The 58240-nt window shown below is 34.7% G+C and overlaps 6 protein-coding genes and 1 pseudogene across 8 annotated transcripts; 2 read left to right on the plus strand and 5 right to left on the minus strand.

The window, feature by feature from the left end:
- Positions 1–3798: 3798 nt before the first annotated feature.
- On the minus strand, positions 3799–5371 carry LOC144573556 (uncharacterized). The gene is made up of 2 exons (XM_078323340.1): positions 5235–5371; positions 3799–4738 (listed from the first exon to the last, which is right to left on the minus strand). The coding sequence occupies exons 1-2, from the start codon at positions 5331–5333 to the stop codon at positions 4097–4099; spliced, it is 741 nt and encodes a 246-aa protein (XP_078179466.1). The 5' UTR covers positions 5334–5371; the 3' UTR covers positions 3799–4096.
- A 6612-nt stretch (positions 5372–11983) lies between these two features.
- Positions 11984–16115, minus strand: LOC144573006 (SAND family protein). The gene is made up of 14 exons (XM_078322661.1): positions 15482–16115; positions 15105–15184; positions 14925–14996; positions 14792–14831; positions 14604–14705; positions 14389–14510; positions 13769–13901; positions 13596–13687; positions 13402–13483; positions 13024–13088; positions 12684–12950; positions 12503–12594; positions 12341–12405; positions 11984–12228 (listed from the first exon to the last, which is right to left on the minus strand). The coding sequence occupies exons 1-14, from the start codon at positions 16022–16024 to the stop codon at positions 12133–12135; spliced, it is 1851 nt and encodes a 616-aa protein (XP_078178787.1). The 5' UTR covers positions 16025–16115; the 3' UTR covers positions 11984–12132.
- A 5142-nt stretch (positions 16116–21257) lies between these two features.
- Positions 21258–23184, plus strand: LOC144573312 (receptor-like protein kinase FERONIA pseudogene; annotated as a pseudogene). The gene has a single exon (XR_013517926.1). The product of XR_013517926.1 is annotated as a receptor-like protein kinase FERONIA pseudogene (transcript).
- A 6106-nt stretch (positions 23185–29290) lies between these two features.
- Positions 29291–38012, minus strand: LOC144572984 (ABC transporter B family member 20-like). Of its 2 annotated transcripts, XM_078322633.1 has the most exons (11): positions 37366–38012; positions 36893–36947; positions 36631–36806; positions 35835–36035; positions 35177–35436; positions 34443–34753; positions 34129–34349; positions 33709–34049; positions 32698–33494; positions 31982–32223; positions 29291–31028 (listed from the first exon to the last, which is right to left on the minus strand). In XM_078322633.1, exons 1-11 carry the CDS (start codon positions 37741–37743, stop codon positions 29802–29804), a joined length of 4209 nt encoding a protein of 1402 aa, XP_078178759.1. In that variant the 5' UTR covers positions 37744–38012; the 3' UTR covers positions 29291–29801. The 2 variants fall into 2 exon arrangements, with proteins under 2 accessions (XP_078178759.1, XP_078178760.1); XM_078322634.1 differs by lacking the exon at positions 37366–38012 and having other exon boundaries at positions 36631–36814; positions 36893–36937.
- A 10097-nt stretch (positions 38013–48109) lies between these two features.
- On the plus strand, positions 48110–51319 carry PPL1 (PsbP-like protein 1). Its single transcript, XM_078322869.1, has 8 exons — positions 48110–48293; positions 48400–48478; positions 48867–48947; positions 49046–49128; positions 49379–49501; positions 50068–50139; positions 50399–50495; positions 50874–51319. The coding sequence occupies exons 1-8, from the start codon at positions 48210–48212 to the stop codon at positions 50975–50977; spliced, it is 723 nt and encodes a 240-aa protein (XP_078178995.1). The 5' UTR covers positions 48110–48209; the 3' UTR covers positions 50978–51319.
- A 165-nt stretch (positions 51320–51484) lies between these two features.
- Positions 51485–53290, minus strand: LOC144573637 (uncharacterized). Its single transcript, XM_078323413.1, has one exon. The coding sequence runs from the start codon at positions 53288–53290 to the stop codon at positions 51485–51487; it is 1806 nt and encodes a 601-aa protein (XP_078179539.1).
- A 1500-nt stretch (positions 53291–54790) lies between these two features.
- Positions 54791–57346, minus strand: LOC144573467 (uncharacterized). Its single transcript, XM_078323248.1, has 2 exons — positions 56673–57346; positions 54791–56338 (listed from the first exon to the last, which is right to left on the minus strand). Exons 1-2 carry the CDS (start codon positions 57339–57341, stop codon positions 54977–54979), a joined length of 2031 nt encoding a protein of 676 aa, XP_078179374.1. The 5' UTR covers positions 57342–57346; the 3' UTR covers positions 54791–54976.
- Positions 57347–58240: the final 894 nt, after the last annotated feature.

Below are 58240 nucleotides of genomic sequence, written 5' to 3' on the forward strand. Positions count from 1 at the left end.
TACTCGATAAAAAAACAATGTTTTGACTTATATTTTTCAATGCTCTGACTTGTATTTTCTGATGTTTTAACTTATAATTCTAATACCAATCATAATTTAAGAAATTCATTTTGATTTTAACACTAATTTAACTCGAAATATAAATCAAACATTCAAAGGGAGGCAAAAAATTTTTCAGAGAGAGATAAAGTTGACCAGTACTGATAAATCACTTCTAAAACTCAAAATTCAGAAGAAGCGATTGTCCCCATTACATTCTGAGTTCCCCTCTGAATCTATTTATACTCAGTTGGATATTGCACTGGATCTGAATTCCCTCCACCAGACAATTTTCTTGCACTCAGTATATATTCCTGATCACATTTGTATATACTTGTTGTTTATACCCTTGGTACGTAGTGACTATATATTATAATTAATTGAACTAGAAGACAGATATCAGTTTGAAAGCCCCATTACCATGCCACGTATACCTACTTTCTGGTTTTAAATAAGTAGCCTTTTGGACCTAAGAATCTATATTCATTTGCCATTTAGCCTATTAATTAATTAGCATCTAGTAGCATTGAAAATTTGAAAGATCGCAGTAAACAGCTTAGACTTACAGAACTAATCGTGCACTAAAAGTTTACGGGGCGGCAACCCTCCATCTTCAATGTCTGAAGAAGAGGAGGATGATGAAGATTTATTACATATGTAGTTCTTAATTTTATGCATATTTTGATGTTTTTGATATTTTCTTATGTTGTTGTTTTAGTTGTGTGCATATTATGATGTTTTGGTATTTATTTTGAATAACTATAGACTTGTCATATTTGATATTGGTACCAATTAGGTACTAAGTCAGATATACTATGATTTCAATGAAATCGGTGGTATATACCACTATTTTTCAAAAAAAAATGTTTATGAGACCGGATTCAGTGTATTACCGAATTCGTTAAGAGTAAAAAAAATTGTTGTTTTTATTAAGATAGTTTAAAAAATCGTTATTTTTATTAAAATTCTGTATTATTGAAAAACAGTGATTTTCAAACTATCTTAATAAATAGTAAAAAAATTAAAAAAAATATAAAATTTGATTTCTAAATACATTTTAATATAGATTGAACATCTAACAGTTTGGATCGACTATTTAGACTTTGAAAATTGAAAAACCGAGTCATTTGTCTTAAAAGTTAGAAAAAACATTTTAAACTTAGTCATTCTCTCTCTGTATGAATATACACACATGGCGTGATAATGGAGCTTTCAAACTGATCCCTCCTCTCTCTCTCTCTTTATACACACACAAATATGTGGTATTAATGTATTATACAAACAAGGATGCTGATTAATACAGTCGAAAATGTAGAACCATATATACCACCGAATATAGATTTTCTATTTAGATTGCAACCGATATAAATATGCAACCAAAATTTAAAACACTGATAGGTGTACATTACAAAGCACCATAACCTTACTCGTATTTTTTTTTTTTGACTGAAAATACCCTCAGGAATCCTTTTATCTTTCTGTAAATTTCATAGATTAAATAAATGGAAAGTTTATTTTGATGATAATATTGAATAATTAAGGATGCTAATTACAAAATTGTTTATCATGATGTGGGACCCAAATATTAAGGGAAGCACATGGATGTCAATTAGGTGTGCGGCGCTCTACCCCTAAAAGTTTCTGTTGCTTTCTATTAATTGTTGAACGTGTCGTCACCGAGAAAAATATACGATACGGCGTAGACACGTGGCAACTGTCCTGACTGAGAGATGCATGAACAATTAACAAACAACATGTCATAGGATGAGAGGAGAACAAAATTTTAATAATGTTAAAAGTCTATATTAATTATAATTAATTAATTAATAATTATGGAAAAAGAGAACATGAACCCTTCTCTTACTTGAAAAAAAAAAATCCAGTTATTTATACTAATCTTAAATTAAAGTTAATTTGGTTAAAATTCCTTTTAAACAACATTATATGTGATGCAGTTTAACGCCACAAACGAACAATTTATGGCTAATGGCATGTGCCTCAGAGCTATACATCTGGCCGTTGAAATAATACAGTGTTGGATTTACAATTTTTGTATTAATTAACAAGCTAGGGGTCTATTAATGAGCTTTAAACTTGGTGCCTTGTTAGTTTTTTTTTTTAAAGCAAATTTTGTTGAATTTACAACCATATATTTTTCAACATTTGTAGGCTAGCAGACATATGAGACACCGCAAGAGACTATCACTTCAAATTAATTACCTATATATTATTAGGCCGGCTGCTTTGCTTAGGATGCAATTTGGATAGGCCTAACATGTCTATGGATACTTGAACTTTTTATATATATATATATAGAGAGAGAGATTGGCTAATATCAAAACGTTTGCACCACGCCTTCCATGCAACCAAGTAATTTTCCGATTTTCAAAGTCTAAATGATCGATCCGAACCGTTAGATGTGTTCTCCATATTAAAATGTGCTTGGAGACCAAATTTTACATTTTTTGGAATTTTTTTACTATTTATTAAGCCACTTTGAAAATCGCTGATCCAACGGTAGCTTCTGATTTTACTGTTTGGTTAAGCCACCGTTGGATCAGCGATTTTCAAAGTGGCTTAATAAATAGTAAAAAAATTCCAAAAAATGTAAAATTTGGTCTCCAAGCACATTTTAATATGGAGAACACATCTAACGGTTCGGATCGATCATTTGGACTTTAAAAAAAAAAAAAATCAGAAAATGACTTGGTTGCACAGGAGGCGTGGTGCAAACGTTTTGATATTAGCCACTCTCTCGCTCTCTCTCTCTCTCTCTCTCTCTATATATATATATATATATATGAGTAAGGCTTTGGGTGCTATGGATAGCATAGAGGACTACGGTGCTATGGCTCAATATTAGAGTTTTCAAAATCCTAACGGTCGATCCGAACCGTTCAACTTGTTCTCCATATTAATATGTGTTTGGAGACCAAATTTTATATTTTATATTTTTTACTATTTTTTTAGATAGGTAGAAAATCAAATATCTGAATGGTGCAGAATTTTTTAGATCAAGTAATTTTCTACCTAGATAAAAAATAATAATTTCTTTTCAAAAAATATAAAATTGGGTCTCCAAACACATATTAATATGGAGAACAAGATGAACGGTTAGGATCAACCGATAGAATTTTGAAAACTCGAATATTGAGCCGTAACACTGTAGCCCTCTATGCTATCCATAGCACCCAAGCCTTACTCTCTCTCTCTATATATGTATAAGAGATTAATTCAAAGGAAAAAAAAAATGGTTTCTAATAAGGAGTTGCTTTTTCTTGGCTTTGTTAATTTTTTACTGCACATGACATGTTAGGTAAAAGGGAAACAATCAGGGGCGACCCAGGGGTAGTTGCTTCTCTTAATTTTGAATTTTAATAGTGATGGGGACGTTTCAATCGGCTTTGTCTTCCTTGAAAGTTTTTTTTTTGTCTCTCTTTGAATATTTAATTTGTAATTCATATTAAATTTAGGATTAAAATGAAAATAATTTTCTTGAATTATGATTTGTAACTAGAATTATAGGTTAGAGAATCCGAAATTAGAAGTCAAAGTATTGAAAGTATAAGTTAAAGTATTGTTTTCTATCGAGTATTTAATTAGTTAATGGATTTAAATCCGAATAGCTATGTAAACCCAATTCGATGTTTTTTTGTCTTCCGATGAAAATTTTGAATCTGTCCCTGAAAACAATGACACTATATATGCAATAGAAGCAAAAATATAAAGAAAAGTTGAGAATCAGAATTTTTTTTTTGAAATACTGGTAATTAAGTTCAGAAATTTTCAATTACAAAAGATCTACAACAACTGAAACAGCTTCAATAAAGAAGCATGTTTATTCGTCTACTCTGATCTTTACAAATGTTTTACAAACATGACAATAGTCACAATAGACAAGAGACAAATGCATCTCAAATTCTCAACACAATCTAAAACTAAATGTGTTAAAAAAAAATGGTGTTTTGCTTACACAATACAAAATGTTGGATGGTTATTTTGTTTCCCGGTATGTGCGCAAAATCATCTGTGCCACCAAAGCAAACTCAATCTCAGCTCAAAAAGTCCGTAACCGCTTTGCACCGCAATCGGTGTATCTTTCATCCAATGGAAACGTGATTTGCCTATTTGTGCACAATTGTGACCCATGGGACCCACCCACCTGAATCTGCACAGGTGGATTTCGCCACCTTGGCAACGGTCCAGCCACCATTAGAGTCTGTAGTAGCGGGCCCGCATTCATGACTGCACGCATTAGCATTCCTTTTTCTGGTAATGGTTTCTTCTTTGCCAACTCCTCTATTATAACCGACCCGTAATCAAATTTTGTAGCAGCTGCAGTACCAGTACCAGTACCAGCAGTGGTAATATTGGAAGACTCGTCATGATAAAAGGATTCGACCGGAGAAGAGACATGTGAGAGGTGGCTGATGCGGGTTTGGGTGTCAGAGTGGCTATCGGATTCGGTCAAACCCGAACTGACGACCGCAGCTTGTTGGTGTTTCTTGGATTGGAGAAATGAGAGGAGTGCACTGAGTTGATCTTTCGTTTCATCTCGTTCCTTTGTCGTTAGCTTGACTAGTTGGATTAGCTTGTTTATGCTCTCTTCTTTTTTCCTCATCTCCTCTTTTGCGGTTGATCGAAGGGTTTCGAGTTCGATTGTGGTTTGTAACAGCTTCTGTTTCAGTTCCTCTGTGTTCTGTTCAAATTGAGACAATTAATTTGAGTTAGATTTAGATAAAGGTTGTCTAAAGATTTTAATTGGAGACTTTAAAGATTATATAATTATAAAAAGCTAATAATTTTTTTAGCTTACAAAGTATAACATTAGTTTTGTTCAGTAAATCATGTAATAAAAAAAAACATATATCAATTAACCTAAAAGTTATTGGTTGATTTTCTTTCATTTTTCTTCGCTTTTTCTTTGCCTTTTCTTTCTTTTACTTTTTTGAAAAGGTCGTCTAGCTATTTCTGTTTCTTTTACTGTTTTTTTTTTTTTTTGAGGAAACTTTTACTGTTTCTCAAAAACAGAGACTAATCAAAGAGAGCAAATTTGACCAAAGTAACTTAGTAAAAAAAAGCAAGCATACGATAATTTTCTCTCTCTTCTCTTCTAGTGATGGCAAATAAATATCTATACAAAAAACTGTGCTATGGTCAAACAAGAAATGGTGAAAAAGGAGAGAAGAAATAACCTGAGAATAGTGATGATCATTATTATTGTGACCCCAAAATGAAGCAACCCCATCCATGGCAAAGTCTCCTATACCCCATGGCAACGACTCAAGAGCCATTTTTCTTCTTTCTCTTTTTCTTTCTTGTTAGAGCAGAGAGGAAGGAAGGGAGTTGTGCTTTGACAAGAGTAGCTCTATATATAATGGGCTCAGGAGAGGAGAGGTGTCATAGGTTTCTTTTTAATTTTCTTTTAAATTCAATAAATGAGCGAGAAAACAATGGGAATGTTGAACAAGCCAATAGGTGCTCGCCATTTGGGTATCCTGTCTTTTAATTAATAAAGTAGTCAAATTAGCAGGAATCTATCTCTTTTCTGTGGGACCCGGCCTTTTTTTTTTTTGTCTTTCCAGACGTCGCATCAAGAGGTCTAAGCAGAGCAGGATACAGAGCAGTTTTGGTTTCATACAGCACACGGATTATAGAAGCAAAACAAAGCTGTATATGATTTGTGCGCTACATAAAACTAAAACTGCTCTGTTAAGATCTTTACTCAAAAATTGGTTTGGGTTAGTGACATTATTGTATTTCTATATTCTAATTTTGATGAAGACATTTTTTATTTATTTATTTGAACCAGTCATTTAATCGTATTTTTTTTCCCTCCCAAATAGGCAGTTCATGTCGTTGTCTTCATTAGCAATACTTGTTTCCATAATAAGAGCAAAATGTACATTCACTTTAATTAATTAAAAAGTTTTAAAGATTGAAAAATATATTCATATTATCATTCTGAGACACCAAACACACTTGATCTTTGATGAATGTACCGATAGAAAATACATATTCTTAGGAGTAGAACTAGGGTGTTCTTAAGCTCACCAAAGTGTTTGGTGAGCTTGACTCAAAAATCCGTTAAATCGGTTTCAAATGACGAATCCGAACCGTTGGAACCCGCCTATTTTACGTGTGATGCGTCTACATGTGAAAATTTTAAATTTTTGAATTAGTTTAGTATAAAGTCAAGCGGTCAAAACATGTTCAAAAAATGAATGCACTAAAATTAATTTATTAACCTTATAATTTTGACCAATTGACTTTATACTAAACTAATTCGAAAGTTTAAAAATTTAATATGTAGACGCATCACACGTAAAATAGACGGGTTCCAACGGTTCGGATTCGTCATTTGAAACCGATTTGACAGGTTTTTGAGTCAAGCTCACCAAACACTTTGGTGAGCTTAAGAACACCCTAGTTCTACTCTATTCTTAGTTTGAAATTCATTAGATCAAAATAATTAAATAATAGAAAGAAATAACTCTAATAATTAACAGTAGACATACACATGATATGATTAAAAAAGAATATAAAACCAACAACTTTTATCTAGAATATAAAGTAATATCACCAGGAGGAGCGGATCCACACACAGTTAAGTGGAAAAATACAAATCCAGTATCACTTTACTTCTTTCTGGAAATTGTTTTGGCCTTTCTTGTAACTGAAAAGTCTGTTAATGAGAAATTTTATTAAAATTTACAGGTCAGGACCAACTTTGTTGTTTTCTAATATGTTCAATGATATTATTTTGTTATTTTTTATTATGTAAAACTATGTTATTTTTATTGATTTTTATTGTATTGGCTTTGTTTTATGTAATACTCGATTAATTAATGAATTTGAATATGATAAACTATCTTAATTCGATTTTTGCTCCTCTTTGACAAAAATTATGCATCCACCCCTAACTATCATTATCATCTTGTTAACCAATGTATTATTATTTGGTGCAATTTCGCCTGTGTAGTTTCTACACAGTCTGTCCCAAGTCAGGAAAAATAAGGATGGTTCGTGATAGGCTTGGCGAGCTAGCGGTAAAAAAATAACTTTCTTTATGAAAATAAAACCCTCACAAATTGTGTGAGAATAGTACTAAGATGGGTGACCTCCTAAGAAGTTTCTGTGTTGCTGATTCCGATTGAGTTTTATTTCTTGCCTATCCTAGTTTGCTTAGGAATAAAAGCTTTGAAGAAGATGAAGAAGATTATTATTTGGTGCAACGATACCAACGCGCCAGTAACCCGGTCAAATCAAGATAATATTCATGACAGTGCTGTCACATGCAAACATTATCCTTACAGAAAAAAAAAAAGTGAAACAGATAAGTTTTTAAGGTTGAACTTAATATATAATAATAATGTTTTAATTATTCCTATTTATTCACCGATAAATTAACAAAGGGTTGCATGCTTCCTGCGTCTGTTGAAGTCAAATTTTTCCTAAGACAGCTTTCTTTCTTTTGTTTTAGATACCAACCTAATCATATGTATTCATGTGCATTCTCACCCCACCAATGATGAAATTCAGCTATGAAATGAAATCCGATTTTGTAATGTAATAAATATCATATTTAATTTATTTAACACAACCAGCATTTGCCACGTATAGCGTTGTGAGGTGAGACCGTCTTTGTTTTTTTCATCATAAATAAAGTGATTGGTTGATTAAGCATTGAGCTCAGGGAATCTGTTGAACTTGTTCATATATTGCAAAGGGGATGTATCTCAACCAGACAACCACCATTTATTAAAAATAAAATAAATTAACAAGCGCCGTATCTAGCACACTATGCGGCTATGGGCTATGGCAAGGTGCTAAAAGACAACGTTAGATGGAGCCATATAACACCTCGAGCAAATAGAACCAAACATTTACATCATTTTTTTTTTTTTGGGGGTATATATTACAAGTAAAAACGAATGTATGTGCTTGTTAACTACCATTAATTCTTGTAAAATAAATTTTAGATCAATAGATTTTATATTTTTAGATAAATATCAGACCCATTTGCTTATTATCAGTTGAATTTACTAGCTATACATCAAATAAAATGGTTGATTTCTAAGCTAGCAAAATTTTCATTATCATTATCATTGTAAAAATTTATCAATAACGTGACATGACAAACGGCGGACATAATATTAATAATAACAGCGACTTAGGTGGGACCCACCGGTCGGAGCGCTGCAAACGTTTTGCATTTTGTCGTGTTGCAGAATGCAGAATGCAGTGGTGCCGATGCAGCACATGGGCGTTAGGTGCATGTCATCTTTCTCCTCTACTATTGGCCCATGTGGCAGCACAGGAGCAAAAGCAATGCACGTGTGGCAAACAATGAGGACAAGGATTGGTGCACGTGTCATTGTCCCCGCGAGGAATCACCCATGCCTGACCCCTCAATGCAATACGTGCCAATAGGGAAATAAGGGGTGGCAAAAGAGGGATCCGTATCCTCCCAGCTACTTCGACTCCAGCTTCCAGCCGGATCAAATTCAATATGTGGAGATTGTAGGGGTCTGTTTTGAAATTTGTGTCAGGCTAAGATAACCGTTCGATTGTAATTATCCTCAGTTAGATAACTTGAGTGTGAATTCGCAAAAAAGCGCATAGCTTTTGGTTCGATCGTAACTCGCACCTGACTTACTTGCTAACAGGCGTGTGCGTTATTGGACCGAGTTATTAATGAGCTAGCTCGCCATTAGCTCAGTTCAAAATTAACGAGTTCAAGCTGATTAGACTTATCTTGCTCGCCAGCTCGGCTAGGCATCAATTTCTAAATTTGTATGAATTTATGTACATTTTATATTGTCCAGATCGGTCTAACTCGATTCAGTTCAGTTCAAAAAGTTCATAAAATTTATTTTCTTCTTGAAACAAAATCCAGTCAGACCCAGTGAGCCAACTCGATCCAGTTTGTGATGATTTCAAGCTAAAATTTCAACTCGGACCTCTAAAGTTAATTCACTCGTGACTCAAACGAGACAACTCGTAATGAGTTCAAGTTAGACCTAACTTGTAGCCACCCCTACGTGCGAAAATGTCGCACGTGCCTCCCTGTAGAAGTTACTTCTTCATCTATTTCAAATAAAAATAAATAATAATGTTTTTAAAATTTATCACGAAACGGTATTGATTATGTAATATAATTTAAGTATTACATAATATGTTTTTGCGTAATTTTTTTTTTTCAATTGAAAATGACATGTCATAACACATGGTGCAAACTAATCCTATCACTTGACAAACTTTATTAACATTATTATTTTATTTTAACATTATTATTTTATTTTTAAATTTGTAAATAAAAAACTAAAAGTGATATCATTAATTTATGACGTGACTAATTAATTATTATTTTAGTCACATCACATAACATGAGTCCAATTTGAATATGTCATAGAGAGTACCATCACGCCATGTTTTTTTGTTTGTCATGTGAACATCATTTCGTAATTGTTTTCATGTAGAATTTAGGGTTAATTTAGACATCTCTAATTTCTTATTTACCTCTCAAGAATTGAATTTATCTTGTTTACCACTTAACTCTTATAATGATTTCTAATTTATCCACTACTTAACTAAATCAAAATTATCTCTCTTAAATTATAAAAAATCTTGATTAACTATTGATTAAGAAAAACCCCTGGATTAACCATTCCTTTTCACTTAATTTGTCTAATCGTGTTACAAAAGAAAAACATTTTATGACTTTTGACTTTTGAATTTGGTTGGGGTACATTGTTATCAAGGCTGACCAATTCCAACGTCCATCCAAGACTTTCCATGGCCTTGCTTCATTCTATTATTGTTCAATTGGTAATATATTTTCAAGATTCTCTCTTTACTTTAAAAAAAAGATTCTCTCTTTACTAAATGCCAGTTAGGGGTGTTCATTGGATCTGGTTTAATTGGTTTTGAACTGAACCAAATTAGTTTGGACTAAACGGTACGTTTTTTTGGTTTAATGGTTCTGTTCGATTTGCTTTTTAAAACCGAGTTATATCTTCGGTTCGGTTGGGTTTGACAATTTTCAAAACTGAAATAACCGAACCGACCGAACTTTTATATATTATGAATTTGGTCTCAAGCGTTCTAGTTTATTTCTAAATCAATTACTTTAAATACTTCATTTATTTCTTAATACCCCGTTTTATTTCTTAATATACTTCGGTTTATTATAAATTAATTGCTTTAAATAAAAAATTAATATATTTCGGTTTGAACCAAACAAACCATAATAAAACTTTTGTTCGGTTCAATTCGGTTGCAATGCCAAATCAGTTCGATTCGGTTCTATTTTTGAAACTGAATTATACTTCGGTTTGTCTAGTTCGGCTCGGTTTCAACCGAACCAAACCAATGAACACCTCTAATGCCAGCAGCACTTGCTCCCAAGAGACGAAGAGATGCGACCATTAATTGATGTTCTGTTTTCTTTTATAACAGGAAGAGACGAAGAGCTTCGTATCAGGATTTTTGCTCCAAAGAGATCTCGACGTAAATGTAAAATGAAAATGAAGGGTTAACTCAAGGGTTTTTCTTAATCAAAGGTTAATCAAGATTTTTTATAATTTCATAAGAGATAATTTTGATTTAGTTAAGTAGTGAGTAAATAAGAAATGATTGTAAGAGTTAAGTTGTAAAAAAGATAAATTCAATTCTTAAAGGGTATTTAAGAAATTAAAGCACATAGAAAATTATCCCTAGAATTTATTGTTGTCCCGTTTTTGCTTTAATGCCACAAGAATTCCAATCCGCTGCAATTCACGATTCATATCACAACTACGACAGTTGTTCAATTCGCAATGTAATAATTAAAAAACTTCCATAAGAAATCATATTATGATCTAATGTGTTCGATTAAAATCGTACCATTCTAATTGCGTGTCATGAACTTGCCAGTCTAAAATATGACAATAAATGAGAACCAATGGTAATAAAAAAGAAAACAACAACTATGATGTGATATAGTTATAGTCTCCAACCTCTATCGACTTGAGGCTATCATGATTCATGAGGCATTTTGTGAAGAAAAACGGTGGCGTCCATTGTACCATTACCAGAACTTAGTACAGGACCCGTGCTGTCGACCTTTAAAGCGACCGTAACCCAAAACACAAGTCATGATCTCTGCAAAGAAAAAGGGAAGAGAGGAAAGGGACCAATCTATTGATAGGCTTAGCTTAATAATCTAGCTAGTACATTTTTTTTCTCCATTTTACTAGTTACTTTCCACTCGGAAAGATGGTGCTTTTCAAATCTTTTAAATAATGTTGCACACTCTGTCTCTCTCACATGCCCTGTCCGGTTATTTTTGAATGCCGATTTGCATATGCATTGGTTGAGTAATTAGAAGTTAAACATTTAATTAAATAGTACCAAAACAGAACCTTATCTAGACACATAATAGATAGTTACAAGGCCCAATGGGCTTCTAATTTTATATGTTTTTATGATGCTGGAGTTGGAGGGCTCAGAAGTTGAAGAAATGATGATTTTGTGAATTCTATTAGTTGCAGGGTCCTTTTTGCATAAGTTGGAATAGGTATAAGTTGTTTTAGCTGTCTACTGTTATGTTTGTGTTGAATGGTGTCTTTTATGACTGCTGCTTTTGTTAATATTGTTTTAATGCCAAGTTTGTTAGGTGGCAAATTCCTTTTGTTTGTAGTTGGTACCATAATGGTACCTACCAGTCTCAAAAACAGTTTAAAAGGTTTTCCTTATATCAATGGAAATGTGGGATTGATTCCACTCGTATAAAAAAAAAAGTAACATCAAACTTCAAATTTAATTGTTCAAGCACAATGACCATAGTACTTCGTGACTACTCCAAAGCAAAATCTGATAGGTGCAGATTGCATCCTTTTTAAGGAAAATGAATAACAGAGGGGGTCGAGGGCGGTTAAAATGCCGCAGAAGAAAAATCTTATTTTACGCTCAGAGAAAAATTACATTAAACTAGGAAGCTCCTGTTACAGACTTTAAGTCTGAATAAAAGGACAGAAGAAATGAGGTTGTAAATTACATCAAACCTAACAAATATAAGTAATAATATAGTTAATTTGTCTGAGAAAGAGATCACCAGGAAAAGGTGCTTTCAGCATACAAGAATATCTCGTTTTCCAAATCCCTGACCCACTGGCACACTCTGTTGCACACTTTTATTGCCTGAGACTGAAAAAAAAATTGCATAACAAAAATTTAGCCCAAAGATAAGCTAGCATTGTAATCAAACATCCTCACAAGGAATTCACAAATTGATTAATAGAAAATTAAAAAATTTAACCTTATCTGCTAGAGGATCAAAAGTCGCATAAAGCTCAAAATCTTGTGTAATCCAGCAAAATAGCACTGAAGAGACAATAAGAAAAGAGTTGCTGTAAAATTTAAACACATAAAACTGTTAGAGGAATCAAGTATCAGATTTGCTCAGCTCAAAATAAAGTACCATAGTCTTGGTCCCTTCTGAACTGGGTCTTGTGCGTATCAGTCCCCTTGTCATGCATTGAAGCATACATTTTTTGGTATGCCCTGTACAATCTGCATGCATACAATCATTTAAGAACAAAGAAAAACCAGCAAAGGAGAAATAAATAGAATAAAGGAAAAAGTTATAGAAGCTTGATTACCTCTTTTGCTGATTAGGGTTCTTCAAAGGAGCAGAAAAATCTGACGAGACAAACTGGTTGAGGTACACGCTCCTATACATGAAATGGCAGAGCCCAGCAGACCCACCAATGGTCCTCTGTGTAGATATAGATTCTGTGTTGATTCTTTCAACGGGTAGGCGGGTTGGTTCAGAAGGGAGATCTTCAATCCGGAGTCCACTTTCAAGCATGGATCTCTGAATCTCACTCAGCACATTTGACTTTGCAAGGACATTCTGGACTCGAACGCTGAGTATATAGAAGGAAAAAATTGTAAATTTGCAATTTTTTTTTTCTTTTCATTTTCAGGCAAGCAGCTTACCGGCAGTCTTTCAGATGGTAGAATGAATCTGATCTGGCTGTAAGCAATACCAAGTAGGTATCCAGCTGTTAAATCAACAATAGAAGTCAATTTAAAGGATATGTATCTTGTAAAGTGTCAATAATAATCATGTAAACCCCTGCACAATAAGAGTTATCATGTAGACCTAAAAAAATATTAAGATATCACATATAACCCAAAAGACGAGAGATAACCTATGTGCTCATCCTACCAGGATAATTTAGAGCATTAGAGCGAGGTCAACCAGATCTTTGCAGCAACATATTTGGTACTTTGATTTTTTTAGTACAGGCATCAACAAAGTTGTCTGTAACTTAAAAAATATAACTTACAAAATCAAAGTGCAAAGTCACTTACATCAAGAAAATGTACATAAGCATACAGAAATGCCATTGGATTGTATCTTGGCAGGCAAATAGGCGAAAAAGATTCAGATGTCCTTGAAGGTAACACAAATCAATAATACGTCAAAATTTGCCATTGTTTAAGATAGTAAGTCTTAAAGTTACTATGAAGAAACCCATTATAATTGCACAAACAGATTATCTTACCTGAAAGATTCAGAGGATAATATGAAATTGGCAAGTAGGAAAATATCATCGGAATGGAGAGATGCCTTTTGTGCTCCCACTAGACTTACAACCTAACAACATAACAACGAAAAAACTAAGTGCAAGTCAAGAAAACTATATATCTTCATTTCAACTTCAGGTTTTACACATACCTTGTGCTTGCACATCAAAATAGCGAAAAGAATTCCTGACTCAGCAACATCTTGCAAAATAGCACTAGCAGCTTGTCTTGTAGGATATGAGAGAGGTAGACATGTATATGCATGAAGGAATGTTGCTGGATTCCTACAAAAAATGTTTTTTTGTTTACCAATCATCCTAGCTCTAGACAAGTGTACGAGTAATGAGCTTCTTACATATTGCACCGATTTTATCTGTAAGTTAAAATAGCAGTACCATTTATTATAATTTCAGTCAAATCCACACCTTTTGTATTGTTTCAAAGTAACATAACGTTAAGTCAGACAAACAAAGTCAGATTAACCCCAAACTTTCTGTAAGGATGCAAAAAAATATCCAATGCTCTTTTTATTTTTCTTGATTCAAGTTCAGTTTAAGTTCAGGGAAAAAAATCTAGCATCTCTAGGGCACAAAATGAACTGCATTTAAGGAATTAACCTACAGGGTCACACTAAGCTAACACGTCGATGATTGCTGCAATTAGCTCAAAGTCTCAGCCATTATAGCAGAGATGTGGGAATTTACATGCATATAAGGTATTATTCATGCAAATTACAAGAGAAAGCTTTAGAATAAGTCTGCGTGTACAAACCAGCTAAAGGAGTGAATAAGAGAAGAAAAAACTGCATCAGTCCCACCAAGCAAGGGAGCCATGTCAAATTTTGGGTTCTTCTCAAAGCATCTATCAACCGACTTTGTCAAAATTAGCAACATCTGCAACCAAATTCAAAAATAAAATTTGATGTAGACAAAAAATTAGAAAGTTGAAAAATAAATAAACCATGTTAATGAAACTAAGTCTTTTACCTGCCCATATAGGAGCTCAAGTTGACCCCTCAATGCTTCAATTGGCTCGTCAGTGCAACTAATGCACACCAAGTATATTGGACCTTTCACAAGAAATATTATCTGCACACAATGAACTGCTTAAAATGTGTATGATTGAACAAAGTTCTGATTTTACAAGATTAGTCTGAACTCAGGAGTCACAATACCTGGTGTTTCCCAGCTCTTACAAATTTGATACTATCGCCACTGTATGATTAAAAAGAAAACAAAATTAGACATCATAAGAGATTTCAGATAACTTTAGAGCTGCACAAATACAGAATGATTCGTAAAGTGCACCTATTTTGAACAAAGGAAATGATAGCTTGTAAAGTTGCAGAAAATCCTGCTAGTTTGTGTTCATCTCCATACCTGAAATTGTGACCAGAAACAACAGCTTAAATTTAAAACGGTAACTGATTTTGTTGTTCGATTAATTGCTAATTTTTTCACAAATAAGAAAAAGAAAGATCTTGTTACCTAGAATATATAGGTTTACCAGAGTTGCTCAAAATGAAGAAATGCTTCTTCCTCTTTCTCCATGAATCAGAACCATCATCCTGCATTTATTTATTTTCATAGACAAACCATGCATGATGAATCGACACTACAATAGCATTAATCAATCCAAAAGTTTTAAATAGAATTACATACATAAATTAGGTTATAATCCTCTTCCTTACAATTTAACGGCAAATACAATGTACACGAGTTAATTAAGTATGATCAGCACTTGGCATCAGTGAAGTTTGGAAAAAAAAAAAGCTCAATCAGAGAGCTATTCATGCAAATTAGTAGCGTTCACAATGTCAATGCTAGCTTGGGCACTTTGAAACGAAACAAATCAAAACACATACCTCGTGAAAATACTTCTTTTCGCGTCCCCAATCCGAATTTCCTTCAGTATCCACTTCAACCTCTCCACTGGAGGTGACGCTGCTTCCCCTCTCCGCGGCATACCCACTGCTACTGGGACTAGGTGGGCCGTCGCTCCGATTCGCCCATGTTACAACACCGCCACCGCCACCGCCACCGCCACTGCTACTTCCCAAACCCCCATCCTCCTTCTCCTCCTCGACAATTTCGATCTCATCACTCGCCGACGTATAGAAATCAGCCGGGAGGGATCCATTGCTGACATGTTTCTGGCGGAAGTCTTCACTGGGGGGGTCTTGTAGCGTTAGCGAATTGAGGCGCTCTGGGACAGAAGATTCCGGTTCAATGGTGTTGTGCTCTACGGACTCGGGGGTTTGGGTCGGGCTTATGTCTGAGTCGGCCGGAGGTGGATCGTCGTGCTCGGTGGTGTCGGTTCGGTTTTGGTTCGGGTCAGCGCGAGATGGTTCATCCGATTCAGAGGCTGGGTACTGGTCTTGGACCGGCTCGTCGGGATTGGAATCCATGGCGACTGGCGACAGAAGGGGAGGTAGAGAGATTGGACTTCGTAGTATAATAAATCCTACCGGTCGGTCGTTCTCGAATTCGGATCCTCTGAGATATCTCATATTTTGCGTAACTTTTTGGAGAATCTCAAACGTTCAAATACATTCTGCACGAATCTCAAACCTCAAATAATACTGGCTTCCGCTCTATCCTCGAATAGGCACCGGACACGTCGTTCACGCAAAATATGAGGTATCTCAGAGAATACGAACTCTTCGTCTCTCCCTCGTTTTTCCGAATGTGTATCCTCTGCATTAACTCAAAAGGGAATCTTTTGAGTTAATGAATTTCAACCGTCCGATTTTAAACGGAGTCAATCCGGCTCCTACCTAAAATATAGGACTTTAATACTAGTGCGAATCTTGAAAGAGATCGGATGGTTGAGATTCATTAACTGAAAAAATTCCATTTTGAGTTAATGCAGAGGATACGAATTCCGTTTTTCCTCGGTCAGAGTTGCGTTTTACTGGAAAGTGGGACCGCACTGGCATCCGGGATCCATTCTTGATAAAATATTGACAGAGCTATTTAACTTAACGCATGCTGAAAAAGTCAAAATAATTCTGTCAATATCTCTCTATCTTTATAGAATTTATGATCACTGAAACAGTTATTTCTTTATCCAACCCGAACTGTACCCATATTAATTTCAATCCAATTCATACGGTTTAATAACATAAAAAGAACATCATTTTGATGTCAAGTCAGAATTCTGATCGTTATTAATTCATCATTTTGAGCACAAATAATAATTTTGTTGGCTGTCCACTAACAAATGTGAGCTATAATTTTATATAGTTCACACGTAATACAAATAAGAGTTGATATTTGCAATTTAAAAAAAATTTCTCAAATTTTTTTTTTAATAAGAATTAATATTTGAAATTATGTAGTTATCACTTCTTTAATAAATTAATTAGCATTTATGATTTATGATTTATGAACAACATAGTTAGCACTTCTTTAATAAATTAATTGTGAACAAATTTATGAATAACAAATGAAATTTACTTTAATATAACCATAAAACGGCATGTGTGTGCTCATTAAAAAAAGGTAGTGGCTCATTAAACTTTCTATGTAATTCGGCCTTTTTTTTATGTTATTTTATACTATGTTAATATATTTTAAAATTGTTATGTTACTTTATATGATATTCAGACTTTTTAAATTATGCTATGTTATGTTTATGTTATTTATATTATTATTGTTTCTACGTTGATAATCTATTTTGGTTGTTAAATAACGTGGTCGAGACTATAAATTGATGATAATTCGGCACCTAATGGATGTTAAATATTAGCACCTGATGATTATAAATTGATGATAATTCGACACCTAATCTATTTTGGTTGTTAAATATTGTTGCTTCATAATTATATTAAATAAGACAATTCGGCACTTAATGGCTTTCATTTAATATAGACATATACGAATTTTTTCAAACTCTTTATTCATTAGTTTTTACTATTATTAATTTTTTTACTATTCCGATATCCCTCAAAATTTATCATGACGATCAGAATCACCAAAAAACCATAATATAATATAAAAACTCTTATTTAAATTCATAATTTCTCCATTTCTTCTATCTATTATAATATTCTTTTAAAAAAAAAACATATCAATGAATAGTGAAAAATGTACTTAGTCAAATATATTCTTGATTTGTATATTAAGTTTGTGCTAATATATTTTTGTAGCAAAGAAAAAACACACAAAAATTAAAAAGAAAATTATATGATGGTATCAGGTCATAGTAATGATCCTTTTTTTATTATTTTTTTTCCGATTTTTTGTCTAATGAGAAGTCCCACTTTTAGAATTTTATTTTTTCCAATTATTTTTATCTAATTTGATGATCCACATTTAGAAATTCTTCTTTTCAGTTTTTGCTCTCATTTGGAGTCCCACATATATATATTTTTTTCTTTTTCTAGATGAGATTGTGGTATGATTTAGTTTCCATGCAGGCGTTCAATCTGTCACTTTGCCTTCTCATTTTTAAAATTCTACCATATAATTTCTCATTTTTAATTAATTTCTTTTTGTGTTTTCTATAAATAAAATTTCGGCGCAAGAGAGATACTTGACAATATCTGCCAAATTTTCACAAAGAGAAAGAGAGAGAGAGTGACAAGAGAGAGAGTAGTACAATATCTGAAGATCCATAAATTTAATAACATGTGCAAAATTTCTATGGTTCACTGCAAAAGCTACAATAAGTTGCATTTCTAGTTACAAAGTAACAACAGCACGGGGTTCGAAAGGCGCTATTTTCGTGTTAGATCTTTCATCTCAAATAACACTTGTATACAAAGGTCAAGCAAGATTTTCAGGTTATGATTTATGAGGGTCAAATATAAATGAAGACTAGTCATATAAATTTTTTATGCTGCTATTGAGAATCAATATTACCATATTTATAACATTTTATTCTAGACTATATAGAAAATCATGTATAAGTATAAAAATTTTCAAAATAAATGAGTATCAATTGACTCTAATTTTTTGAATATAGCTCTGCCTTTGCTTGTATGCATGAGATCACCAAAAAATTAAAATAGGGAATAAAATTAAATGAGATTTTTCTATTTTTTTCCTTCCATTCTCAATATCAGTATCTCTCGCAGTCTCGCTCTCTGTCTCTGTGATTGGTACATCAACATCAGAATTTTTTTGGAACAATGAAATGTGCCTACGGGCTTATAAGCACGCATCTTTCTCTCGCTCTCTGATTCAATTCGCATGTCAGTATATAATTATATATAGAGAATGAGGTCTTAGCCGAACTAAGATAACAGAAAGTAGAGTGAGTCTATGGTACTATGCATATTACGATTTGTTACTGTGTTACGGCTCTATATTTGAGTTTTCAAATCCTAACGGTCGATCCGAACCGTTCATCTTGTTCTCCATATTAATATGTGTTTGGAGACCAAATTTTACATTTTTTTGAAATTTTTTACTATTTTTTTAGATTTATTGAAAATCACTGCTTTTGAGAAGAAAAAGGTTGTATATGACAAGACTTATTACGTGGAGAATTATGTATAGACTTTTGTGTATTTATGATTTATTCTTTTAAACAATTATGTGTTTGAGCATTATCAGACAATTAACACAATATTTTTAATTTTTTTTTTCAAAATGCTGAATTTTAATATTGATCGTCGGAGGTTTGTTTAATTACGAAACAAATATATAATTTCTATATAGTTATTCAATTCTAAATAAAGTATAATACTATAAAACATCTTGGTGAAAAAAATTATTCCAACGATATTTTCTCTAATAATTGTAAAAATTATTTAGTTTTTAATTTTATAAATTTTGAGCGTAAACTAATTTATTTCTAACATTTTTAATAATCTATAAATTTATATTTGTATTACATTGTTTAATATATGTGATAATTTTTATTATATAAAACATTCTTATCTTTATAATAGTTTTTATATCTCATAAATATATAAACATATAAGTATTTAAAAACCAGTGATTGATCCATCGGTCTGATCAGTGTACTGTCGATATTCGGTCTAGTTCTGATAACATTGATTTAATTAAATCATATAGCAAGGTGACCACACACTCTAGCGAGAGTCACCCCACAAAATCATTTCAATTTTATTGAAGCCAAATCCATCTGATTAAATTTTTAATTCTTCTTAAGGAACACTTATTCGTTTTTGATACTAAGATTAAGAATAAAGACTTAATATGAGTAAAATATAAATTATAGTGTATAAATAACTAATTAAGTATCCTTATATATATATTTGTTCTATTTTAATAACCTTGCACCTTAACCAGTCTTCTCTCCATTAATCAGAAAAATGTCATGTATACATAATGCAATATATCTCTTATATGAAATTTTCCTATAGGGATGGATATATATACTTTACTGCAATCTCTAGGGATGGGTATGTATTTATAATTATTCATATAATAGGTTGTTGATGCATATATGTAATAAGGAATTAATATTAATAGTAATAGTTAGTAGATTGAATATAAGTCGTATTATATATATATAGTTTTTGAAGGTCCCTTCTGAAAGGCTTAATTAATATCATGCATATAACTAACAACCTCAATGTTAAAAGAGTACAGGATGGCATACGTCTAAAACTATTAAAATGTAGTCATAAAATAATAAAGCAAATAGGGTTCAAATCTATAATAATAACAATTAATAAGAATGTAATATAAAAAAGACAAAATAAGGTCTAACTACTAATAACAAAATCATTCCAAACTGAAGCAAGCTAGGTCAGGAGCGCATAAGATATAAAAAAGATGAGATATAATTAATTAGAGTAAAATAATAAAGAAAAGGAGGGTTAAAAGTAAAAGTAAAATATGAAGTTCAAAATAGTGTAAAAATGAAAAAATATCTCAAAAACTTAAATATAAGGTCGGCTAAAAAAGAGTCACGAGAAAAGAGAAAGGAAAAGAAAAGAAAAGAAAAAGGAGTAAAGTAAAGAGAAGGTAAAAAGGTTATAAAGAAATAGGAAAGGAATGTATTGTTGTACTTTTTTTAAAGCTGGCGCTAATTAGTTCATATTAAGTTCTTCAAAGGATAATTAATTAGTTCAGACAAAAGATAATTTAAGCTTGGTAAACAAAAAAAGTCGGCTTTGATATTGAGCGTAATGCGAAATATGTTTCTCTTCTCCAGTTGCATGAAATGCACCAAATGGTTCCAAAACAAAAATTAAAATAAAAAAATCCATCACGATTTAGAGGTGGGGATAAAGCAACGCACTCACATTTTCTCGTTCTAGATGAAATCCACTACTCCACCAGCTAGCCTGATCATGACTTGTGGTCCCCACCTTTGCCTCTAGGAATCTGCCTTTTATTCTTCCCTCCTTTTGAGTCGTTCCCAGTTCTGATTTCTGGACGAACATAAATAATAAATAATAGATCAATTACAGCCATGTCAGTATATGGTTTACCACCACGAGAATATCCATGATAACTAGTTATAATAAAGCGAAATTACACAACCTGATTCAAAGATGATGCCACAGGAAAACCGATTTTCAGTTGAGAAAAGTAATGAATAAGATCAAATGTGTCACCACCTACACACTGGCATGAAGCTGTGTTGACGCTTCAAGTCTTAGTTGACTAGTTTGCGGTTCCTATCTCTCTCTAAGTCTCTATACATCCCAGAGTTCCTCTTTCCTCAAGTGCTGGTTATGGTGACTTCTATCCCTTTCTGATGCTCTTAGGTTTTACTGGTAATCCCTTCTACTCCACTGATTTGGTATATTTTCAGATCAACCTTGTGTTCAATTTCCATTAAATAATCTCGGAAAACAAGACCCCAAAAAATGAAATCCCTGACATGTTCTCTAATCCTAATATGTATTTCTATGTTAACCCTCAATTTTGCTGTCCCGGCTTTCACCGCAGACTCCAACGTCACTCACATCCTGTTAAGTTGTGGCACATCAGGATCCTCCCCGGATACTGATGAGAACCTCATATGGGTTGGAGACACTGGTACAAAATATATTTCTAATGAAGCTAGCCAAAATGCAAAAATCCCGTACCAGAACCCAGAGGTACCAGTGGAACCATTCAGTACTGCACGTATCTTCACCGCAAATTATACCTACACCTTCCCTCTCTCTCCCGGCCGATACTTCCTCCGCCTCTATTTCTATCCCACCAATTATTCAAATTACCTCGCAACCAATTCATTCTTCACTGCCACTGCAGGCCCTTATACTCTTCTCTCCAATTTCAGTGCCTTGATAACTGTAAATGCGCTGAACTATGTGTACCTCATTCGGGAATTCTCCATCAATCTCACGTCAAGTACTCTAAATTTAACCTTTTCACCCTCAACCAAGCAGCCAAATGCATATGCTTTTGTAAATGGAATTGAGATAATGTCGTCTCCTGATATATTCAGTTCTCGAATAACTTACTATGCTGATGGTGTTGATACCCCATTTCCGTATGACCCAGGTATGGCTTTCCAAACAATGTACCGGCTCAATGTAGGCGGCCGGCCCTTAGCTCCTTCTGAAGACTCAGGTTTGTACCGCTCATGGGATGACGACTCAAGCTATATTTTCGGTGCAGCTTTTGGTGTCACCTTTCAAAATAATACTAATGTGACAATTGAATATCCACCAACTATTCCACAATATATTGCACCAGTTCAAGTGTACGAGACAGCACGATCAATGGGTCCATACCCACAAATCAACTTGAATTACAATCTCACTTGGATCCTACAAGTAGATGCTGGGTTCTATTACCTCCTCAGATTCCATTTTTGTGAGATACAATATCCCATAACCAAGGTGAACCAGCGGGTATTCTTTATTTACATTAATAACCAGACAGCACAAATCCAATTCGATGTTATAGCATGGACTAGAGGAATCGGTATACCCACTTACATGGATTACGTGGTTCTTCCTTTTCGGTCAGATGACTCGGGTCAAATGGATATGTGGGTTGCACTTCACCCGGATCTTTCAACAAAATCTGAGTATTTTGATGCAATATTGAATGGTCTTGAGGTTTTTAAAATGAGCAAACCTGAGAACAACCTTGCTGGTCTGAACCCGGTGCCAATAGCCCAAAACACAATCAACCCAACCTTGACTATTGGTAAGAACCATATTTCCTCAAAGAAAAAGGTTGCGAAAATCATTGGCTTGGTGATTGGGGTCGCTTGTGGTGTTTTGCTCTTCTCGTCAATTGTTTATATCCTCTGGTTTGTGACATGCAAACTTCAGAAAAAGAGGGAAATGGAGTCAGCAGAGGGTAAGATGAGTGACGGTACAACTGTGTGGTCCCCACTGGTCTCTTTCTACGGGATTTCAAATTCACAATCTGATGTTTCTACCAAGACGGATACCACTGGTACATCTACTGGTACTGGTACTGTTACTGGTAATGGTTATAGATAGGCAATAAATGTTGAAACATGAGCACCAGTACACACAAATGGCAATAAATATTTATAGATTGGCAATAAATGTTGCCTTGATCTTCCGATAAACTAGAAATCTTGTAATGGTTAATAATCAAGTACATTATATCTATTTGTTAAATAAAATCGCTAGTGTTTTCTGCTTTTTAATTTTCCTGTATTTAATGACCACTTCTGTTTTTTTTCTTCTTCTTCAAGTAAATAAATTATAAATAACTTCATTTTAGTGAGTTATCTATCGTATAAGTAATTAAGGATATGTTACCCCGATATGATTCTTCACTGCATCATTATATAGTTTTCATTTTCCAAAGAAACTGGATATCTGTTTTGACTAAGTTATGCTAGCTTTTGCTCTCTCTCTAGTATTTCTCAATTTCATTATGCCCAGTATGAATTATTTTCCTTATAAACATGATGTTCAAATGAACAAATTTCACATCCCAGGTTCAATATGGCGACAACTTCTATTCATAAAATATTCTTGCATGCATAATCTTGTTTGTTCGTATGTGTAATTTGTACCCATGCTTGAAATATGAAATGATAAAACTAGATACCCATTATGCGTGAACATATTCCATTAAAATACTTTGTTTGGACCATCTTAAACTGGTAATAAACTGAAGAAAAAAAATACAATTTGCCCTCACAAACTCTCCAATTAACAAAACTAGTAATAAAAATGTAACCAAAGTTTCTTAAAGAAAGTCAAGAAGTTTGAATGCATGCAAAGAGTTGTGAACATATATATAATATCCACACATTCAACAAATTATTATCGAAAAAAAAATAAAAAAAAGAAAGAAAAACATTTAAAAAGCTTCACATGCAAAAAAATTAGAACCAATGTTCCTCCCCAGGTGAGGAACAATCTCAATTAGACACTATCCAACAAGAATTCTGATAGAAAGTGCCTTGATTGGGTGCGCCTTCAGGATAATTCATACATGCATGGCGTACGCCATAATGAAATTAAAAAACTTCCAACTTCTATTGTTTCTCCAACAAAATATATCATGTCTTGTTCTTTTCTAAATTCTTCTGCAATCTCTATGGAAGGAGGATTGTACGAAACAAAGAAGCACCAACCACCTAAGCTCCTAGTTTTCTTCTAAAAAAATACAATTTGAAATATGAAATGTATAAACTGAAAGATTTCATGATGCGTAAAGGCGGTAAAATAAATTTTTTTGACCCTCTTATAAGCATCTACGTACGGACCTACTTTATTATGCTAATTTTATTCAAGTAATTCATATGCACAAATAATTATCTACTCATTCATTCATCACAAATCTATATACTAAAGGTGATTTGAATATACCTCTACCAAATATCAATTTGGTAAATAGAGAGAAGTCGTATTCTCTTCTAGGTCTTTTGGATACCTTCATTTGTCGAAACGGCCTCCTAACGTTCACCTTGAACTAAACAAGGATTAGAAAGACCTTGCTAAAGATCTTAATCTAATCTAATCTAAGCTTAGAATCTAGTTAATAACCATTTTTGTCCTTTTAATAATTCTTCATTAGATAAACTAATAATATGAGAGGAAGAGGGGGTGGCTGCTAGGAGGGAGAGGAAGAGAATGAAATAATTTTTCAGAAAATTGCTTCCTATATACAAATATACTAGGGTGTGCGCTAGTATACAAATAATTTTTCAGAAAATTGCTTCCTATATACAAATTGTTTCTCCTTATATACAAATATACTAGGGTTTTCATTGTGAAACCTTCCTAGTATAATTCGACTTATTAAAAGAGACAACACTAACTGCTACAGTGTGCGCTACAGTACCAGTTTCAACTCATACTGATTTTGGGTTTTAATAAACTTATATTATAACAATGTTCTGCACATTATTATATTTATGTGTCATGTATATTATATTATATAATATGCACACTTCTCATAAATTTATCTTCGTGCTAAGCAGTCATGATATTTAACATTTTATCATATGTATTTTATTTTATATTATATGAAACAATATACATCATATAAATAAAATGAGGTGGGTTCCAATGCCTCATTTTTTTTATACCTCATCATACCTCATATTTTATATCTTCATTTTCTTCATATTCAAAGTCTAAATTGTCGATCCGAACCGTTCAACATGATATCCATACTAAAATATGGTTAGGGATGAAATTTTATATTTTTTGGAATTTTTTTGCTATTTTTTAAGATGGGTAGAAAATCATTGTTTTTTGAACGGTTCAAAAACAGTGATTTTGTACCTATCTTAAAAAATAGCAAAAAAATTCCAAAAAAAATATAAAATTTCATCTCCATGCATATTTTAGTATAAATATTTTATTGAATGGTTCGGATCGACAATTTGAACTTTGAAAACGAAAATATAAAATATGAGGTATGATGAGGTATGAAAAAAATGAGGCATTGGAACCCTCCTCAAATAAAATACCCTTCCTGTTTCTTCTTCAGTTGGTGTGACCTATATAGAGGAGTGTTATATTGGCAATGACATAAAATATTTTATTACCATAAATTATAAGCTATATTCTAACTATACATTATAGTTATCAAAATAACATAGATGTAAAGTATCATTTTTACAATACACGATCCTTTAAAGTAATGTTACAAATAACATTACTTGTGTCTATTCCTTGTCACATGATATTATGAATAATATACAAAGTTGGATTGTGTCATCTTTGTTATATTCGTTTCTTGGTCTCTTAAGTAAATTATAAATATATAATTGTACTTCAGTTATATTGCATGCATTATAATTCTACTTTACCAAGAGGCCTATAAAATATTATCACTTATTATAAATGAGGGGCAATGATACTATTGACATATGACTTTCTCCCGCACAAGTTATATACAAGGAACTAATATTTTTATCACAATTTATGATAAGTAGCTTTTAATACCAATTGCATTATATACTTCTCATGTGAAAAATAAATACATCTCATATCTTAGAATTTCGAGACACAATGAAAACATTAATGACACTAACATAACACATATAATATTTTCATTCGTCAGGTCTGTTCAATATATGAAACATTTCATATACTCATGTTATTAAATGATAAGCCTTATCAATATTTATAGAACTATAATGTACTTTAATCAACTTCGTGCACCAAAAGAAAACTGTCTTAATTGGGCTACCCATTATATTTGGAATCGGGTTTTGAACAAAATCTCATCCAAAACCGCGGCCATTTTTATTAAAAATTTTAAAAGAAAAAATATTTTTACAAAAGTAGAAGTTCACTTTATTTTTATTTTTTTAATGCCCCAATTACTACCCAGCAAAGAAGGGGCCCATGTTGAGACCTGACCGTCCGGGGCAGGGGCGGTCCACTAGGTATCTGACCCAGAGGCTGGGCAGTCCTCTATTTTTTTTATTTTTTTTAGAGATCTTAATATTTTCATTTAAATAATTTTGTGAAGTTTTAGTTTTCTTGTTTATGGTGTATGCTAAAAAAATAAGACATTCGATATATTTATGAGTGATGTAATAACTCTTTACAACTTTGATTTGATTTGTCAATTGGATATCACAAGTCTAAATATAACACTAATTAAGGACTTGACATTGATTCAAAAAATTTCAAGCTCTGACAGCTTGTTGATATTTCAAAATTTTTGATTAAATGATATTTTTGAGCTTTGATCTTCTTCTCTTTATTTCTAGTACTAAAACAGTAGTTTAGAGCTACTAAAATATGTGCAAACCTCAAATTAGATCTTTGTCCATGCACAAAGCACCCTCGACTGACCACTGGTATGGCACCAAGTCCAAACTCAGCAGCCAAACACTAAGCAAAGGCAACTGGTATAGTGAAATGTACTAAAAACATCAAATTTGACATCTATTGGTAAATCAACAAGTCTGGACTGATCCAGGGACCAAACTGCAAAAGTGATTACACCAGCATGTAGAGCATTAAAAAATACACAGAATTGTCACAAATTTCAACTTATTTAGATTTTTCTAAAAGAGGAGGATTCAAATGCCTCCATTTTTTATGCCTCCACCATGCCTCTATTTTTAAAAACTTTAATAATTTAAAATTTAAAACTTAAAAGTCAAAATAAAGCCGTTGGATATGATCTACATCATTTTATCTATGCACATGTAAAAAATTACGACGTTTCAATTTTATTTTGGTTATCATCAAGAGCTTGTAAAAAACGTACTAATGTGGATAATTTCTAAACGTTGATTTTTGAACTTATTGATTCACATAAAAACAAAATTGAAATGTCATAATTTTTTATGAGCACATAGAGAAAATAACATAGATCACATCTAACGGTTTTATTTTGACTTTTAAGTTTTAAATTTTGAGTTATTAAAGTTTTAAAAAATGGAGGCATGGTGGAGGCACAAAAAATGGAGGCATTTGAACCCTCCTCTTTCTAAAATTAGTTATGAATTTCCAAAGTTCAGCTTTTGAAAAAACTTTAAATAACCATAACTTTGGCTAGAAAAGTCGAATTTGCGCGTATGACTATTTTTCGGAAAGGGAAGGACGAGACAAATCTAGATTTTGCCCAGTGAGGGAACCCCTATGCATTCGAAGCATCAGAATTGAAAAAAAAAAAAAACATCATTTAGTGCCTCAATTAGTGTTATCTTTAGACTTGTGATATCCAACTACAAATCAAATCAAAGTTGTAAAGAATTACGACATCACTCATAAATATATCGAATGTCTTATTTTTTGGCATACACCCTAAACAAGAAAACTAAAACTTCACAAAATTATTTAAATGAAAATATTAAGATCTCTAAAAAAAAAAAATAGAGAACCGCCCGGCCTGTGGGCGGTCAGGTCTCAATATGGGCCGCCCCTCTGCTGGACAGTTGGGGCATTTAAAAAAAAAAAGTGAACAGGAGACACTTTTGTAAAAACTTTTTTTTTTAGGGTTTTAATAAAAATGGCCGTCAAAACCGAGTCTAACCATCTAATATGCTTTAAAATCATGTAAATATATTTTAAACTTAATAAATTTAAATAGCTCCATAAATCTAAAACAATGTACTAACTTAATCACACTCTTTCTCGACAGTTTTAATGTCGAAACACTGCTATTTCATCCGAGGGCACGAGAACCAACATTTAATCTAATGGTAAAGGCAATATTATTCGTATGAGAGGTCGCAAATTCGAAATTTATATATAAATTTTTTTTATATATATTAAATAGTTGGATGACTTGATTTTCAATCTTTAATCAATAGGAAAAAAAAAACCAAGGGCACAACAGGATTTGCACATTTAATGAAGCAATTTTTGGGAAATTCTTTGGTTTTCTGTTGGATTTCACCGTATAAATCTACCTCTCAAAGTCATGCCTAATCAATTTTACTGTCATTTGTCTCTCTTCCGATTGTTAGATTTCATTTTCGAATTGCGTTTGAGGGAAATTCTCAGCTTTTTGTGATTAAAGCGTCTCCAATATTGCTATCATGTTTTTTTTTTTTTTCCTTTAATACAAAGATACGATTAGTGAAGTAAATTTGTGGTATATTGTGTCGTGATTTTAATCGCATGTCATGTTGTGTAGTGTTCAAGTCAATTTCTTATATATTGCGCCGGTTATGACTAAAATGATAGAGGTAGTCACATCCTGCAAATGATCAAAACACGTGTCTCAAGCCATATCATATCTAAACATGTTGTAATTGGTCATATTTAGTTATATTTAACTACTTTTTACTTAATTTAAGATAGTTTATTGAAAAATAAATTTAAAAAAAAACATGCCGTGTTTTATCATAATCAAGTTAGTTTGGGTGCTGTATCATGTTTGTGTTATTATTTCAAAAGGCAGCTACAACACGTGAATGAATACTAAAGACACGTGAATGCAATTATCGATGTAAGAGCTCCTGTTGAAAACTTCATGAACTCAGCTGTCGAAGGTATAACGATTTCAGTAATATTTTGTAGAAGCTGAAGAGCTACCTTTTTTTCACTGATTACTTCAATTTTTTTAACACCGTATTAAGTTTATTATACTATTAACCATTTAATATACAGAAAATGCCGCTCAACAATTCCACACCAAAAGGTGCTTGGTACCAAGTGCTCTCGAACTGGTAGAATAGCCCGTATCCAAGAATGTAGTTTTTATCCATTATTTCAATTTAATTTTTCACATTTAAAATTACAGAATATCTCAAACATCAACGACACAAAAACAAATCTTGAAGTATAACATATTTTGATTACTGTGCAGAATCAGATATATAATGAAAGGAAACAAACTGAGCTCATTAAAGATCAGACAGCGTATGCTGAGTTAACAATTTCAACAAATTCACAATATACAAAACACCACATCTCACACCACATCCTACAGCTAATAATTTACAAAATGCAATTTTCCCTCACAAATCTATTGTTCTCTACAATATCAAAGATGTACAAAATCTCATCTAAACCTCTCCACATGGTGATTAGATTAGCTACACAACAACCTCTCTTAATAACCTCCCTCGTAAGGCCCTTCCATTTGCAACACGTCCTAACTAATCCTAACAAATTCCAATAATCACATGACACCCCCCCCCCCCCCCCCCCCCCCCCTCCCAAGAAAAATAGCACAACAATTTAAGGAACAAATAAAACCAAAATTTTAAAAGAATGAACGTCCCCCAAGTATAACAAATATCTCTAACTTAAAAAGTCATCTCCTGATCAAATGGTGGGGACATAACGGGTTAAAAAAATGAAGCTCCAACCAAACCCAATATGCAAACTACATGTACCGATGCTGACGAAAACCCTTGAAATGAGGTTGCATCAACTTGACATACAGACCATTTAATTGCACAAGTGCATCATGGGTTCCCTGTTCCACAATTTTACCGCCATTTAGCACCACAATATTATCAACGTGCTTCATCATGGCAGCCCGATGAGCAATTAAAATAGTCGTCTTATTGCCCATGACCAATGTGCCAAGTGCCTCTTGCACGACTTTGCTGGAGTCCGACTCAATTGAGGAGCTGGCCTCGTCAAGCAACAAAATTGGTGCATTTTTCAAAACAACACGAGCAATGGCAATGCGTTGTTTCTGGCCAAGTGTCAAGTCGACGCCACGCATGCCAACATGTGTATCGTACCCATGAGGTAAGCTACTTATGAACTGATGGGCATTTGCAATTCTCGCAGCCTCCTTCATCTCAGACTCGGTGGCATTGTGACGTGCGTATATTATATTTTCACGTATGGTTGTCGAGAAGATAACAGGCTCTTGTTGAACCAGACCCATGTGGCTCCGCAACCACCTGAGATTAAAAAGCTTCAAATCTCGGCCGTCCAATAAGATCTGGCCTGACACCGGGTCATAGAACCGCTCGATTAGAGATATTAGTGTACTCTTGCCAGATCCTGACGCACCAACCACTGCCACTGTCTGGCCACCACTTATTTTAAGACTAAAATTGCTCAAAACCAAGGTCTCAGGTCTGGAGGGATAGTAGAAATTCACATTTCTAAACTCCATACTGCCATACACATTAGGTGGTTTAAGGCCGGAGGTGTCATCAGGGTCAATGATTGGAGCACGATCAATTATATCAAAAACAGGAATCAAAGACTTCCGCCGTTTTAGTATGTAAGGTGCAAGGCCAAAGGGGTAGACAAGGGCAAAGGTGGCAAAGGAAAATACCATATACTCTTTGATCGCGGTCATTAGAGTTAAGTGATTCTTGTGTACAGATTCTGCTGTAAACCAAAGGAGAAAGGCATTACAGGCAAAAAGGAGGAATTGGGACAGACCAAATCCAAATCCTATTATCAACCCATGCAGCAGGCTTTTGATATAAATGCGGCCAAGCTGGAAACGATACAGATCCATTATTTTGTTTCCTGCGCAAAATGCAACAACTGTGTATATGTTTCGGACAGCATCCTCTAGCACTGAAGATGCCTTCCTGTGCATCTCTTGGATGCCTCGTGAAAACCCCAAGAGCCACAGTTTCTGCAAAAAGAAATGACCCTCTTACTAGCTAATAATAAACAAAAAAGCATCTGCAACTAAGTAATTTTCTATTAATTAGGGACACCCAACTTCATCAATTAATTAGGGACCGCAACATGCCGGAACAAATTGGGCAGGGTCTGGTCATTAACTCTTACTAAATGAATGCCAGACTCGAAATGCCTGCACCACCAGCTGGTCAACAACCCTGAAAAAGACCTGACATGTTAAAAGGACGGATTCCTTAAAGACCATGGTACAGTAGTACTGTGCTTTATGATGAAAGAGAGCAGTGTTTTAATATTCGGTCTATTCGGCCGAATATTCGTATTCGGTTGGAAACCGAATAGGAAATGAGTATTCGGTCCAATATTCAGTTTCGAATATTCGGCCGAATATATTTTTCCGCATATTATCTATTCAGCCGAATATTTCCGAATAGAGAATAAGAATCCGAATAAGAACCGAATATTGCCGAATATGAACCGAATATTTCCAAATAGAGAATAAGAATCTGAATAAAAACCGAATAAGTTATAATTTCATTTATTTAAGTTTGAACTTATGTTTTATTTATGCTTATTTGTAATGTTTATCTATGTTTATTAGAGTTAATACCTATGATTTTTCATTTGAAAATCCGAATATATAAATCTGAATAAAAATCCGAATATTCGGCCGTATACTGTATATTCGGTATTCGGTGGCTTTCCGAATACCGAATAAGAACCGAATATTAAAACACTGAAAGAGAGTATAACCAAGATCTAAAGCCTATTTTTTTCCAATTAAAATTGAAACAAAATGATCAATGGATCAAGCCAACCAAAATTGGTTCAACCAGATGCTGCTAACAGGTCAACCCGACGAGTCTTAGTCAACATGGCCATGATAAAATCCAAAGCCAATATGACTACTAACAGCAACCAAACAATTATATTAAGCACAAGTACCTGGGCAACGGCAGCACAAAAGAGTACAGGAAGAGATGCAAGTGCAGCAAGAGCCACTCTCCAATTGAGAAACATGCCAATAGAAAGGGCCACTACAACAGCTGACAGATCCTGCACAAATAGGGAGAGTCGGTTGCTAAAGGAAGCCCGCACGTATGTTGCATCATTTGCAAGCCGCATTGACAGTGCATCCGCGCTATTATCCTCTTCGTCAAACCATCCAATCTCATTCTTTAAGATTGCTGCATGGAACATTTCAAATTCTCAACACCTCAATTTTTTTGAGGGAGTGCTACAAATGCATTTTATTTCAGAATAATTACAAAAATAATCAGTTGTGACTTGTGACACACAATTTTGATCTTATATGTACATATACCAATGTTTGCATGACTATGCTTTTTTCCTTTTTATTTTTACTTTCCATGTATCCAGTGCAAATTTATTATTTTATTAATTTTTACTAGAAAAATTGCTACACCATTTTGGATCCTACAAAAAGGAAGTTAACAAAATACTATTTCCATGAAGGAACCATACTCACCCACCAGTATGTTTACAATTTACAAAAAATATAACCAAAGAATTCAGATGTTATTTTGTAGCACAGTAGATGTAGAGAACACTAGAAGTACATGGAATTGATCCCGAGGTCTCACGGACTCATCCTTGACAATATTCAAAAAGGTTTTATTCAAGGAAATAACCAAGCATACCTGAAAACATCATTCTTCTGATGCGCTCTGTCATCTTCTCCCCCATTATACCAAAATAAAAATGTTGCAAGAAGTTAGCAAAAACTGTTATGACCCCCATTGCAACAATAGATCCACACCACTTATTTACTTCAGAGTCCCAATCACGCACGCCTATTTTGTAATATGCCGTCACGATAAGTGCAATCATATAAGCAAGCAAGGGATTGAATGAGCCGAAGATGGCTGCTCCAAAGCTTCCAAGAAGAGCGTACATCCACTCAGCAAAACTGAGCACAGCCAGCTGCCAGAAAGACGGGGGTGTCAAATTCTTCGGTGGACCCTGTTCACTCGATCTCCTTGAATAGCCAAAATCAATGCTATCATCCAAGGGGCGGCTGAAGGTTGCTGAGTGGGACCGCTCATTCACCGGGTCAGATGTCAAAAGAGGTGAGATCGGTGATTCTGGCTGAGACCCATTAGATGGCAAGTGCTTCACTGGCTGTGAAACGTCGATTTTGGGCAGATCCGGCAGTCGCATCTCAAAGCTGTCTTGTCTTTTCATTGAAGGGTCAGTTGAGAAGTTGCCATCTGAGGCTTTCTCCGGAGGGGGGCTTTGGACCTTCGGCGATCCACGGGATGAGTTATTATTGGTTGAAGCTGTGGTGCTATAGTTGGCATCAGAATGGCGGAAGGGTAGGAGGCCATTGGTCTGTTGGATAGATGAAGATTTGGCCATCTTAGGAGAAGACGGCTCTTGGTAGCTCTGGCTTGTTGAAGGATCGTCACTTCTCTCTCTGGACGTCCTACTTGGGCTTCTGAATAATTTTAAGAAGAGCAACATTGTAATCAATGAAAGGCTTTCCATACCATAATCTCAGATAGACAAAACTAGTGGAAGTAAAGTATATCATAACTTAGGAGCCCGGTGAAGTGTTATGATTCTGTCAACTTAATGTAACTAATGAGCGACAATAATGAAAAAACAAATTAAATAATAAAACAACATAGTTCAACATTAGTTTCAGTTACCTCCTGGGAGTCTTAGCTGCTTCTTCACACCTTAGAAGCTCGGCATAGAGACCATCCAAGTTAAGCAGCTCCTCATGCGTACCCATCTCGACCAGCTGTCCTTCCTCCATGACTGCTATGAAATCAGCATTTCTTATCAGACTTAGCCGCCTCGCAATAATAATAGTTGACCTTCCCAATGTAAGTACATCCAGCGCTTCTTGCACAGCCTTCTCGGACTCAAAATCAAGACCACCAGTTACCTCATCAAGCAAGAGGATTGCTGGGTTGGATAGAACAGCCCGTGCCACTGAGATTTTTATCTTTTGTTCATCAGTCAATGGCAAACCAGCCCGACCAACCTAGAACATACGCACTAAACATCAGCATTATCATTCAGCCTGCATAAAAAATGGTATGCAAAGATGAGATTTATTTCACCTGAGTGCTGTATCCCCCTTCAAAAGAGGTGATGAACGTGTGAGCATGTGCAATTCTGGCTGCCTCCTCAATTTCATCTGCTGTGGCGACTCGTCCATAAGCGATGTTCTCTCGTATGCTCAAGCTTAGTAAAGCTGGTTCCTGTGTCACTAATCCTATCTGGCTTCTCAACCACCGTAGATTTAAATTCCTTATGTTCTCCCCATCCAAGAGAACTTCACCTGAAAAAAAAATACAAATATTTTCAAACCAGAAAAAAATAATTCAGACCCAAAAAGAAACAGAAATTTCACAAACAAGAAACGAATCCATACCCAAAGTAGGATCATAGAAACGCTCCATCAGAGGGATTATGCTGCTCTTTCCAGAACCATTTCGACCAACAAGTGCAATGGTCTTTCTGGCCGGTACGGTGAGGAAGAAGCCACTCAAGATGGGTATTTCAGGTCGAGAGGGGTAACTAAAATACACATTTCTAAACTCAATATTCCCTTGTGCCGAGGCTAAGGTTTTACCACCCTGGTTATCACCTGAGGTCGATCGGCTTATCATCTCATAAAGCCTATACGCAGCAATCCGACCTTGCTCAAAGGAGTAGAAGTTTGTAGCAGCTTGGTTTAATCCTCTACACAAACGGGAAAAAGAGAGAGCATAGGTTATTTACAGGAGAAAGTTAAAGAAAACATGGAATAATAGCAATGATAGAATTCAGTTTTCCAAGCTATAGATCACTTTACTCCTGGATATTCTAAACTTATGTTTGGATAGGACAGTTTTTTAGCTGCTTAGGCTGAACAGCACCCAACAATAATTATTTCCACTGTACTCTTTTTTTACGTGCACCTGGAATTAAACTTCCTGTACAACAACTGCCTTAGAACATGTGGTTATCCTTGAAGTTGAAATGAGTTTTATTCACTTCCAACTCGAAACAAAAAGCCAAATAGAGCTTGACAAAGTGACGTAGTTTTAGCTGTGATGCAAAACTATTTTACATCATCTAAAAGTTCTTAAAGATTAGAAGAGAGTTGTGTTAATATTCACTTACAGGCCACTCAGTATAATTGCAAACAGAGCGGCTACTACTTCACCACCATTAGCCTTTCCATGCTTAATTAATGAGCTCCCGACCCAAAGTTGCAAGGCACATGAACAAATAGCTAGCCCATACGTGAACCCAAGTCCCAGCCCCTGAACAAGGCTTATCAAGATCCCATACCGAAGTGTTGCTTGTAGAGAAGTCGCATATGAATGCTTTGCAAGACCCTCATTCACAAATGCATAAAGTGTTCTGATATATAATATAGCCTGACAGAAAAGTACAAACACATATCATCAAAATATTACCCAAGTTGAAAATAAAACCTAATTATTCTATCATGCTTGCAAGCATCTTGTAAAAACACATGAACTGGTAAACATTATAGTAATGTCATGGAATAGGTATGTCCAGTTAACTACCAACAAAATCTCAATGGAACAACCAAGCAGGTAAACATGTTCAGCTTTATATTTGCATATATTAATTAGGAACACATTTAAATTGGGAAATTTGGTCAATTTTTACTGATTTAACCCAAGTTTCAATAGATAGATGCATAAGATGTTGACCATTTTGTGCTGAAAGAGGTATGTTCAGTTGCATTTGCAGAAAGGTAAATAAATAATTGCCATAGTTTGCAAGAACAAACAAAATATATAGACACCTGTTCAGCAATACTAGCAGCCTCAGCATACGCATCTTGGATATTTTCAGCAAGTCGATGTAGAAATATATTTGATACCCCTCCAGCAGCTACAATGAAGGGGCCTGTAGCTAATGTCAGAAGAGCTATTTGCCAGCAGTTAACAAGACCAATTACAAGTCCTCCAAAAAATGTTGCCATGTTATGTATATAATTCGCAACCTACAGCAAAGATTTAGTAGATGCTTATGTTACAATAAAGTCCACACAAGATACTCCAGAGTCACATCAATCATTGAACAATAGTCTGACCAAAAAAATTACTCATTACTTTACCCAAATTGTGATTATTACAAGAAAAATCTTGTACCTGCAGCAAGTACTTGAAATTTATGCATCGGTAAACCAACAAAAATGAAATATCAGGCAGGCAAAGCTTGAGTAACTGACAAAAGTCATATCAATTTGGTTCAAACACAGAGCTTCATAAACCAGTCCATGCGGACATAGCAGCCAAGATACACCTTTTGCTTGATGTGGTTTTAGTCCAGGACTCCAGGTTGGCTTAGGAAAGGGATTTTGTATATTAAAATGGAATATTGTCAATGTCTAAGAAAATGTACATTCTCAATGGCTCCTATTTATAAGCAAAGCATTGGAAAATTTTAATACGACAAAATGAGGGATGCTAGTGAACCAATTGAGACATGCTGGAGCTAACTATTACATAGTAAACTATCGGGAATAATTTACAAAAGTAATATATAACAATCTGATAAGTAACATAGCTTCCAAGTCAAAAAAAGAATTGACTCACTTTCTCACTAAGAGCCGACTGAATAAGCAGCACATCACTCAACACTTGGCTCACTATATCTCCATTGTTACCATATGTGTCAAAAAAGCTCATATCCTGATTTAACAGAACTTGAACGTACTTCGACCTTATAACTGCAGTTTGCCTCTCTCCAGTGAGAATCCAGCAGGACACCTCTATAAAGCTAAAAAACTTAGATGATATTTTTTGTGTGCAATTGATACAATGTATTGTATAGGAAATAATCTGTTGGCAAGCTTACCTATCCACCCAGCAATGAAGACCCCAACAGCTATGTATAGGAAGTACAAGGCATGCTGCACAGAAAGTTAGAGCGTATGATAAGAGAAGTTAAAATTATAAGTCTCTTCTGCTTTTAATGAAAGTAATATAAAGTAAATTCAGCAGGGGCGGAAGTTACATCTGTCCAATAAAAATCCAGCATAATACAAAGGATATCTAAACAACACAAGAATCGTTTCTCAAATTGAAAAATAAACAGGTCTAATTACTTTACTCCTTTTTACCTTAAAAAAAAAACAAAAACTACTCATTCCAGAGCTCTAATTTCTCAGAGACATGAAGATAAACTAAACTCAATTACAAAGTTCCTTCTGAGAAAAGAGTATATTTTCTTCGTGACTAACAAATAAATAAGGCAGTTGCAAACGTTAATTCTCTTTCTTTTCAACAAAACAAACAATTATGGAGAAGCACTAAATTTAAAGCACTGACCTCTTTAATGTTATGATACAAAGCATCTCCATGGAGATGCAGAAGATTGATCGTTCTTCCAAAGAAATGGAGATACACAACAAGTGCCATGCCATGGGCTGCGGCCGCAACCCCTCCTACTAACATGAGAAACCAATCAAAACGATCAGCACACCTGAAAAGTTGCTTGAATGGAACGGCTCCAGGAGGCGGCTCAGACTCGTCCATGTCATCATCAGCACCTTCGGCCCCCGCTTCGTCGTCCATCACTCCGGTGCCCCCGTCCGCCATAGGGTCCAGATAGGGCGAAGGGGACTCCGGCGGTTCTGACACTTCTGACACCGGTGTCAGAGGCTGCACGTGAGGCGGCGACCACCCGAAGAGGCCGCGCGACGCCATCACGCTTCTATCTCGTACTGTGTTTCTTCCCTTCCGCTCTCCTTCTCGCTACTGGTATCGATACAGAGATGTAAAACCCTAGGTCGGGGCAAAACCTAGGGTTTGGTGGTGAGAATTGGAGAGGTCGGGGTGGGAGCGAAGGGGGTTTGGTGTGCGTCGCCGGATACGGGATCACGGCGGAGGGCAAAAGAGGAAAGGCGTTACAAAAAAGGGAAAGGAAAGGGGAAGAAAAAGGAGAAAATTGGAGGGCAGTCCTTTCGATTTCTCCCGCACTAGGAGGCATCATGACGGCGAAGCTTTTCGGCCTGGCCCACTTGACAGTGTAGGACCTTTTTAAATGTTCCTCTTGGTTACGCCTGGTGCACCAGCTCTGTCTAAGATTTTTATTTTGTTTTTATATTCTTTAATGATGATAGCCAAGAAGACATCTCAAAACTCAAATCACTTGCTTTAGACAAAACATTATTCAATATTAGTTGAATTGAAGACGAATATTATTATAAAATTTAATTAGGATATAGAGTTGTATTCTTCATATTTAATTTATCTAGCTGTTGACTTATTTCTCAAAGATTTTCAATTTTGTTTTTAAATTACAGATGTTTGAAACTAATGATAAATTCAAAATCATATATATTAAATTTTATTCATATATTTAACTATCTAATAATATTATGACGAAATTGATTGATATACAACATTTGTATATATTTTTATTTAATTAGTGATGTATACTTTCATAAAAAAAATGGACCAATAATTATATTTTTTTTATGCACCGGGTGTGTTTACAGTAAAATATTTATTTGATTGTTATAATTTTGGTGAAATTTTATTTGTCATTAATTTATTCGTTACTCATTAATCTTAACAGATGAGGATATATTACAGTACCACTGGTGTTTATTAGGTAATGATTAGTTCTAAACGAGTAAATATGAAATTATCTCAACCTTATACCGTACTCATAAACACTTTTCAAGCTATTTTAAATTAGTTTGAAATATACTGCACCATCAATTAATAAATTATTTCATTGTGTGATAAAAACCGATGAATTAATAATTAATAAATGATTAGTTATTTACGGAACCTTTTGTACATGGCGGAGTATTAATTGAGAGGTTGGTGCTCCGGGAGCAATCAAATATGGTTCGTTCCACCATTTATATTCTATCAGCCCGCCAATTTCTTTCGCGTAGAAAAAGATAAACGGCGGAGATTCTTCGTGGAACTGGTATGAGCTGTGTGTACGGCTAAGATTGAAAGTTACTGAGACGGGGTTGGTGCGGAGCCTTTTTGTGTTGGATTTCACATTTATGGGACCCGCAAAGGTCGCGTCCGAAGGCGTGAGCTGGATATGTTTCAGAATTCACCGAAGCTTCGACCACAATTACGCAATTCTACGATCCGACGTGGCTTTCTGGAATCCTCTAACGATTGGGTCAATTTGTGACGAATCCGTATTAAATTTTGCTCGTACATCGTTATTGACGCTGTCTTTTTGTTGACTGGGAGACCGCGAATCAACAACGGTCATAAGATACTAGAAGGGGTATTTACGGAACAAAATTTTACGGGCAGCCAGCCAGCCAGCCTGAACAATGTATAAATAATATTTCGACGAGATCCTTCCACTAGTGTTTGGAAAAAGGGCGGCCTGGGCGGTCCGGGCAAAATCCAGGCACGGGCACGGATAGTCACGGTTACGGGCGTCATGAGCACACGGGTACAACGGGCCGGGCATTATGGGTTTTTTTTTCAAAAATCCTGCCCTGTCCGTTTAATACTCGTGTCCGTTACGGGTTTGACGGCAAGACGGTCTGGGTACGAGGGGCCGGTCCGGATTAAGCCCCCGGAGACATCTACCAAACACTACCTTCCACTAACAATTTAATAAATAAAAGTTGTGAAAAAATGTTCGGAGAAGATTTAAACAAAACACGCCAGATATACAAAAACAAGAGATGCATGCCATGGCTTTGGAGTGCGTATCCTCTGAGATATTTCATGGCTTTGGGAATCGTTTTGTTCGATGTCGTGAGACCGAAGATAATAAATTTTCAAATTTCAAGCACCTCTGACTTTTAACAATTTGTTTTGGGAGATGTTTTGTTTCTTAGAGTCTAGATTCTTTGTTGGGCCCTTAAATTCTAGATCCTAGAAGCATAGCACGAGCAGGCAATCAACATGATTTAATAGCTTTAATCGGATAGTACTATCTGATATTCTCTCCATTTCTCAAGGAATGCAGGAAAAAAGAGAGAATGTCTTGATCTTTTCTGAATTTTTTTTAGAAACTATAAATAAAAATATATATTTTATCAAACCAATTTGATTGCTTTGTTTTTTACAAAAATCATAAAAACCGAGATGCCATTTCGGTCCTTTTTATTTTTTTGACCAAAATGGCAATTCTGTCCGAATCATTTTCACAGATTCATACCAAAATAGCATTCCAGTTCTTATGGGGTTTTTTTTTAAAAAAATCATGTTGGTTTCATAAGATACTTTTTTTTTAATTATGGTTTATAAAATAAATTCATTTTTTCATGCACAAAAGGATCAGTAAAAAAAAATATTGATTAAAAAAAAATTGTAGTTGATTGGTAAAAAATTTACCTTGAAATCCGTATCAAGCAAAAATTTACAATAAATTTTCACTCTTTCAAAGTTTCACAGTTGACCAGTAAAAATTCTATCTTGATAACCATGAAGAGCAAAAATAAATAAAAGAAATTGAATTGGTAGAGTTTTGAATTGGTAAAAATTCTATCGATTATTTTGTGCATGAAAAAATTAAGAAATTCTTTATTTTTTCATGCACATAATAAAAAAAATAACTTAGTCTCCAATTTAATAAATTTCAGGTGATTTATAAGTAGCATTATTATCATTAACTATTCTATAAGTAATTCTTGTGACGTATATATTTTTGAATTCGTAACGTATAACACCTTGTTTGGATGGAGAGTAGAAGAAGGGAGGGAATGGAAAGAAAATAAAAATTTTCATCGAATCGTGTTTTGTTGACAAAATTATATCAGAGGTGAAGGATACAGGTGAAGATTTAACCTTATATAATTGTAATTAATAGAATCGGTTTCCCTTTTAATTTGAGGTATAATTGATGCAAATAATTTTTGTTGCAAATATTTTTAGAAAAAATAATACAAATGTCTAACTATATATCTTATCTATATAATTATCATACAAATTCTTTGTCACAATTCTACAACAGCCACTAAATTTCTCATTAATCTTCTAAATTTTAATCAACTAAAAAAATAAATAAGACGGAAATGAAAGTTAAATTTATTTTCTCTCATTAATCATTCAAACATAGATATTAAATATGTTAATCTTCTTTTCTATTCCATTTCATTCCTTCTATTCTTCACCTCCCCTTTCTTCTTCAACTCTCCATCCAAACAGAGTTAAGTATCAATGCCGTTCTAACACAATTAATATCTATGTGTGTGTTCGTATTTGTACTATAAATAATTCAAAAAATAAATTATGAAGTGTTTTACGTATAAATCTCAACGTTTCAAGGACGGTGCATCAATGAATATGATTTCTTAGATCCAATTATGTATATATTAAGTTGAGTTTTTTTATTTTATTTTTTTAGAATATGCATTATCTGTCTTATAAGTGAGGGTGTAAACGGATCGGATATTATTCATCCGAATCTGATTCTGTATTTAAAAATTAGATACGAATATCGAAATATCAAATATCCGTACAAATATAGATACAAATATAATTTCAATTTTTAATTATCTGTACCTGAATATTGAATATATACCATATAGTTTAATATATATTATGAAAAAAATCATGTTATTCACCATTATAATTAAATAAAAATAATGAACTTTGATATTTTTTTTATAATATTTATATATATTTTATTAAATAATATTATTGAAAAATAAATACTTGATCCATATCACTACCCGTCTAATTAATATATTATCCTATCTGAAAAATAAAAGTGGATACGACTATGATTTTATCACTATCCGGTCCATTTGCACTCCTATTTATATTGTATTATATTTAAGTTGTTATATTAATTTTTCAATGTTACTTGTAGTATTACTTCGAAGATTTTTCGTGTATGAGATTTTTTTTTTTGACAAAAGTGGTATTTTACCACCGGTTTCATTACGAAACAAAATGTTTATACAACATGTTCAAAATAAAAGCGCTAGCATACAATCCATCGACACCTAATAACCAAAAAAGTTTTAAAAAAACAAACTAACAAAAAAAGCATACTAGCATAACATGAAATAGTAATACTTAATGGAATCAGAAATGGCTATATCAATAGAAGAGGAGGCACTAGCTGATGAAGATGAAATACTTGGCAGAAGACCAACAACACGATCAATAGCATCAATAACGCCTCTGTCACTCAAATCAGCTAGGTCCAACCCTTCTAAACCAAGACTAGGGTCCTCGTCTAAAACCAGCGGGGAGCTGTCCTGGTCCCGTGCATCCATGTCGGATAATACTATCAGAGGCCCTATTTGAGACAAAGAAGAAACATCAAAAGACATAATCATAGATAACTTGAAATAAAAATTATCTAAGCGCGACTTACACCAAAATGAGGTTAAAGCAATAATAGAAGCAGCTACAGACCTAATAGAAGGTATAGGATAATTTTGAAAACAAATCTTATTTCGTGTTAACCATACAATCCAAAGAGTTGCAGCCCTAATCAGTTCCACTAGTAGTGAATCCTTTAATGGAATCCAATAATCAAAATACCAAAGATCAGACACCTTAGTATAATTAAAAGAAAGTTGTTATGGTTACAAATCCAAGACTATAAAGAAGAAATAAAAGGACAAATAACAAAGATGTGATCTACAGTTTCTGGGGCACCACAGAAAACACAATCAACAGTACCATGCCAACTCCTTAATTGTAAATTACATTTAGTAAGTATTTTATCGTGCCTAAGTAACCAAACAAAAACCTTAATCTTAAGTGGAATCTTTGCCTTCCAAAATAAACATCCGTAAACAAATTTCTTCATAGGTGCATTCTATTGTACAAGCTTTAAATCTCTGAGAACCTAAATGGAGTTTCCGTTTCTCTTTAAAGATGGAGATGGAGATGGAGATGTTATCGTTTGTGTTGGTGCTTTGAATTAGTTGTCGGGTTGTAATTAAAAGTGAGACGTGATTGAGCCAGGGAGACATGGTCATAGATTGGAAAGGTGCAACATATATATTGTCACAATATAGTTATTCTTTAATCAGCCATGACACTCCTATATTTGTCCCCTTTTTTTTCGGAATGTTATAGTTCTCTATGACGTATCATCAATTATTTCAATTATTTTTAGTCAACTTTCTAAAAAAAAAAAAATTATAAAATTAATGGGAAAGTTATTTGGTCCGTTGAATTTTGATATTGCTAATAATTAGGAATTAGTTATTCTTTAATCAGCTTACGGCGCTCCTATTTTCTTTTCTTGTTTCTTTTGACAAAACTAATATCAAAAGTTTTAAGGCGTCAATTACTCTATATTAAAGAGAAGTATGACCAAATTTCTGGCATTAATTCCGAATGGTCTTATTCACAAAAAGTTTTGTCACTTGAAAGGTCTTTTGGAGTTTCTTTTTCAGAAAAAAAAAAGGTAAAGGGGCCGTTCTTAAATGATATTCAAATTTATTGGGGCTGTTCTAGAAGTGGATTTAGCTTAAGGGTCTGTTCGGCAGTAACTATGAGAGTTACTGTTTACATGGAAAAAAAAAAATTCAGTCTAACTGAATTTTTTTTTCTCACATGAATAGTAACAAGCAGTGCAAAATTCGGTCCAACTCATACCCATTCTCATTCTTGCGTTACTGCCGAACAGGCCCTTATTGTTACTTGTTAGAGTGACCAAGTCGCTTTTATAATTTTAAAAATTTAATTACATATATTAAAATTTAATTTAATTTAATTTTTTTATAACTTTTTATATTATTTAGTCTCTTTCATAAAGTATCAAATGTTTACTTATAATTCCGTAGTTAGAGTTTTATTTTGTGGTTGAGATAATTTGAAATTCAAATCTCATCCACTGCATTATGAATTTTAAATTTCTAACTCCCTATGTTAAAATTTAGAAAATTCCGCCTCTAACATGTACAACACACTACGGTGCTCGAAAGAAAGGAAAATTTATGCATAAGACAGTCGATTATTTTTATTTATGAATAGTCTCCTTTGCAATAGTAATAATTAATAAATTATATATTTCTGACCTTCAAAAAAATAATTAATAAATTATTTCTTTAATAATCTTGAAATTATCCTTATCGATGTAATTATTTCAGTCTGGACTTATTTTTTATTTATTTATTTTTTGGTTGAAAGTCCATGAACAATTACATTGATCCAACAATTTATAAGATAGCTATTACATAGATTTTCTTTGTTTAAATAAACCATATACATTGAGCTACTTGTAAAATCATCTAATTTGCTATGTCTTGAACTAACTGATATTTGAAGCCAGAGAATGCGAATTAGTCTATTCGCGCTTAATTAGCAAGTAGGTGGGCCTTCCGATTTTCTTCTCTGAAAATGTAGACACAACATTAATTTTTTGAGTTGCATGACTGGCGGACCATGCCGCATCGCATCCTTCCTTGAGGATAAAACGTCATCTTCTTTCCAAAATCGATGCTGCCCAGAGGAATGCACAGCCAAGAGGCACTGAATCAAACTGACCGGGACAATCACCACTCAAAGAAGAGGAAGAAGAGGGCACTGAATCAAACCAAACCGGAACAGTCACCACTAAGTCGAAAATGCACTGAATTTAACCGGACTGGGAACTGAATCAACCGGACCATGACAGTCACCTCTCAGAGAGAAGATAGAAGAAGAGAAAGAAGAAGAAATAAAAGAGAAAGAAGACAACTCTTTACATTCTCGTCATCGGAATCAACTATAAAAGTGCATACCTTATTCGCATATATATAGTAATAGATACAGTAGGGTCAGACGAATTCACAATATCCTCAGCCAAATTCAAAAGTCGAGATAGATGAGCGAGACGACGAGAGACAAAACTCTTGAACTGAGTCATCCGCTCAATGAGATGAAGCAAGATGAACCGGACAAATGAGAAGTGGAGTGGGCAAGGCAGAGTAGCGGACAGCCGGTACGTGCTACGACTCTCAAAACTACAATTTATGAGATGATCATATATCATATCGCTCCGATATCTGCAAGGTTATTGCGCGGAGTTCTAGAGTTTGTGTTGGAACGGCGAATTTTTTGTGTTGGGGTCAGTCTGGACTTATTGACACCATAATCATTTCACATTTTAATATATTTCATTATTTATAGTTATACTTGTCAGTAATTATAATTGATTTATAATTTTAATGCAATGAATAACATATCTTAAGATGAGACATAATTTTATAATTATTTTGATAATAACATATTTTCTAATTTTCCTGAAAAGAAATGGTAACATGAGTATATATTTTCAAAAATTTTGTAGGGCAGAGGATTACATGTGCCAACACTAGGCTCATGTGGCTCCCTCTTAAGTTTTAACTATCTAATCTTGTTCGAACTCCAACTCCACAATAATAAGATTCGCGAATTATTCAGATTTAAACAGTTGACAAATCAATTTGTGTATTATTTTGTATATCTGAATTATTTATAAATTTTACGAATTATACCTAAACTATTTCTGGACAAAAATACTTTTTAGTGTATGTTTGTGTGTGTGCAAGGGCGGAACCAGGGCCTGGCCCTGGCCCCCCCTTGGCTCAGAAAATATACATAATTTTTGTTTGCTTATGGGCCCTTGGCACCCCCTAAATTATTTATGGGCCCTTGGCACCCTCAGCCCGTTGCGCTGGAGATAAAAATTTTCGCTGCTTTGCAGTTCGCATCTTGCCATCTTGGCTAATTAAAAAATAGTTGATTAAAAAACTATTTTCCTTTTGTTGAGCCGCTGGGACAAAGGAGTAAAACAAAAAAAAGGCTTCATTTCATTTGGTTGTTTCCACGGGGTCAGAGAGCAAAACAAAAAAAATAACCCTCATTCGCTATTTGCCTATTTCGCTTCTTCATTTGATTGAGCCGGTGGGAGCCTGGGATCAAGCTGAAAGTTCGCTTCTTCACTGGAGAAAGAAGTGCCTCATTCCTTCGTCTCAACACACGAAGTCATGAACTAGTAGGCAACATCGCAGCAGCCCCTTCTCCTCTTCTTTCGTTTTTTTTTTCTTTTTTCTTTTGTAAGATCTCAATTTCTAGTTGTAATTAATCAATTGAATTAATTAACATAAAACTAAAATTGATATTATGAGAGTGAGAGAAACTAGTTAGGCCCCCCTAGTTTTCATTCCTGCTTCTGCCACTGTGTGTGTGTGTATTCTCTCTTGTAAGACAAAGATATTTGGTCCATATTCAATGTATGATTCCGAATTATTCTCGAATCACGAATTTTTAACTCCATGAATCTTTTCCGAATCATTAAGTTGTCCGTATGATCTTCACTAGTGAACTGTTATACGGAGAATTTTTTTATTGGTAGTAATTAATACAAAAGAAGAGAGAGAAATAAAAAAAGTACAACTGTATTTTTATTAGTAGTAAGATCAGTACGAATTGCATCGATCTTAAAAAGGTCAAATTTTAAAACGGTATTATATGAACCGATCCTAATTCAATTCAGATTTTTAATTTAAGCTGGGCATATCTGTCAGTTCTTTCAAAAGGTATCATGTCCATATATGTGTAGGAAATTGATCTTCCTTTATTGGACTTTGAAGAACGTTACAAGGTTTCATTAAAATTTTAAAAAATGTTGTTTACATCGGTTTCTGAAACAACAAGGTTTCATTTAAATTAAAAAAAATGTTTCAGAGTTTAGATCGGTTTGAAAATTACCGATCCAAACTCAAAACTTTTATATCCTACTCCGTATTCCGTGTTGCGATGAATAAAGTTAAAAAATAAAAATTTAGGATCGATATAATATTTACCGTTTTAAATTCTTTTAGATTTTAAGATCCGTATAATTTGTATCGATTTTATTATCAATAAAATTATAACTGCTCTTTATGTTTCTTCATCTTCTTTTTCTATTAATTACTACCAATAAAAAATTTCTTGTTATACATGTTGTGTACTAAATTTCAGGAAGCATCGTGTTTAAACGCGACTCACCTTGACATGTGTAAGGCACACACCTTGTTCAATTTGTTTATATTGTTATATCAGTGTTAAAATTTTACGATATATTTAGATCTGTACGAACATAAATTTATTTAAACCAATTTCAGTACAAATCCCACAAATATTACATAACATCAAATCAAATTTAAATGAATTTCAGTACAATATTCTCTCAAGTATTATACAGTGAGGTTCACAATTTTACGATTCAGATTTATTCAATTTAGTGTCTATTGAAAATGTAGGAGTCTCCTTTAAAATTTGTGTCAAGTGAAAAAGATGGTTCGGATCTACTAATTCTAAAAGATTCACTTTTACATTATCTGAAGGATATGAATTCGAGATTACACTGAAGGAAACTCCAACATTAAAAAGAGTGGGTATCCTCTGAGATATTTAGTGTTTTAATATTCAGTTTATATGCGGTATGCAGAAAACCACTACATACAGCATATGCGGACTTATATATGTCGATTATGAGTCGATCTTAAATGAGAATTAATATATATAAAAACAAGTATACGTAATATGTGGTATAAAACACTGTTAATATACTCCAAACCATTATTTTTATCACTGTTAATATACTCTAAATCGGTAATATGTGGTATAAAACATTGTTAATATACTCCAAACCGGTATTTTTTTTATCACTATTAATATACTTTAAACCGCTAACATGCTCTAAAGTCTAAACTACATATTCAGACTGAATATTGATTTTCAATTCAGATTGCAACTGAATAAGAATATTCAGCCAAATAGACCGAATATTACTACACTAGAGATAGATATCTCATGTGTCCAGTGCCTATTCAGGGATAGCGCATGGACTAGTATTGTTTGAGCTTTGAGATTCATGCAGAACGTATTTGAACGGTTGAGATTTTCCAAAAAGTCGCGCAAAATATGATACATCTCTAGAGGATGCGAATTCAACATTGAAGCAGTCGATATTCGATACACGGAGGCGTTCATTAGGCAAAAGCCGAAAGCTGAACCTCTTTAGTTTTACGATGATTTTGTCTGCTTTTTGACGTCCGTGGACCGTGGGAAAGCCTTTTGGAGGCCCAAGTTTAAATTACTGGGTCAGGCCCAAGCCCAGTTTGTCTCCCACAAACCAGCCACGGCGTCAGATAATCAGATCAGATAAGGTCATTTTGCTGCCCACCCACGCCACGTAATCTCCTCTCCAACTCTTAACCGTCAGAGTAGAACCTGAAAGGAGAGGCTCTGAGTGTAGGAGCATGGCTTGTTTAGCGAACTCTTCTCCAGTTCATGGCGCGTTACTGTTGAATCGCTCAGCTGCTGCTTCTACTTCCTACCACCAGGTTTGTTTGTTATTATTCAGGAATAAAAAGTTTCAGTGTTTGCTTATTTCATTTGTTGTATGGTTGGTGTTATCTTAAATTCATTTTCCTTTTGAAATAATTTAAGCTGGTCTTCAATGTACACTCTCATAAGAGAAAGTTTCCCTTGCAAATCAGAGCAATTTCTATCAAAGCAGAGACCCAAGGTAATCTGAGAATCTCTTAGTTTTGAATTGAAATTATGTACCTGATTAATATGGCTCACTAGTCACTAAACAGCCTATCCTCTGTTCTATCAGACATTTTCACAAACAGTTTATTGGACAAACTGTAATGCACCATTTTAATTGTGCTTATTATCCATACTATATCTTACCTTTCATGAAATGACCAAATTTTGCTTCTATGTTCGAGGATTTGACCCAAATTAAACTTGAGCAGTAAGCTTTACTGTTTTCATTTACCATCATTGTCATTACTTAATAATTGGGTAAAATGCTGGTAAATTCGGGCTGAAATATCGTCTTGCTCGTTGCAATTGTCCTTATTACTTAATCATCAGCATATACCTCATTAACTTTTCATGATATGTAGAGGAACTCAGTAGGCGCCAGATATTGACATTAGGCACAATTACTGCCAATTTTCTTATACTGCAACATAATCTACTATCTTGTGAGTGCTGCTCAAACTCTTATTACTTCCTCTTCTAATTTTCATTCAAGTTCCTATAATTACGATAAGTTTCTGAAAGCAACCCTGATATGGTATAGTTGGGGCAGTGGCGAAGACAGGATTTCAACTTGTGACCGACAATAAAGATGGCTACTCCTTTCTGTACCCTTTTGGCTGGCAAGTAAGGGTATTTCAAATTTTCAAAGTATAAAGTTAACAAAAAAAAGAAGAAGAAGAGAATAAGTTCAATAAATCAAAATAGCCAAAACTTATGGAATTTTGTATCTATCCCCATCCCTCTGAATTGGAATTTTACTTTTAAAAGAATTCAACATGATAATAACTTAATAACATGAAAAAATCACTGAAAATATCAGTGGAAGAAGTGAAAATGACCAGAATTCCCTTTTTGATTACTGAAAATAAAACAGGAAGTTACAGTTCAAGGCCAAGACAAGGTGTTCAAAGATGTGATTGAACCTTTGGAAAGTGTTAGTGTAAACTTGATACCAACTGCCAAGCAGGACATTAGAGAGCTTGGCTCCCCTCAAGAGGTTAGTTCTTAATTTTTTATTTTTCACCAGGCCTGTATTCATTTCTTTGAACATATTGCCAAATGATTCAAACAGTTCATGGATCGTGTTTGGGGCCCTAAAGCTTCAAATTATCAATTTTGGTATCTAGCATCTTATTCAGTCAAAATTAAAAAATGGTACTCTGATTAAAAATATGAATTACTCTATACCAATGTTTCCTATAATTCTCTTAGAAAATACTTAGAGAAATATTGGATAAAATCAGAATGCTATGCTCATAGACCACCGAAATTGATTTTACAACTTCTTGACCAAAATGGGAAATCAATGATGCTTCAGAGTCTTCAGAGAATAATTTCTTGGCAGATTATGGACTTATTTAAGATGGTCCTGACAAAAAAATTTACCTGAAATGTGGAAATGGCCAAACTAGTCCATGCTTTACTTGTTGATGGAGGGGAAATATGTGGAAAGTGGACAATTGCATCTAGGGCTTTTTTGTTTCTTTTTTTTAGTATGGAATTTCTGTAAGGTTATGCAGCAAATTTTGTTATGATTCGGTTTTTTTCCTATATGAACTCCAGGTTGCTGGGACTCTTGTCAAAAAGGTTTTGGCTCCTCCAACACAAAAAATAAAATTGATTGAGGCATCAGAGGTACTGTTCTGTTCTTTTTGTCATATCCTTCATAGCATCTTCTCTGGGTCATTGATAATAGCTTATTTTTTTTCGGAACAATGTCTCGTAACTCCATGACTGATGCACAAGATTGTACTTCCTGATATTAATCAAGGATTTACTAAAATACTTTCATGGTTTCCTTTTTTCTTCTTTTTGTAGAGATCATTAATAATGGCCTTGAAGCAGGCATGACTAATTTTTCTTGCCCAATTAATGCATTGTAATTTGAATGTAGCATGATGTTGATGGCAAGGCTTATTACACTTTTGAGTTTACAGCTCAGGCACCTAATTTTACCAGACATGCACTTGGTACTGTTGCAGTTGCAAATGGTAAATACTCCCAATTAACCCTTGCTGTTCAATTTTTCTGTCCTCGTAAATTTTATGAACTTTCCTTTGGGAATGATTTCTGGCAACTTGTGGCAAGGAATATTGAGGTTCTAGTGGTGCCGCATATTTGTTACTGTTTTTGTTTAAAAGTTGCATAATTGACTATTATTTTATGGAAAGTTGGTTGCATGTTGGTATAATTTAGAATATTTTCATAACATATAATATGTTCACTTAACATAGAATGAACGCACTACACATATTCACCAAATACAGTTAAAAGTTTTCTCTTTATAAAAATTAAGTGCAATTTTTGTCCTTCAGGAGACTACAGAGATTATTTAATATGGGTGATTGTGCTCTTGTTGTATGTTGTAGGCAAATTTTATACATTGACAACAGGAGCAAACGAGAGAAGATGGGAAAAGATGAAAGATAGGTTGCATGAAGTTATTGACTCCTTCAAAATTGAATCAAGATAAGAAAATTTGTACTGCTCAGAGGTATTATCAAATTGTTTTTGTTACATTACGTTCCTCAAAATTATTTTTTACGGGAAATAACTTGCGTGCCGGAGTTATTTAACTATTTAAATCTATGGTCTACAATGTAATATTCTGTAAATTAGTACTTTTGCTGCAGTAAATAATGCTGTATGTAGAAGCTGCTTTGTTTACCCATCCCCCCCCCCCTCACATTTTTACTGCTTGGGAAACAGTTTTTTGATTTTTTTGTTGAGAATTGTATCACAAAAAGAAAAGAAGGATCTTAATGTCTTTTCTTTCTGTATTTTAAACAAGTAGAAATCTAACTTTTATCCAGAACTGTGGTCAACTGAAAATATCAAAAACATAATTTAAGAACAAACAGACTTGAGAAAAGACAAAATTTCTAACCATTTCTATTATTCCCTCTGGGAAAGATATTTACAATGAAGCTCCATTTCTGCCAAAAATAAAAAAAATTGCAGAAACAAAACATTCACTACTCTAATCAAAGACCTTCAGGTTCTGATACTCATCTCCAGAGATAGCAGCAGCCATGATCATTTCAGGGATAATTTCCCCATCCATCTTCAGAAATAACTTCAGCAAATTCTTTGAGTAGCCACTTAATAGTGCAACTCCTTTTTGCTTTCCCAAAACTGGTGTCGAGTTGGAACTACTGAGATTCCAAAATACAATCTCAGGCATGACCGACCCGTACCCGCTCTCCTCAAACTTCTCGCAAATCATCTCATAATCTGTTATCTCATCAGGGCCTGATTGATCTCTCTTGAACTCCATGTCAGAGAAAATGAACACCCTTTTAACCATCTTTTCAGCTGGTAGCTTACCCTCGGTTGCCACACGAAGGATTTCATCAAAAACTGCCACTATATTGGGACCTGACCCATCGCAACCCTCTAGACCAAAGTCCCTTGCGAATTGGATCTTATCTTTAACTGAAGACCCATCGATCTTGTACCATTTTTGCTTTAGGCCAAAAGTGATAACCCGCCCCTTCCAGGGCTTTTCACTAAGCTCAGAAATTAAAAGGCCAAGTGCAGCTGAGACCTCGGCTGCCTTGCCGAGAATGGTTCTGTTGGTACATATGGCAATGCAACTCTTGAACTTCCCCTGTTTTGCCAGGTCAGCGACCAGTGCTTTCCACTGCACATTTGCCAGCTCGTCCTCCTCACCTTCGTATGCATTTTGCAGAATCTCGTGTGGAAGTAACGCCCCAACTGATATTTTAACTCCACCGGCACCAACATTGTCTAAAAACTCGCTTGCTCTCACCGCATCATAATTCAAGAACACGTCTTTGTACCGCTTCATGGCCAAGGAGCTGACACGGGAATAATCAATGGATTCCCATCTACCAAAAGTCATGTTCACTTCTGGTAAATCCAATGCTTTCCTCAGAGGGGCAAGAACCTCTTTGCGTAGACGGGCCCGTACCCGGTAAGCATAGTGCTTATCAGAGAGGGCTGCATACACAGGATCTGAATGACGGGGAAACATTTTGCGAGCAATTGACTCACAGAGAAGTGTTGCACGGTCAAATGACGAATCCAAAGATGGGCACCACTTTGCCGCCAGTCCAAGCCGTTTCACCTCGCCAGATTCCAAGTGCTCCATATCGGCAGCTAATAGTTCAGCAAAGAACTCAGCAATGCGGTCATGAAGGAACTGGTACTGGTCATCAGCATTGTACCGACTAAGGGCACGACATGCATCCTCTGCTCTCTTTCTCTTTCGGCGAGTATCTTGATCCTCTTCTGAATCTGTGGACCGGCGTCGCGGGACTGACTTTAGCCAGCAATCGGGTCCATTAAGGATCCGATAGAGGATCTCTAACAAATCCTTCAGATACCCGAATTCAGCAAAGGAATGGAGGTTGAGGGCTAGGGTTTTAGGGTGGTTTTCATGGAGCCATATAGCTGAGACATAGAACCCTTCACGGTCCGACTTGCCGGTACCACGGATCCCACGAAGGTTGCACACAAGTTTGAGTGCTGTTAACGGATCTTGAGCCCATGCAGCTGCAAGCCGGATCACAACCAAGTTGGCTGGTGTATCTGGCACCACATGGAAGAAAAAGTCGAGGCATGCGTTGCCGGTTGAGAGATAGGTGGGGCATTTGAAGGAGGTATGACCCTTAACCGGTTCGGTGTGAATTACATCTTCTTCCTTGATGTTACAATATCCAACAGTATCGGTTAGAGTGCAGTTGGCAGTTAATGAGGAGGAGAGGAAAGATGGATCGTAGATGCCAGGTGGGCCCAAGAGGGTTTTGTTTTGAAGACTCATTGTGATTTCTTGTTTCTTGGGTTTGGTTTAGTGTGTTTAGGAGAAGAAGATGAGACTTGAGAAGGAGACGCATGGTGCTTTAATAATTCTTTCTACTTGGGCGCCAAGCTTGTTAATCGGGTTGACTTATAGCACTACCGGGTATAACAGGTAGTATCCGAAAGCTTTCAGATCCGATAAGTTTAGCGGAGCAAATAAGGAGCGCAAATGGTGGCTGGTTATTAGTTACTGTAATTAGATCCATGACTTGAGCGTCAAGTACCATATACTTGGCAACGATTTAAATTCGAATTTTGGGCTTCTTGTTGAAAGAAGAAAAGAAATTTGCTAAATTCGATTTTAGGGCTCTTTGTTGAAAGAGAAAAAGAAAATTGTTAAACCCGGTCACCTCAGAATCTGTCAAACAATAAGGAAAAATACACCTTAATCTTTTCAGGTCTATTTTATCGATTGATATTTGCAAAATAATTCCTATAAACATACATAGTGGCACGCATAAAAAGAATAATTAATTTTTCAGAAAAATAAATGGGCTTGGTATACAGACAAATTAATTTGCACCAATGCCACCTTTTGTTTTAAGGAAAAATAAAAAATTATATACAGCTTTGGGAAGTAGATATTCATGGCTCATCTGTTGCCATTCACTGGTTTTATTGAATATTTGTAAATTTGTACATAGCATGAAGAATTGAAGATGCTTTGTATGTCGTGCATTCATGTTTTGTATTAAAAAAAAAAAAAGTTGTTTTAGATTAATACGTGGATGCTCGAATCCATCCCAAAATAAAAATTATTTACAACTATTGATCCCCACTGCAAAATATATAAAACTTGAATAGATGGAGATGGCACGTACAATATATTTTTTTTTATTGGGACAAATATTGCAAATGATATCAAATAATTAGATATTGGAATGGATTACTATAAAAAATGCGAGCAATATTCTTCAATTTTGTCAATAATTTTTTCTTTCTCCCAGAGCTTACTGTGCATTATGCATATATAACAAATGACATGATAATCTTTGTTTTTTTGAAGAATAAATTCAAATAAAATTAATTAGTATTTCCAATGATTTTGTATTTTGCGTTGACAAACTATGCAATACATGCTAGCAACAACATATATACAAAAAAAAATTGAAAATAGGTTTTATTCCAAACACCTTTTGCAATATTTTAATATGCTTGAGGCAGCTTTGCCTTCTCTTTCGGAGCATTTGAACAGATCTCATGGCAGAGAATTATCCCAAACATGTAGGGAATTCAATCAAAACTAATTAAATTCGAATAGTATATCACAAATGAAATATTCTGAGTTTCAGGATAACTTTTGACCAGATGAACACTTTCAAGGGATTAGAAACTAAAACTATGAAGCTGTTTGTTGCAGTTCTCTTTATAAACTGCAAAATTTCTTAAGACTATGTTCTCAGAAAAAAAAAAAAAAAAAAACAGCTCAGTATTCTTAGTAAACACTTAAGAAGGTATGTACTAATTTAAAAAGTTTAGATACCTTTAACTAAATTTAATCATAACATAGAATTAAAAGCATGAATTTCGGGTTTATGTTAGAAGAAAAAAACACTCACAGTTAAGAAATTTTAAATTGACTTAACAACCAAAAAAAAAAAAAAAAAACAACAACAAAAGGAACCTAATCTGTTAGCTAACTAATTCCCTAATCAAAGACAACCAGCTTCTGATACTCTTCGCCAGAAATCGCCTCCATCATAACATCTTCAGGAGTTAGCGCAGATTTCCCATCCAAAAAAAGTTTCAGCAAATTCTTCGAAAATCCGCTTACAAGTGCCACTCCCTTCTGATTGGCCTTTACTGGCGTCGACCTCGAGTCTCTCAAATTCCAAAACACAATCTCTGGTACCACATCTCCGTACCCTCTTGCCGCAAACTTCTGGCATATTACCTCATAATCTGTTTCCCAACGGTTTCGCTGTCCTCTACCAAACCATCCTCTAGCCACGTCAAACTCCATGTCAGAGAAAACAAACACCTTTTTTACCATCCCTTCTGGCTTAATTTTAGCTTGCACTGCCGTGTTGAGTACTTGATCGAACACTCCTTGGAAGTTGGTACTACTTCCCCAATCCATATTTTGTACAAAATCCATCTTTTCCTTCAATGACTCACCGCAAATTATTTGGATTGACGGGCTTTCATGGAATGTGATAACCTTCCCTTTCCATGGCTCCTCGCAAAGCTCGGAGACAAGGACTCCAAGAGCTACACACACTTCCATGGGGGTCCCACTCATACTACCCGACACATCACATACGGAAATGCAATTTGAAAGTGTCCCCTTTTGAAGCAAATCATTGACCATTCGCTGCCACTGAAGCTCAGCTACCTTGTCATCCATACCTCGATATGCAGGAGCAGCAATCTCATGCGGGAGAAGTGCACCAGCTGAGATCTTTGCCTTCCCATCTTCTACCTTTTTGAGGTACTTGATGAAACGCTCTTTGTCATTCTGCATGAAGTGCTTCTTGTACCGCATCATAGCCACAGAGGCGACTCGACTGTATGGCAAGTCATCCCACCTTTGCGCACTCATGTACACCTCAGGCAACTCAAGAACCTTCCTGATTGGCACCAGAACCTCTTTCCTGAGCCGGTTTCTGACCCGGTAAACATAGTGATCTTCAGCAAGGGATTCATATTCTGGATCAGAATTGCGAGGGAACATAAGCCGTGCAATGGCTTCACAAAGGAGCGTTGAGCGGTCGAATGACATATTAAGAGACGGACACCACTTGGCCGCCAGACCAATTTTCTGGATCTTTCCAGAATTTAGCTGCTTCACATCAGACGCCAGCATCGCAGCGAAGAATTCAGCAACTCTTTCGTAAAGGAACCGATATTTTGAGTCTTTTGTGTACTGGGAAAGGGCCTTCCAGGCCAGAGATATCGTCTTCCTCTGCTTCTTGGGATTCCTAGGCTTTGACACCTCTTTTTTAACAGTTTCCTCATTGAATTCCAGTATTGGATCTGAACCAGCAAGCTCTAACTTCTTTTTCCGTACCTGTAATATTTTGAAATTTGTTCAGCATTATTTAAAAAAAAATAAAAAGTACTGTTCTTCTATAGAAATGCTGGAAAGTTCTCTGAACAAAAAGTTTATTTAAATTAAGTTCAACGGCCACCAGTCTCTTTTCTCCTTTCCTTTCATCTCATCTCTCTCTTTTTCTTAGCAGGTTTGAATTCTATTTACCAGGTGAACTTCATTCATTAAAAAGATGCACATTAAGAAAAGACCAACCAAAATTAGAAAACAGAAATTTATAGAGATTTATGGAAATTGTGACAAAATATATGATTAAATAAGTTTAGAAAAAGTTTTGGGATTATCATAGTACCTCGGCAAACTTGGCAGCAATGTAATCTGCTAGTGTGGCTTTCTCGGGCACACTAGATACCTGCGCCCACCGCTTCCGCTTCCGCTTCGAGATTTTGATGCGGGGTCTGCGTGAGCTGGCACGCCTTTTTATACCCTGTGGCTGCATTCGTTCATTTTTTATCTTTTCTCGAATATCCTCTCCATGCAAAAGCCGAAAGAGTATCTCCAAGAGATCCTTTATGTAACCAAACTCGGCGAAAGATGAAACATTCAAAGCTAGAGTTTTGGGGTGGTTGCGGTGCAGCCATAGAGCACTGGCATAGAACCCCTCCTTGTCAGATTTGCCGGTCCCACGCACACCTCGGAGATGGCAGATGAGTTTCAAAGCAGTCAAGGGGTCGTGCTTCCATGCAGGGATTAAAAGGCTAATGACTCTGGTTGAGGGGGTGTTGGGGACCACCTGGAAGAAGAAATCAACACAAGGGTTGCCAGAGGCGACGAAGGTGGCTGAGCCATTTGCAGTGAAGCCTCTTATTGATTTGGCGCTTTGAGCCTTTACACCAAACCCGGCATCGAGCAAAGCGATAAATGGATCAGGTGTGCTTTCTTGGGTGGTTTCCTGAGTGGAAGAGAGGGAGTCGTAGTTGGGGACGTGGGGGAGCAATGGCGGGCCGATCAGAGATGCCATTAATGGAATTTTGATGGTCTTGGAGGAGATCGATGAGATAATTAAATCGCTTGGTGATTTAATAATCTTACTGCTTGTTTGGTCGTCAAGTTATGTTAATCGGGTTGATTTAGTGGATAACAGGTCGGATTGATTTTTTTAAACCCGATAATTAAGTTGCTGGAAAAACTAGGGATAATTGATCCGATCAAATATATAGCGCTAATGGAGTAATTGCCACGAGTTAGCGGTAGATCTCACCTGTCACCTCACGACTTGAGCGCCAAGTACCATATATATACATGGAAGTTAGGGGTGAAAACGGATCTGATATTATCTGACCGAATTTGGATCGTATTCGAAAATTAGATATGGATATTCGATATTATCGGTGCATATAGTAGTACGAATATAGTTTTGAATTTTAATTATCTGTATTCGAATAGTAGATATACATCATAGAGTTTAATATATATTATAAAAATATGTATGTATATATTTACAGATATTTGATATCTGATTCATATCCGTATGTATCTTTTTAATATTCGATTTGTATCCGTATTCAGAAAAAAAAAACAGATACCAATATGATTTTACCACTATCTGATCTGTATCCGATCCATTTTCAACCCTACATTGGAAATACAGGGGACAACATAATAATCTAAATTGCTAAAGTATGAAGTAAAAATTTGTAAAAAATGTGCTTTTGGCATTTCTTTATGAAAGAAAATATCTACAATGAGTTGGAACTAGATAATTTCTTCAGGGAATAAAAATCTGCTATTACTCGAATTTGGTATCCTTTGAATTCAATGAAAATCTCGTTCCAAATTTTACTAACATAAACAAACTTTTATACTAATTATAATAATGTCAAACATTCTTCTTAAACAAATCTCCTCTTATATTAAATA

Source organism: Carex rostrata, chromosome 21 (genome assembly GCF_964058835.1).
Source record: "Carex rostrata chromosome 21, lpCarRost1.2, whole genome shotgun sequence".
NCBI classification, from domain to species: domain Eukaryota; kingdom Viridiplantae; phylum Streptophyta; class Magnoliopsida; order Poales; family Cyperaceae; genus Carex; species Carex rostrata.

Bases quoted from the DNA above. Each gene is read 5' to 3' on its own strand.
- LOC144573556 (XM_078323340.1), bottom strand. From the start codon at position 5,333: ATGGCTCTTGAGTCGTTGCCATGGGGTATAGGAGACTTTGCCATGGAT. The intron at 4,739-5,234 runs GTTATTTCTTCT...CAATTTGAACAG, and splicing joins ATGATCATCACTATTCTCAG to AACACAGAGGAACTGAAACA.
- LOC144573006 (XM_078322661.1), bottom strand. From the start codon at position 16,024: ATGGATTCCAATCCCGACGAGCCGGTCCAAGACCAGTACCCAGCCTCT. The intron at 13,688-13,768 runs GTATGTGTAAAA...TTATGTTGTTAG, and splicing joins TTTTGATGTGCAAGCACAAG to GTTGTAAGTCTAGTGGGAGC. The intron at 12,229-12,340 runs GTTAAATTTTTT...TTTTTTTTTCAG, and splicing joins TTGATCCTCTAGCAGATAAG to TCTCAGGCAATAAAAGTGTG.
- LOC144572984 (XM_078322633.1), bottom strand. From the start codon at position 37,743: ATGGCGTCGCGCGGCCTCTTCGGGTGGTCGCCGCCTCACGTGCAGCCT. The intron at 36,036-36,630 runs GTGAGTCAATTC...TCTTTGCTGTAG, and splicing joins AGTCGGCTCTTAGTGAGAAA to GTTGCGAATTATATACATAA. The intron at 35,437-35,834 runs GTGTCTATATAT...CTTTTCTGTCAG, and splicing joins CTGCTAGTATTGCTGAACAG to GCTATATTATATATCAGAAC.
- PPL1 (XM_078322869.1), top strand. From the start codon at position 48,210: ATGGCTTGTTTAGCGAACTCTTCTCCAGTTCATGGCGCGTTACTGTTG. The intron at 49,502-50,067 runs GTTAGTTCTTAA...TATGAACTCCAG, and splicing joins AGCTTGGCTCCCCTCAAGAG to GTTGCTGGGACTCTTGTCAA. The intron at 50,140-50,398 runs GTACTGTTCTGT...ATTTGAATGTAG, and splicing joins AATTGATTGAGGCATCAGAG to CATGATGTTGATGGCAAGGC.
- LOC144573637 (XM_078323413.1), bottom strand. From the start codon at position 53,290: ATGAGTCTTCAAAACAAAACCCTCTTGGGCCCACCTGGCATCTACGAT.
- LOC144573467 (XM_078323248.1), bottom strand. From the start codon at position 57,341: ATGGCATCTCTGATCGGCCCGCCATTGCTCCCCCACGTCCCCAACTAC. The intron at 56,339-56,672 runs GTACTATGATAA...AAAATATTACAG, and splicing joins TTGCTGCCAAGTTTGCCGAG to GTACGGAAAAAGAAGTTAGA.